The sequence below is a fragment of the Lathyrus oleraceus genome, chromosome 6 (assembly GCF_024323335.1).
Source record: "Lathyrus oleraceus cultivar Zhongwan6 chromosome 6, CAAS_Psat_ZW6_1.0, whole genome shotgun sequence".
Classification (NCBI taxonomy): domain Eukaryota; kingdom Viridiplantae; phylum Streptophyta; class Magnoliopsida; order Fabales; family Fabaceae; genus Lathyrus; species Lathyrus oleraceus.
Window position 1 is genome coordinate 247,082,835 of NC_066584.1, and position 72,089 is coordinate 247,154,923.

At 39.7% G+C, this 72,089-nt stretch overlaps 2 protein-coding genes across 2 annotated transcripts; one reads left to right on the forward strand and one right to left on the reverse strand.

The window, feature by feature from the left end:
• Window positions 1–29,309: 29,309 nt before the first annotated feature.
• LOC127094983 (uncharacterized) lies at window positions 29,310–30,644 on the reverse strand. The gene has a single exon (XM_051033739.1). The coding sequence runs from the start codon at window positions 30,642–30,644 to the stop codon at window positions 29,310–29,312; it is 1,335 nt and encodes a 444-aa protein (XP_050889696.1).
• A 16,035-nt stretch (window positions 30,645–46,679) lies between these two features.
• LOC127094984 (uncharacterized) lies at window positions 46,680–67,070 on the forward strand. Its single transcript, XM_051033740.1, has 2 exons — window positions 46,680–47,278; window positions 66,890–67,070. Exons 1-2 carry the CDS (start codon window positions 46,680–46,682, stop codon window positions 67,068–67,070), a joined length of 780 nt encoding a protein of 259 aa, XP_050889697.1.
• Window positions 67,071–72,089: the final 5,019 nt, after the last annotated feature.

Sequence of the window (72,089 nt, forward strand, 5' to 3'; positions counted from 1 at the left end):
AGATGTTATTATGGATCAATTTGATCACATTGTGGCTAACATCACTTCATGCAATAATTTGAGCTTCTGTGACGAAGAACTCCTTGAGGAGGGAAGAAATCATAACCTGGCTTTGCATATATTCAATGAACTGTAAGGAAGATGCTTTGTCAAATGTGCTAGTTGACACCGGTTCGTCACTCAATATGCTTTCGAAGTCAACATTATCAAAGTTATCTTACCAAGGAGCTCCCATGAGGTATAGTGGGGTAATTGTCAAAGCCTTCGATGGCTCGCGCAAAACGGTTATTGGTGAAGTGGGCCTTCCAGTCAAGATAGGTCTGAGTGATTTTCAAATTACTTTTCAAGTAATGGATATCCACTCGGCCTACAGTTGTTTATTGGGAAGGCCATGGATTCACGAGGCAGGGGCTGTTACCTCCACTTTGCACCAGAAGCTCAAATTTGTCAAGAATGGCAAGCTAGTGACTGTGGGAGGAGAGAAGGTGTCGTGGGTTAGCCATATGTCATCTTTCTCATATGTAGAAGCTGAGGATGAGGTTGGAACTCCGTTCCAAGCCTTATTTATTGCTGCTGAGAAGCGAGTTGGGGCACCTATATCCTCGCTGAAAGATGCTCAGAAGATTGTTGAAGAAGGTCCTGTTGATCAGTGGGGGAACATGGTAGAGGTCTCCGACAAGAAAGGAAGAACTGGTTTAAGGTTCCAGAAGGGCTTGTCGGCTGTTAGATCTGAAGATATGCAACTTAGCTTCCGTAGCGGAGGGTTCATTCATGGTAATGAACAACACTTAGCTGTTGTGCTAGAGGATAGCGGAGAGGAAGACTGCACCAACTTTGTGACGCATGGAAAGACATGCAACTATTGGACTGCCGTTGATATTCCTGTTATTTTGCATCAATCTAAGTAATTGCTTTTATATTTTTAAAATCCTTCTCCTATGCCTAAGGGAGAAGTGAACGTTGTTTGGGAATTTTAAATTGATCATCAATAAAATTAATTCTATTCATCCACGTCTTTGATGTTTATTTTTACTTTTTGCTTTATTCTGAAAATGGTAATCACCAAAAAAACATAAATAAATAATATAATTGTCCATCTGCATAATATTTGGTCACAAATTCACTTCTCTAAAATCAAAATATCAAATCATTATGCAGGTTGGTTCCTAACCCCATTGAATACAATGATCCTTCTCCTTCTCCAAATTTTGAATTCCCTGTGTTTGAGGCCGAGGAGGAAAGTGATGTAGAAGTGAGTGAGGAATTGTCTCATCTTCTTGAGCAAGATGAGAAGATTATTCAGCCATTTGAAGAGCAAATTGAGCTAGTCAACTTGGGTTTTGAAGATGCTGTGAAGGAAGTCAAGATTGGGTCTTGACTGTGTCCAGATTCTAAGAAGGGGTTGATTGATCTTCTTCGAGAGTATTCAGATGTGTTTGATTGGTCCTATCAAGACATGCCTAGGTTGGATTCTGAGATTGTGGAGCATAGATTTCCGTTGAAGCCAGAATGCCCGCCATTCAAGTAGAAGTTGAGAAGAACGCATCCTGATATGGCTGTGAAGATCAAAGAGGAATTTCAGAAGCAAATTGATGTCGGTTTCCTTATAACTGCTGAGTACCCGCAATGGGTGGCCAATATTGTGCATGTGCCGGAGAAAGATTAAAAAGTCTGCATGTGTGTCGATTATAGAGATTTGAATAAAGCTAGTCCAAAAGATGATTTCCCTCTGCCACACATTGATATGTTGGTAGACAACACTTCTAAATTCAAAGTCTTTTAATTTATGGATGGATTTTCCGGATATAATCAGATCAAGATGGCACCCGAAGATATGGAGAAAACTACATTCATTACACCCTAGGGAACATTCTGTTATAGAGTGATGCCTTTCGGTCTAAAGAACGCTGGTGCAACTTACCAAAGAGAAATGACTACTCTTTTTCATGATATGATGCATAAAGAGATTGAAGTTTATGTCGATGACATGATTGCTAAATCAATTGATGAAGAGGAACATGTTGAGCATTTGTTGAAGCTATTCTAGCGTTTGAGAAAGTATAAACTCCGCTTTAATCCCAATAAGTGTACTTTTGGTGTTCGTTCTAGTAAGTTGTTGAGCTTTATTGTCAACGAGAAGGGTATTGAAGTTGATCCTGCCAAGGTTAAAGCAATACAAGAGATGCATGCGCCCCAAACTGAGAAGCAAGTCAGAGGTTTTCTCGGCCGCTTGAATTATATTTCTAGATTCATTTCCCATATGACTTCCACATGTGCGCCTATATTCAAGCTCCTTCGGAAAGATCAGTCTTGTGATTGGACCAAAGATTGCCAGAAAGCATTCGATAGTATCAAGGAATATTTGCTTGAACTTCCAATTTTTTCTCGACCCTTTGAAGGAAGACCGTTGATCATGTATTAGACTGTGCTAGAAGATATTATGGGTTGTGTTCTTGTCAGCAAGATGAGACTGGAAAGAAAGAATTTGCAATTTACTACCTCAATAAGAAGTTCACCGACTGTGAGACTCGGTATTCAATGCTTGAGAAGACTTATTGCGCATTGGCTTGGGCAGCTAAGCGTTTGCGCCAGTATATGTTGAATCATACCACTTGGTTGATATCCAAAATGGATCCAATCAAGTATATATTTGAGAAGCCTGTTTTAGCTGGGAGAATATCCCGTTGGCAGATGTTGTTATCAAAGTATGATATAGATGTAGCAGGGTATTCGTTACCTTTAGATTTATTGACTAAATCAAAAGTAAATCATACAATTCGAGTCGTCACCGCACTTCTATTTATCCAAAGGAAAGGTTAGAAAACGAACAAAAACTGAGAAGTTTTATCAAATAAAAAACTAATAAAAATGTCAGAGATCTGGGTAAGGGGGTTGGTTATGCAATGGGAAAGTTTTAAGCACCCAAAACATCCTTAGTACTCTAAGGGAGCCCTTTTCACAATTGTTGTAAGGTAGGTTGGTATTTGTGAAAAATATTTGTGCAAACATGATTGGGGAGATGACAAGAGAATATACAAGTTATTTAAAATTTTGTGTTTGAATGGATAAACCCATTGCCTACGTACCATCTTAAAAAAGATTAGGATCAAAACCTCGTAGTTCGGGGTAAAAATATCAAAAGAAGTTGGTGAATTGATTGGTCAAAAGCCTTAAGGTTTTTTGTTATCAAAGGGAGAAAACTCAACCTAAAACCACAAATCCACCATGTGAGGAGAGCTTCGACATGCTAGTGAGGGGTTAACCCTATAATAAGCATGGAAGTCTTATAGTCCATCACTAAGGATATAGGTGAGTATTATATCAACCTCTAGGATAACTCAAACCTAATAGCTAATGTTTATGAAAAGCTTTGGCAAAAGTGGCCATTGAAACCACAAAACAATTGTTATAGAATTTTATACATGTTTGTCCCTTAATGTATCGCTTGTTTTTGTCTCTTCTTTTTTATCCCTTGTGTTTTTTGTCTCTTCTTTTTTATCCCTTGTGTTTTTTATCCCTTGTGTTTTTTATCCCTCGTTTTTATCCCTCGTTTTTATTAGTTTTTTATCCCTCGTTTTTATCCCTCGTTTTTATCTCTCGTTTAATTATACTCTTATCTTAATTAAAAATCTTGAATGTACTATTAATTATATAAGTTTTTGTGTATTTTTGTTTTGATTCTTGACTTTAAAAGAAAGATTATTTTTGTATGTTTTTTTTTTAATTTAAAGGAAAAATAAATATTTTAGAATTAGAATGAATGGAAAACATTTTTATATTTTTTGGATTCAATGGAATAGAGAAGTATTTTTATATATTTTTAGTATTTTTAGTAAAACTAAATTAATTAATTGATTAAATAAAACCTAATTATGTGTTATTTATATTTTAAATAACACATAATTTTCTTTGATAAAATAATTTTCTTTATGAAATTTTCTGATATGATTAGAATAATGTTAATTGCCAAGTTAACCACTAAATAGAAAAAACATATTCAATATTCATTCCAAAACAAACAAGACAATACTTTAAATAATTATGCGATAAGAGACAACCAACCTACATGGAGGAGATTGTCCCCGGTGATAAGATTCTTCATTTACTTTTCCTTGCTCTGCGTGTTTTTGGCCTTCTCGTTATTTCCCTTATTTTGCTCTTGCCTTTTCAAAAAGATTGGTGATGATGGTGGAGGCTTTAGGGTTTTGGTGTTCTTGTTCTTCAGTGTGAAGAGCAAGAACTTTTAGGTACTGAGTTTATAAATTGTGGATGCCTGAAAAGTTTAAACATAAGTACTATTTATAAATAAAATTAGGTTAAATTAAGAAGGAAACAAATTAATTTTATTCAAACAATTAGTTAAAACAATCCAAAAGTCCAGAAAAAGCATATTTCATTTGATTTGAATTTCAATTATTTTTATTAATTAAATTGATATTTCTTAAAGTTCTATATTTATATTTAAAACATGCTAAAAATGAAGTCAATCAAATTAATGACACATTTTTCCGATTTTTGTTTTACTAATAATACATAAAAGTACAAAATAATAATTTTTAAAAATTATCTAAAAAGAAAAATCGAAAGTTAAGAAATAAACTCATTTTTTAGCTTTAGAAACTAGTAATGTTGATTATTTCCAAAATAAAAAATGACAAATAAAAATATTATGGAATAATTTAAAAGGAACAAAATCTTTTAATATTTTTTTGTATATTTTTTATATTAAAAAACAATTTAAATTACTATCCTAAAATGAAATGTTAAATGAAATTGAATTACTATCCTAAAATAAAATATAAACAAAATATTTCCAATTTTTTTTAATGATATATTGAGATTTTAGGTATAAAATCATAATTTTAATGAAAAAAATAATATTTTTAATTAAATGATCAAAAATGATTTTTTTGACTTCATGTTTGATGATAATAATCTGGATAATTGATGATAGTAAATCAATAATAATTAAAAGGATCAATACTAATAATAAAGATATTAATGATATCCTCAAAAAAAACATTTTATGATAATCGATAATAATAATAATAATAATAATAATAGCAATGTATTTATAATAACAAAAAAGATTTTGATTTTTTTAAGATTTTTTTTTATAGTTTTTGGATTAAAAATATGTTAAAATAAATCATATGATAATAATTGAATTAAATAAAATTTGAAGAATAAAACAATACAAATTTTGATTTTTAGATAAAAAAATTGAAAAAATTGAAAAAATAATTAAAAAATACAAATTTTATTTATTTTTTATTAACAATAATTAAAAAAATCAAAAATTAAAATAAAATATAATAAAATACAAAAATAGATTTTTAGATTAAAAATAACGTAATTAATATAAAAGATAAATTTTGTAATTAAAAAACAGTTCCGCAAAGTGGTGAGTGAGATTTAAAGCTGATGATCTTATTTGATTCTTGCTATTTTAATTTTGAAAAATAACTTAGATATTGATTTTGATGGTGTTGATTATGAGTGAATAAATAGTGTAATCTCTTTTGGAAAGAATTGGTCTAAGAACCGTGTGATGACTCATAGTTTTGTTTGGATGGGATATTATAACATGTAGTAATAATGGTAATAACATAAGAAGGAGTTCTATAATAATTAATAATGATTCGTAACTAATTACTAAATAATTAACAAAATTCATTTTATCTCATCAATGAATTTAATTGATATATACACTGACAGTGTAAAATGATTTTACACCGTCAGTTAATCCTATCCGTTGGATACTGAAATAAATTTGACTTTTATTTTAAAAACCTATAAAGTAATACAAATGGGTGATGGTGATGAATCGACAGTGTAAATCTTTTTACACTGACAGTGCATAGTAATTAATCTCTTTATCAATTCATTTTTGGATACTAAAAAGGTTTCATGATTGCTATTCACATTAACAATAATACTACTATAACGATAATAATAAACTAATGAAACTTAATATGTTATTACTAGTAAGCCATTAACTAATACTAATAATTCTAAATAATAAATATATTAATTTCAATTAATAATAACAACAACTATTCACATTAATAATAGGAATTAGAATATTTTGATTGATTTCTTTTATTTATTTATTACTATTTTTTTTTAATTTTCTTTTAATCATTTTTTCTAATTAAAAAACAGTTCCGCAAAGTGGTGAGTGAGATTTAAAGCTGATGATCTTATTTGATTCTTGCTATTTTAATTTTGAAAAATAACTTAGATATTGATTTTGATGGTGTTGATTATGAGTGAATAAATAGTGTAATCTGTTTTGGAAAGAATTGGTCTAAGAACTGTGTGATGACTCATAGTTTTGTTTGGATGGGATATTATAACATGTAGTAATAATGGTAATAACATAAGAAGGAATTCTATAATAATTAATAATGATTCGTAACTAATTACTAAATAATTAACAAAATTCATTTTATCTCATCAATGAATTTAATTGATATACACTGACAGTGTAAAATGATTTTACACCGTCAGTTAATCCTATCCGTTGGATACTGAAATAAATTTGACTTTTATTTTAAAAACCTATAAAGTAATACAAATGAGTGATGGTGATGAATCGACAATGTAAATCTTTTTACACTGACAGTGCATAGTAATTAATCTCTTTATCAATTATTTTTGGATACTAAAAAGGTTTCATGATTGCTATTCACATTAACAATAATACTACTATAACGATAATAATAAACTAATGAAACTTAATATGTTATTACTAGTAAGCCATTAACTAATACTAATAATTCTAAATAATAAATATATTAATTTCAATTAATAATAACAACAACTATTCACATTAATAATAGTAATAATAGGAATTAGAATATTTTGATTGATTTCTTTTATTTATTTATTACTATTTTTTTTTAATTTTCTTTTAATCATTTTTTCTATTTTGGATAAAAATAAACAAATAAAAATTTAATTATTATTTAAAATATCTGTTAATAAATGATGCCAAAAATATGAAAAAAAAATTGGAATCGAACCCGTGTCCTTGTGCTTATAAGCCCTACACATGCTCTCTTACCAATTGTGCCATTTCATTTATTCAAAATAAAGTGGCACTAGAAAGCATATGAAGTGTGGGCAAAATTTAGGGTACGACACTATGTATGATTTAGATTTTGCTTATATGCATGATATATGAATGATCACGATATGCAAATGCTGACAATATACAGACTAGAAATTAGGGAGAGCTTTATGGAGGTACTGAATCCTCAACAACAATAACTCAACCGAAGGAGTGAGTAAATGCACCAAAGGAGGATCTATCAAGCTAAACAGTTACAACTGGCCCAGGGAGAATGCTAAATCCGTGCTCTCTGGAGATATATGTTGATCATTCCAGAGAAGTCTTGCAACTTGAGACTTGTGGGGAAAGACGAAAGGTTTCCTTTTAATATTTCCACATGTCAAAGCAAAATTGTATTTCTCAATATGTTGAAAAATTCTTTTTGAGTTCAAAATTTCATTATTAACAAATAAATGGCATTTTGCATAACAAAGAAAATCAGAGAAAAATAGCAAATGATAGAATTTGATAGGCAAACTTGTATTTATTCAAGAATGGTAGCACACAAATGGTGTAGCTCCATGGAATGTTACAAATTTGAAAATGGCAATAGGGAAAGGTTTACATCGAATCGCAATGACTAACTATCCCTAATAACAATGACTCCACAAAACCCCGCTTCTGAAGGGAGCAGTTGAGTTGATCTTCCACTTTTAGCTTTTCTGTGTTGATTAGTGACAACTGATGCAGTCTATGCCTCTTGTCCCTAATTTTTTTCCTGGATCGCCCTTTCGGGTTTTCAATCCACCGGGACGCTCTTTTTTTCCTAAGTCGCCCTTTCAGGTTTTCAACTTAGCGAGCTACCATTTTTTCATCCCTAACTTTTGCCTGGACCGCCCTTTCGGGTTTTCAGTCCACCGGGTTTTGTTAGGCATAGTATCTTTTGACTGCATCAGAGTTCACGGGGCGAATGAGCTATTCTCTATCCATAGTTGTGAGGAAAAAAGCGCCTCCAGAGTATGCTCTTTTTACAACGTATGGGCCTTCATAGTTGAGAGTCCACTTCCCACGCGAATCCTTGTGTACTGGCAAGATCTTATTGAGCACGAGATCTCCTTCCTTGAACTCTCGAGGATGGACCTTTTTGTCAAACGCTTTCTTGATTCATTGCTGGTACAATTGTCCATGGCACAGAGCGGTCATACGCTTCTCATCAATGATGTTAAGTTGATCATAGTTGTTCTGGATCCATTCAGCTTCATCTAGCTTTGCCTCCATCAATATTCTCATTGAAGGTATCTCTACTTCGACTGGGAGAACTGCTTCCATCCCATACACTAAGGAGAATGGGGTTTCCCCTGTTGAAGTGCGGACTGAGGTCTGGTATCCTTGCAAAGCAAAGGCCAACATCTCGTGCCAATCCTTATAAGTTTTCACCATCTTTTGCAGGATCTTCTTGATATTTTTATTGGCGGCTTCAACAGCACCGTTCATCTTTGGACGATATGGAGAAGAATTATGGTGGTCAATCTTGAAACTCTCACATAATTCTGTCATTGTCTTGTTGTTCAAGTTTGAACCTTTGTCTTTAATGATCTTGCTTGGGATTCCATAGCGACAAATAATCTCCTTCTTGATAAAGCGAGCAACCACATGTCTTGTCACATTGGTGTAGGAAGCAACCTCTATCCATTTAGTAAAGTAATCAATGGCAACCAGGATGAAGCGGTGACCATTGGAAGCCTTAGGCTCTATAGCACCAATCATGTCGATGCCCCACATTGAGAAAGGCCAAGGCGATGTTAAAACATTCAAAAGTGTTGGCAGTACATGCACTTTGTCCGCATAAATTTGACACTTATATCATTTTCTGGCATAGCTGAAACAATCGGCCTCCATGGTCAACCAATAATAGCCAACTCTCAAAATCTTCTTGGCCATGGCATGTCCATTAGCATGAGTTCCAAAGGATCCCTCATGAATCTCCTTGATCAACAGGTCTGCTTCGTGTCTATCCACGCATCTGAGCAGAACCAGGTCATGGTTTCTCTTGTAAAGCACATCATTGCTCAAAAAGAATTTGGATGATAACCTCCTCAGCGTTTTCTTATCCAACAATGTAGCATCTTCTGGATACTCTTGACTTAGAAGATATCTCTTGATGTCATGAAACCAAGGTTTACCATCAGTTTCTTCTTCAATCAGTTGACAGTAAGCAGGCTCATCTCTTCGCTCGATCCGAATAAGTGAAGATTCATTACGGAATTTGACTTGGTACATTGATGCTAATGTTGCCAAAGCGTCATCCACTTGATTCTATACTCTTGGGATGTGATGGAAAGTTATATCATCAAAGTATTCTATCATCTTTACAACATGAGCACGATACGGGATTAACTTCGTATCACGAGTTTCCCATTCTCCTTTGACCTGATAGATCACTAAGGCTGAGTCTCCATACACCTCAAGGATCTTGATTCGAAGATTAATTGCGGCTTCAAGACCCAGGATACAAGCTTCATACTCTGCGACATTATTCGTACAATCAAAGCACAACCTTGTTGTGAAAGGGGTAAAACCACCATTTGGATTCATCAAAACAACTCCCACACCATGACCACTGTAATTGGAAGAACCATCAAACGCGAGCTTCCATCGAGATCCTGGTTCTGGTCCTTCATCTGGGCCTGGGATTTCGCAATGCTTTATCACCATTATATCCTCATCGGGGAAATCAAACTTCAACGGATGATAGTCTTCAGCTGGTTGATGAGCAAGATACTCTGCTAAAACACTTCCCTTGATTGCTTTCTAGGTTACGTACTGGATGTCGTACTCTGAGAAGAGCATCTGCCAACGGGCAAGTCTTCCAGTCAAGGCAGGTTTCTCAAAGATATACTTTATTGGATCCATTTTTGAGATCAACAAAGTATTATGGAAAATCATGTACTGCCTCAAACGACGAGCGGCCCATGCTAGCGCGCAACAAGTTTTCTCCAAAAGCGAATATCGACTTTCACAATCAGTAAACTTTTTACTCAGATAGTAAATATCATGTTCTTTCCGACCAGTTTCGTCATGTTGCCCCAGCACGCATCCCATTGACCCTTCAAGCACAATCATATACATGATTAATGGCTTTCCTGGGACAGGTGGAATTAAAATAGGAGGCTCTTGCAAGTATTGACGAATCTTCTCAAAAGCACTTTGACAATCAGAATTCCATTCAATGGCTTGATCCTTTCGAAGCAATTTGAAGATAGGCTCACATGTGGCTGTCATATGTGAGATAAACCTTGAGATGTAATTCAAACGTCCAAGGAAACCTCTAACTTCTCGCTCGGTGCGTGGAGCAGGCATTTCTTGTATAGCTCGGACCTTATCGGGGCCCACCTCAATTCCTTGTTGACTAACGATGAAACCAAGCAACTTCCCTGAACGGACACCAAATGTGCATTTTGCAGGGTTTAATCGTAATCTAAACTTTCTGAGGCGTTCAAATAGCTTCTTCAGATGGCTCATATGATCTTCTTCATTATGAGATTTAGTGATCATGTCGTCAACATAGACCTCTATCTCCTTGTGCATCATATCATGGAAAAGAGTGACCATATCTCTTTGGTAAGTTGCACTGACATTTTTGAGACCGAAAGGCATTACCTTGTAGCAAAAAGTGCCCCAATGGGTAATAAAAGGGGTTTTCTCCATGTCATCTGGAGCCATCTTGATTTGATTGTATCCCGAAAAACCATCCATAATGGAGAATACAGTAAAACTTGCAGTATTGTCTACCAGAGTATCAATGTGTGGTAGAGGGAAATCGTCCTTTGGACTAGCTTTGTTCAAATCCCTATAGTCAACACACATCCTCACCTTTCCATCCTTTTTAGGCACAGGTACAATATTAGCTACCCATTGTGGGTACTTCGCCACTGTGAGGAAACCAGCATCAAATTGCCGCTTGACTTCTTCATGAATCTTCAGAGCCATATCTGGTCTTGTTCTTCAGAGTTTTTATTTTACTGGCGGGCATTCTGGCTGAAGCGGAAGCTTGTGCTCAACGATGTCGGTGTCTAGACCTGACATATCCTGGTATGACCATGCAAATACATCCACATATTCTTGTAGCAGCTTAACCAATCTCTCTTTGACGCTTGCTTCAAGCGTGGTTCCGATTTTGACTTCTTTCTTCTCTTCCTCTGTGCCAAGGTTGATTGTTTCCCCCGGTTCTTCATGTGGCTGAAGGGCTTTGGACTCGTGCTCGAGCAGCCTTGCCAATTCGTCGGGGATGTAACAATCTTCTTCACCCTCTTCTTCCGCTTGGTATATAGGGGAGTCAAAGTTATGAGAGGTAGTAAAGTCGTTGGATTCAACGGGGTTATCATTTATTCTGCATGTTTGAATGATTGATTTATTTTAGAAAAGTAAAAATAAAATATGCATAAACGAAAAGTTTTTTGTTTTTGAAAAGATTGTCATTTTCTTAAGAGAAAGCCAAGTAAATGAATAATAAGAATTTAACAAAATGCCTTTCATTCATTGATAATGATTATTTGAAAATGAAAAGGGGCCCTACAACATGATCCATTAGCCTTGGGCAGAGCTAAGGATTTGAAAGGAAAAATACAACAATTATTACTTTGACAAAGTGTCGCATTACGCGAAAAACCGGCGGGAAAATAAAACAACAGAGCCGCCACCGTGTGTTATTTATCCCAAAGGAGGGAAAGGAAACGCTCGAAGTAAACCTGGAAAAGACATGGTCTCACGACCAGAGAAAGATGGGATCGGGAGTCGGTTATGCGAAGGGAAGGTATTAGCACCCCTACGCATCCACCGTACTCGACGGGATCCACGCACAAAGAATAGAAGAAAAGGTTGCTAAAGACTGCTCACAAACTGCACAAGAATGGAAGGAAACACAGAAAGACAAAAGAAACGGAACTCGGCAGAATATCGCATCCTGGGCCTACGTAGTCTGTCAGATACAGACATCAGAGTCGACGTAGTTCAGGACGGGGGAAACGTTCTCGCTAGGATGTCGCATCCTGTGCATACGTATCTTCTCTAACCAGAGAAGAATCAGAGCACTCGTAGCTCGGCTAAAGCACGCCAAACAAAACACAAATAGGAAACCGACCGCCAATCGCTGGACTTATGTCAGACTCCACACAAACAGGAAAACATGAAAACCGAATGCCAATCGCTGGACATACATCAGACTCCGAACCAATAAACACACACATAGGAAACCGACTGCCAATCGCTGGACTTACGTCAGACTCCAACAAGCAAACAAGACACAGGAAACCAACTGCCAATCGTTGGACTTACGTCAGACTCCAACACACACAAAGGGTTGAAAGAGAAAAAGGGCGCCCGGAGAGATCAGCTCATCTCCTGCCTACGTACCTCATCTGGTATGAGGATCAGGGCGACGTAGTTCCCCTTAACAGGGAAAGAACTTCTAACCTAACCAGAGACTAGGAAATGACAAACTAGAAGGGAGCCTGATTCGAGTCTAATAGTTATCATGTAATCCACAATGGTCCTAGGTTGAGGTTTCTACCCTAACTTGCACAGGGAGCAAGCTATCCTAAACAGCACAATCAAACAAACACAAGCACAATAAACAAGCACACGCACTATATGCAAACAGTTTGGGCTCATACAAGGCTAGGCTGCAAAAACAAGCCAACTGGAATGGGGTGTTTTTAGCTCTTAACCCTAACATTGAGTGTTAGGGTGAAGCATATGAAATGGGAAGTGAGGGTAAGACCTCACAGCTCTTATCCCTGGCCTGGGAGAGCTTGACTCAAATAGAAAGTGTGGGAGTTCAGAATGTAGGAACTCTTCTCCACAGATGACTGACACTACAAGAGTTTGGATTTTTATTCACAATGCATCAACACATGGTGTGTGAGCAAAGTGAATGACACACTGAGTAGCAGGAGATGGATTACACATCTCTTTTATCTGCCAATTGCCTCTTAAGAGGTCTTTACCTGCTTGGCACAAAATTAAACATTCACAAGCATTGCCTCTTAAGGAGGGCTTCAGACAGGTGCCTGCCCACATAACGGGACAGGTCTTCCAGACTACATGAAGTCAAGAGATTATACCTCAGTGGTAAGCAAAGCACAAGCTAGCAAAGCAAGTTCAAGTGAACTTAAAGCAACTTAGGTACCTATGAAAAAATCTAAACCAATCAGTTCAACTGTACAGACAAACAATCAACAGTTAATATCACACAGACAGATAAGCATCATCAAACAATAATGAGCAAGCCACAAGCACAAATGAATTGGTTCTCAAAGCCTACAAAACACACAAAGGTTAGCCAACACAACCAATAATCAAGCTCAAATGAAGGATCATCATCACTCATGGAGATGTACTTGAACCTGAAATCATAATCCAAATGGTAAGTCCAAACCACTAGGTCATTAGGCATGGCAATCACATTGTACAAAACAAACAACCAAATGTGTGACACAAATTGTCACACCAAGTTAGCATGAGCATAAAACAGAAATGGATCATGGGAAAAATATCAAACCAAAGCCAACATGTCCAGCAATGTGTCTAGAATTAGCATGCAAAATTTCAGAGTCATTAGATAAGGAACAAGCATTTCACAAAGGGATAAGCAAGGCAAGGTCAAAAATGGATACATGCTCAATCAACCTAGCACAAAATATTTTCCAGCCAAGCACAACTTTCCAAATTATACTCATAAAAAGCTAGACAACATGAGGAGCATATAGCAAAAAATTGGGATCAAATTGGTGCATTTTTCAATTTATTGTGATTTTTCTAAGTTCATGAAAAATTTGAAAATCAAAATGGGCTAGCATTGCAAAAATGTGGAGGGAAAGTAAAAAAGGCAAGGCAATTTGAAAATCTACACTCGCTCGGACTCGAACCTGGTCCACTTTCAAACTAATGCGCGCGCAACCTAAAACAATGACGTTTTGAATTAACCCTAAGCGCCCAGAATTTTCGTAGCTAAACATGAATTTCGTAGCTAAACCGCAGCAAGGCATGAAGAAACCGTAGCTAAACCTGGAAATTGCATGAACTTCAAAGTTGAAGATGAAGATCATGATGATCTTCATACGCATTTTCCAGAATATCAACAAATGTTCCAGAATCCAACCAAAATTATACCATTCGAATCAACATCACATGCACATGCAAGATCCACAATCAATTTGCACTAAAACATCACATATAATCCAAATCGAAGGAAAGAAAAATTTGCATCAAACTTTCAATCAAGCATAACTTTGTGTATAGTGCACCATTTCAATCAAACTTTATGCCAAAATCATCACCAGCGAAAGATCTACATGAATATCCTAATGAATTCAAGAATAATTGAACTCGAAAACTGACCTTCTTGATGAACAGAACCTGGAATCGCGTGACACAAGGCTTGTAATGGCTCAAAGTTCCTCTATGATGCTTGTGGAGATGAATGCTGGTGAGATTGAAGCTCAATTGCACGTGAAACTAGCTCAATTTGCAAACTCCATGGATGCTTCAAGCTTTGAGTATGAGCAAATATGGCACGGTTTGATCCAATTCCACGTCCAAATCTTCTCAAAAATGCTTCAGGATCATGAATCAACCAATAGGAAATCCTACTGTGTGAAGAATTTGCAAAATAGTTTGAGAGAAAAGTTTGGATGATTTTTTGAATTTAGATCTGAAATGAATGCTAATGCTGAAAACAGTTAGGATTAACAATATATATGCCATGCTAATAATGTTTAGAACCTGTTTAAGCCAAATGCAATTAAGATTAACCAATTATAAGGTGTATGCACAAAAATGATATTTTCACCTCCATGCATGAAAGGCCACGTGAACAGTGCTTAATTCTGGTCCAAAATCCCTTAAAACAAGCCCATGCAAGCTTTTGAATTGGTATTTTATGCTCATGATCATCAAGAATGATTTTAGAAATTTTCCTTCCGAAAACTTCACTAGTGAGCACATGATCATGCAATGGAAATTTATGCCATGTAATGATATGCTTGGAAAGTACATGTTATGAGGATCAAAATGCAAAAAGAACCACTCATTTTGGAGCTTTGGTTCAAAAGTTATGTCCATTTGAATTTTCAAACACACTTTGCCATGATTGGATCATATCTCCTCAACCACACATGCGAAATTCATGATCTTAGACTTTTTGGAATTGGGAGAGAAAGATCTTCAACTTTCATGTTGGACAAAATTTCATTTGAAGCCTTCTTGATGTTGGAAAGTTTAGTTGAAGTTGGTCCAAAACCTTGCCATTTTTGGAAATTCCAAATTATAGGTCACTTGCTATTTTGGGAAAGTCTTGACCTGGCTTCAAATTCTTCAATGTGAGTGTTTAAAATGTCAAATGAGACTTGCTTGAACATGAATGAAGCATCTCTAAACACTTCTCATTTCCAAATCCACAGTTGACTTTGCAGTTGACTTCTGTTGACTTTCATGGGCCTCAGATGATTTGCACATGCACTGATGAATTCTGAGCCTTCAACACTTGGCCAAGTTGCTTCAAAATGATCCTTGAATCATGTAGGCTCATTGGAACCACCCTAGGGATTTGATCTCATGGAAAATGCTCTTGTTGCCTTGCACAGTTGAATCTCCTGACCAGTCTTGACTGATGCAATGTAACATGCTATGCAATGCTAATGCGATGTTAATGACCTAAAAATGAAATGAATGTACAAATGGGAGGTGCAAATTTGAGGTGCTACAGCTGCCCCTATTCAATCAACTGGGAACCTGAACGACTGAGAGCAACGGCTGTCAGACCTTTAAGGTACACAGGGATTGAATACCAAAGAACCGTAGAAATTTGCACTCTGCGGGGATGCAAGAACAGAAAGTTCACCAACGGAAACTTCACCTGGGATCTGATATTTATCATTGGACCAGACAAGACGTTTACCAACGACTTCACTGGGGATTTTTTTATTTTTTCCAGAAAAAGGAACTACAACCATACATCAACAGGTGATGAATAGGAGAAAGAGGTACAACCAGACGTCAACGGACGAATGGGAAAAACTCAACGTTTATCGATACCAACGGAGAGGTGGCCAGACATTAATGAATGACTAGGAGAAAGGATACGACCAGACGTCAACGAACGAATGGGAAAAACTCGACGTTTATCAACACCAACGGAGAGGTGACCAGACATTAACGAATGACTGGGAATACTCGACCAGATGTCAACGGACGAACGGGAGAAGCTCGACGTTTATCGACACCAACGGAGAGGTGACCAGACATCAACGGATGACCTGGGGAAAGAGATACAACCATACATCAACGGACGAATGGGAAAAACTCAACGTTTATCGACACCAACGGAGAGGTGACCAGACATCAACGGATGAACTGGGAAAGGATACAACCATACGTCAACGGACGAATGGGAAAAACTCGACGTTTACCAATACCAACGGAGAGGTGACCAAACATCAACGAATGAATGGGAAGACTCGACCAGACGTCAACGGACGAACGGGAGAAGCTCGACGTTTATCGACACCAATGGAGAGGTGACCAGACATCAACGGATGAATGTGAGGACTCAATGTTTACTGACATCGAAAGATGATGCATACAGAAGTGAAGCAAGACCAGACATTTACCGATGACTGGGAGAAAGACTCGATGTTTACCGACATCGAAAGATGATGTTTACCGATACCAAAAAAAGACGACCAGACATTTACCAATGACTGGAGAGAGACTCGATGTTTACCGACACCGAAACAATGGTGCGTACCGACACCAAAAAAAAGGACGATCAGACATTTACCGATGACTGGAGTGAGACTCGATGTTTACCGACACCGAAACAATGGTGCGTACCGACACCAAAGAAAGAACACACACGGGTGCTGACATGACACTTACCGGTATCACAGGGATGACATCTACATATGTCAAGGCAAGGCTAAACACTTATTGGGGATCTCATGGGGAGCTCACTGGGGAGAATCAACCTTGAATGCTGTCTGTCAAGAGCAACTGTAGCAAATGTGTCGTACAGATGTTTGAACAATGATCCGCCTCTGCTGAGGATATGGACTGATTAGGCTTAACACATGAATGCATATGTTTGAATTTTTCTATGGCGTAATGCTCCATACTGAATGGAAATGCTACGCGATTTGAGGATGCAATGTTTACTACATGCAAGATACAAATGATGAAAACTCCCACTGAGGAGCAAATGGTCGCTCTGCTGAGCGCACAAATCTGGTTGGACCCTCCAACTCTGTGGGGAGACGCACTGCTGGGAATGCTGCTGATATGATACTCTGGGGACGTCAGAGGAAATAAACCGACTAGGGAGTCTCTGACTGGGGAATACACTAACCTATCAACTGTGCTGGGGAATAGCATTGCTGCTGGAGAAAGGATAAATCCCACCGGGGACAACTTCCAATGAATCCAATCCACTTGGGGACTCCGCTAGGGGAAACAACCAATGCTCACCTCTGCTGAGGATAACTGCTAACCCATGAGCAGGATAAACTCTACTGGGGAATAATTTTCACCGAAACTGATCCACTCGGGGACTCACTGGGGAAAACCATCAATGCAAACCTCCGCTGGGAACACTACCCACTTCAAAAATTGCTGGGGAAGACAATCACAACCCTGCTGGGGAAATGCATTCACGACCATGTTGAGGATTACAATACTTCATATCCAACTGTTGAGGAACAGCCTACTCACTGATACCTCCGCTGGGGATAAAACAAACTCCAGATTCAGTGGGGACCGACAATCTTCAGACTAGCTGGGGATAACATAGCCTTCAGACCTGCCACCCGACTGCTGGGGAATAACAGTTCTAAAAAAATTTCATACTTGCTTGGGGATACAACCACCTTCAAGCCTGCTGGGGGAAAAGCATCTTTCCACCCTCAAGAATAAACCACCCACTGACACCTCCACTGGGGATATGGCAACCTTTAGGTTCATTGGGGAGACACCGATCTCGAATCTGCTGTGCAGATAACACCCCTCAAACCCACTGGGGAGATACGACCTATTTGACATGGAACGCCCATCGATTCGTCGAACACTGGCATTCATCATCCAACCATAGTGTCCACTTTCAACTTTTGAGAGCTTCCAGACTCATCTGGTCTCTTCCGATCCTTCGCCTAATATTCTCGTCTTTTCTTTGCTTCGAGACAATTGATCTCCTCATATCCGGGCTACTTTAATCTTCATACTTTGAAGAGTCTTCTTGATTGCCCTCTAGGATCATCGTCCTTCTTTCGCCGTCTTTTCACCGTTCCTCTATCCCTTGCCCCTGATTTGGACTCTGCGGGGATCTTTTGTCAAAAGGCTATCCATCACAAACTGCAAGTGAATGAAGATATCTAACAACACCTGCACAAGAGATCGTTAGATAAAAGCGTGCCCCAGGCGTGCCAACATTTCAACACCTAGGTCACTCAAACTTTCGAATAAGATTTCCAGATTCCAATCTTATAAGCATGCATCGGAAGGGACCTCTATGTTTCAAAATGCACATATTCTTATTAAAAATAAACGGATGTTTTCGCAATCAAAGCGGTAATGAAAACAAAAACAAAAATTATTTGACTGATCATGCATTTATTGACTAAACAAAAGGTAGCTCAGAACCGAGCAACACACAGGAAGCAAACCCTGAAAAGAGGTGATCACGCATAAAAGGAAAAATCTATCCTAATGGCAATGTGAAACCGTGATCTCATCGGGTTCCAACTCGGTTACACCCCATATGTCCTCAAGACTTTCCGCACTTTCTGTCTTCTGAACAAGACGCTTCCGATCGATCTCTGTCGGGGATTATCCATGATGTGTTAACCAAAATAATCAACGATTATGCCGGACGCAGTTGTTCGTTTCAATCCCTCTTTTGCCTGGACCGCCCTTTCGGGTTTTCAGTCCACCGGGATACCCTTTTTTTGCCCCAGTCGCCCTTGTGGGGTTTTCGACTCGCCGGGTGTACAGTTTTTTCTCTTTTATCCCTAATTTTTGCCCGAACCTTTTCTCTTCTTTTTTCTTGGTTCGTCGGGTTGCCCTTTTTTTTGCCTGGACTTTTTATTCTTTTTGTCCAGCGGGTCTCTTTTTAACGAAGTATCTTTTAACTACGTCCGCATTCACAAGGGACGGAAAATCTGCGTTATCCATGGTCGTCAACAACAGGGCTCCACCAGAGAAAACCTTCTTGACCATGAATGGGCATTCATAATCGTGTGTCCACTTGCCCCTACGATCGTTGAGGAGGAAGGATCCTTTTCAATACCAACTCTCCCACGTGGTACGTACGAGGTCACACTTTTCGGTCAACAACACGCTTCATTTATTGGGTACAACTGTCCCATGACCACTAACTGCCAGCCTCTTTTCCTCAGTCAGGCTCAACGCGTCATACCGAGTCCTTATCCACTCAGCCTTCTCCAATTAGGACCTTAAATGGTAGCACCGATTCCTTCTCATACTCCTGTGAGGAAGGCGTTGCCCCAGTAGTTGCGCGCACCGAGGTTCAATTCCAGGATACAAGCTTCGTACTCAGCCACCATTGTTGGTGCAATCAAATTCTAACCGGGCAACAAAGGGAACGTGGGATCCCTTTGGCGTAACCAAAGCAGCACTAACTCATCCACATTAACCTCCCCCCATCAGACATCAGAATCCGTTCGGATTCAGGGTCAGGCCCCTCCTCCGGGATCGGTTCCTCACAATCTTTCGATTTGAGCACCTCGAGATGTCCTCATCAGGGAACTCAAACTTCCTTGGTTGATAATCCTCAATGGGTTGCGAGGCGATGTAATCGGACAATACACTCCCCTCGATTGCTTTCTGAGAGGTATACTGAATATCGTATTCAGTCAACATCATTTGCCCTCTCGCCACCCGTCCGGTCGATGCTGACTTCTCAAACGCATACTTGATCGGATCCATCCTGGACATCCACAAAATGGTATGAACCAGCATATACTGTCTCAGTCGGCGAGCAGCCTATGCCAAAGTACAGCAAGTTTTCTCGAGTAGTGAATGTATTGTTTCACAGTCGATAAACTTTTTGCTAAGGTAAATTGCATGCTCTTTTCGACCAGACTCGTCATGCTGACACAATACGCACCTCATCGACTCCTCGAGGGCTGTCAAGTACCAGATTAACAGTTGTTCCTTCCACAGGAGGCATCAGAATCAGAGGTTCCTGCAATTTATTCTTTTATCTTTCAATGCCCATTGGCAATCATTATCCACCTGACCGTTTGCTTCCTTTTTTTCTTGAATGGGTTCCCACGTGGCTATCAGATGAGATATGAACCGTGAAATGAAATTCAATCTATCTAAGAAACCACGAACCTTCTTTTCTGTTCTCGGTTCAGGCATTTCTTGTATTGCTTTTTTCTTTCTTTTCTTTTCTTTTTTTTTTTTTTGCAGGATCGACCTCGATTCCTCTTATCCGCTCACAATAAACCTCAGCAGTTTACCGGACAACACTCCACAAGTGCACTGATTCGGACTCAACCTCGGTCTGAGTTGTCTCGATCCGGTCAAACAACTTGGCCAGATCCACCGGATGCCCCTTTTCTGTTTGGGACTTTGCTATCATGTCATCCACATAGCATTCAATTTCATGATGAATCATATCATGAAACAAAGTCACTCTGATACGTGGCACCGACGTTCTGCTTCTCTAGAGGACAGTCTTCTCTCCATGGTAGCTTGTGCACAACGACATCGGTATCCGACCCTGGCATATCCTGACATGACCAGGAGAAGGTATCCACATGCTTTTTCAACAGGGCTACCATTCTGCTCTCGACTCGCCTCTGAAGCGGCCCCAATTTTCACTTCCTTTCTGACCTCGGCGGTGCCTGGAATAACAATCTTGAATCGCTCCTCGTGCGGTTGAATCAGCTTCTCCTCTTGTTTCAACAACCTGGCTAATTCCAGTAGATCACAATCTTCTTCGCCTTCTTCTTCGGCATGATAGATCGGATTGTCGGAGTCATACAGAGGTGTAACCGAATTGTTATCAATGAGATCAAGAGAATAGTCACTTTTGAGGTCGGAACCAGACAAATCAAAAGGAAAGAAAAATGAAAATAAACATTGCCATTTTTATTTTTTAAACTGCAAAAATAAATGAAAGACATGGAACACCGCTTTTAATCACAAAAACATCCATTTATTAATGATGCAAAATGTTGCATAATGAAACACATGAGATGGCCCTTACAATGGACCATTACGCTTCGGGCAAAACGTATGGCTTTCATGCAAACAGAATTTGAAAAACAGAAATACTACTCTTCATGATGAGTAACAGTGATGATCTTTGAGGCCTTCCAGTTCCCTGTTACGCACGATTTTATCCACGAGTCAAGCTCGCAGTCACTGTCAATCTCTTCATCCACTGTACAGGCGTGACCTGGATCCAACATTCCGGCCTTGACGAATGTGAACGGTGGACGACGTTCTCTGTTTTGTCTAGACGAGTCTTGGTCTGGCTGATAGCCAATCCCGAACATATCTGCTTTCACCATAATGTCTATGATCTTTCCCCAGCCCAGGGCTTCTCCGTTCTTCACCACTTCCATGGTCTGTTTGTAAGAAGAAATGGACAGCTTCTTCTCTTTCTCAGCAAGAATGGCGTTCTCCACCTTGACGGTTTCAACTGCCTGACTCGGTGTTTCAAATTTTTCACCGTCCATTTCTACTTCCATCATTCTCTGGATCGTTTTCCCCATCACTACACACCCATCTGTGGCGACGGTCGCACAACAATTATCAACACTAGGGAAAGCCCCTCCCTTCATCAGATGTTTTGGGACCACAGACACTGAAGTTTTTAACTGATCCCCCCTCAGTCACCTCTGTTCCTCTCCTGTCCTTTGACATCACTTGCATCCCCACAGAACCTGGCCCGGGGTTAGCGTTAACATTCAATGTTGGCGCCAAATTGATGACCTTAGAATCCACCATGTCTTGGACGGCGTGCTTAAAAGCTCTACAACCCTCTATGTTATGTCCTGGTGCCCCAGAATGGAACTCGCACCTGGCATTCTCATCGTAGTTTGCAGGCCTCTGATGCAGTTCTACAGGAACCAATATCCTTGGTCGAACTAACCCAAGATCCCTCAACCTCTTGAACAGAGGGGTATAAGTCACGGGTGGCTTATCGAACTGACGATCCGTCGTCCCCTTCTTCACTTGGCATCCAGCCTTCTGTGCTCTCTGTTGAGGTGGCGGTTGTTGCTGTTGTACACGTGGATTACCAACAGGAGTGGTTACAGTGGCAGCATAAGGGTGGTAACGATCCTTACCGCGTTCTTTCTTGGCCTGCACACCACCTGATTCAACCTCCTTCTTGAGTTGACCATTGCCAGAGGGCTTCTTTACTACGGATGACGGAGCCTTTCCCTGAACTTTCTCCTTTATCATCCAGCTTTCAATCCTTTCCACCCTCTCAACAATCGCTTTCTGCCCCAAGGCGAGCCCTTGCACGACTTTGAACAACTCTCTCATCATCTCTTTCAATTCGAGAATGTCGGCATTGGGTGGATCCATTAGCTTGGACTTGTCGGGTCTGGTAGGACGTCTGAGCGGGAGAGCTATGTGCACTGGTTAGATACTGACACCTATAAAACAGCAAACCGGTTAATATGACTCATACATGCAATGTCTATCCGTACTAGGAATATTCTGTCCTTTGATTCTAGCTTCATTGAGACGGATAATATTTCATCAACAACATTCTGACATCTGGATGTCTCTCGACCAGAATCTTAATCAAAAAATGGACCCTGAGTACGGATAGACATGGGTTAAATGCAGATGAATGCGAAATGGGAATGATGCAAATGCATGCAGGCAGGTCACTGTGCCATCTTCCAAGTCAACTGAGGATCAACTATACTGGACCGATCTCTGAACTGATTACAATCATCTGAGGGCCCGAGTAACCATAAATCCAACTTGGGGAGTTCCGAAATAAATGGAACCGGGGAATATATCACCATCATCACAAGAGATCCACTGAACGGATGACAACCAGATCCTCTGAACGGATGACAACCAGATCCTCTGAACAAGTATCCTCAAATTCAACCCGGGGATCCGAAATAAACGGAACCCGCTGATAGATGTCACGGACAGAACTCCGGCGTGTCAGAAGTAAGTACCCATAAGTCCATCTGAACCATAGTCACCATCTGTACCTGCAAATGATTCATTCCCTCCCCACTCACGGGTATCATCTAGGCCAGGGTAAGGTCAAGAGAAACGCAGGATAAACAACCCTTTCAAGAATATCATCCTGTACACACCCGATGTATGCACCGATAACACCCCATCAGAGTCTGAACTGCTCGTGATATCATGTTCCGCTAAGTGGCGCAATACCACCCGCTTCCCAAGAATCACTCTATTCCTAAGTGTCCTAGAGTTCACTCATAGCCTGGGTATTGGGCCTTTTACCTCTTGTAACTCCCACCCCACAGAGAGACAGACACACAGCCAGCACAGATGAAAACACGATGAATGCAAACATAAATGCAAACATAAATAAATGAATGCAATAAATGAAACGGTAAAAGCAACCAAACCCTATCCTAGAGAGCGCTAGGAGTGACTCGCTTAGGGAAGATGGACCAGCAAGAGGTCAACTTTTCTCTTGTCCCCAGCAGAGTCGCCAGCTGTCGCATTACGCGAAAAACCGGCGGGAAAACGAAACAACAGAGCCGCCACCGTGCGTTATTTATCCCAAAGGAGGGAAAGGAAACGCTCGAAGTAAACTTGGAAAAGACATGGTCTCGCGACCAGAGAAAGATGGGATCGGGAGTCGGTTATGCGAAGGGAAGGTATTAGCACCCCTACGCATCCGCCGTACTCAACGGGATCCACGCACAAAGAATAGAAGAAAAGGTTGCTAAAGACTGCTCACAAACTGCACAAGGCTGGAAGGAAACACAGAAAGACAAAAGAAACGGAACTCGGCAGAATATCGCATCCTGGGCCTACATAGTCTATCAGATACAGACATCAGAGTCGACGTAGTTCGGGACGGGGGAAACGTTCTCGCTAGGATGTCGCATCCTGTGCATACGTATCTTCTCTAACCAGAGAAGAATCAGAGCACTCGTAGCTCGGCTAAAGCACGCCAAACAAAACACAAACAGGAAACCGACTGCCAATCGCTGGACTTATGTAAGACTCCACACAAACAGGCAAACATGGAAACCGAATGCCAATCGCTGGACTTACATCAGACTCCGAACCAACAAACACACACACAGGAAACCGACTGCCAATCGCTGGACTTACGTCAGACTCCAACAAGCAAACAAGACACAGGAAACCAACTGCCAATCGCTGGACTTACGTCAGACTCCAACACACACAAAGGGTTGAAAGAGAAAAAGGGCGCCCGGAGAGATCAGCTCATCTCCTGCCTACGTACCTCATCTGGTATGAGGATCAGGGCGACGTAGTTCCCCTTAACAGGGAAAGAACTTCTAACCTAACCAGAGACTGGGAAATGACAAACTAGAAGGGAGCCTGACTCGAGCCTAATAGTTATCATGTAATCCACAATGGTCCTAGGTTGAGGTTTCTACCCTAACTTGCACAGGGAGCAAGCTATCCTAAACAACACAATCAAACAAACACAAGCACAATAAACAAGCACACGCACTATATGCAAACAGTTTGGGCTCATACAAGGCTATGCTGCAAAAACAAGCCAACTAGAATGGGGTGTTTTTAGCTCTTAACCCTAACATTGAGAGTTAGGGTGAAGCATATGAAATGGGAAGTGAGGGTAAGACCTCACAGCTCTTATCCCTGGCCTGGGAGAGCTTGACTCAAATAGAAAGTGTGGGAGTTCAGAATGTAGGAACTCTTCTCCACAGATGACTGACACTACAAGAGTTTGGGTTTTTATTCACAATGCATCAACACATGGTGTGTGAGCAAAGTGAATGACACACTGAGTAGCAGGAGATGGATTACACATCTCTTTTATCTGCCAATTACCTCTTAAGAGGTCTTTACCTGCTTGGCACAAAATTAAACATTCACAAGCATTGCCTCTTAAGGAGGGCTTCAGACAAGTGCCTGCCCACATAACGGGACAGGTCTTCCAGACTACATGAAGTCAAGAGATTATACCTCAGTGGTAAGCAAACCACAAGCTAGCAAAGCAAGTTCAAGTGAACTTAAAGCAACTTAGGTACCTGTGAAAAAATCTAAACCAATCAGTTCAACTGTACAGACAAACAATCAACAGTTAATATCACACAGACAGATAAGCATCATCAGACAACAATGAGCAAGCCACAAGCACAAATGAATTGGTTCTCAAAGCCTACAAAACACGCAAAGGTTAGCCAACACAACCAATAATCAAGCTCAAATGAAGGATCATCATCACTCATGGAGATGTACTTGAACCTGAAATCACAATCCAAATGGTAAGTCCAAACCACTAGGTCAAAGCCTAGGGTCAAAAGAGGATCAAAAATCCAAAACAGAAGCTCAAATTTAACATGAAGCAACTTCAAACACATATTGACATATCCTAAAAAGGCTCACATCAAAATCATTAACCAAATGCATTTCATGATCAAGTGAAGTCAAAGGTGATTTCAAAGCATCCAAATGGTCAACATGAATGAAAAATCTTAATCAAAACAGAAATGACTCAAATAAATCTAGAAAAATTCATGAGCAAACAAGACATCTATAACATCCATCACACACAAAATCAGAAGCATTGGACATCATTAGGCATGACAATCACATTGTACAAAGCAGACAACCAAATGTGTGACACAAATTGTCACACCAAGTTAGCATGAGCATAAAATAGAAATGGATCATGGGAAAAATATCAAACCAAAGCCAACATATCCAGCAATGTGTCTAGAATTAGCATGCATGATTTCAAAGTCATTGGATAAGGAACAAGCATTTCACAAAGGGATAAGCAAGGCAAGGTCAAAAATGGATACATGCTCAATCAACCTAGCACAAAATATTTTCCAGCCAAGCACAACTTTCCAATATATACTCATAAAAAACTAGACAACATGAGGAGCATATAGCAAAAAATTGGGATCAAATTGGTGCATTTTTCAATTTATTATGATTTTTCTAAGTTCATGAAAAATTTGAAAATCAAAATGGGCTAGCATTGCAAAAATGTGGAGGGAAAGTAAAAAAGGCAAGGCAATTTGAAAATCTACACTCGCTCGGACTCGAACCTGGTCCACTTTCAAACTAATGCGCGCGCAACCTAAAACAGTGACGTTTTGAATTAACCCTAAGCGCCTAGAATTTTCGTAGCTAAACATGAATTTCGTAGCTAAACCGCAGCAAGGCATGAAGAAACCGTAGCTAAACCTGGAAATTGCATGAACTTCAAAGGTTGAAGATGAAGATCATGATGATCTTCATACGCATTTTCCAAAAAATCAACAAATGTTCCAGAATCCAACCAAAATTATACCATTCGAATCAACATCACATGCACATGCAAGATCCACAATCAATTTGCACTAAAACATCACACATCATCCAAATCGAAGGAAAGAAAAATTTGCATCAAACTTTCAATCAAGCATAACTTTGTGTATAGTGCACCATTTCAATCAAACTTTATGCCAAAATCATCACCAGCGAAAGATCTACATGAATATCCTAATGAATTCAAGAATAATTGAACTCGAAAACTGACCTTCTTGATGAACAGAACCTGGAATCGCGTGACACAAGGCTTGTAATGGCTCAAAGTTCCTCTATGATGCTTGTGGAGATGAATGCTGGTGAGATTGAAGCTCAATTGCACGTGAAACCAGCTCAATTTGCAAATTCCATGGATGCTTCAAGCTTTGAGTATGAATCAACCAATAGGAAATGCTACTGTGTGAACAATTTGCAAAATAGTTTGAGAGAAAAGTTTGGATGATTTTTTGAATCTAGATCTGAAATGAATGCTAATGCTGAAAACAATTAGGATTAACAATATATATGCCATGCTAATCATGTTTAGAACCTGTTTAAGCCAAATGCAATTAAGATTAACCAATTGTAAGGTCTATGCACAAAAATGATATTTTCACCTCCATGCATGAAAGGCCATGTGAACAGTGCTTAATTCTGGTCCAAAATCCCTTAAAACAAGCCCATGCAAGCTTTTGAATTGGTATTTTATGCTCATGATCATCAAGAATGATTTTAGAAATTTTCCTTCCAAAAACCTCACTAGTGAGCACATGATCATGCAATGGAAATTTATGCCATGTAATGAGATTCTTGGAAAGTACATGTTATTAGGATCAAAATGCAAAAAGAACCACTCATTTTGGAGCTTTGGTTCAAAAGTTATGTCCATTTGAATTTTCAAACACACTTTGCCATGATTGGATCATATATCCTCAACCACACATGAGAAATTCATGATCTTGGACTTTTTGGAAATGGGAGAGAAAGATCTTCAACTTTCATGTTGGACAAAATTTCATTTGAAGCCTTCTTGATTTTGTAAAGTTGAGTTGAAGTTGGTCCAAAACCTTGCCATTTTTGGAAATTCCAAATTATAGGTCACTTGCTATTTTGGGAAAGTCTTGACCTGACTTCAAATTCTTCAATGTGAGTGTTTAAAATGTCAAATGAGACTTGCTTGAACATGAATGAAGCATCTCTAACCACTTCTCATTTCCAAATCCACAATTGACTTTGCAGTTGACTTCTATTGACTTTCATGGGCCTCAGATGATTTGCACATGCACTGATGAATTCTGAGCCTTCAACACTTGGCCAAGTTGCTTCAAAATGATCCTTGAATCATGTAGGCTCATTGGAACCACCCTAGGGCTTTGATCTCATGGAAAATGCTCTTGTTGCCTTGCACAGTTGAATCTCCTGACCAGTCTTGACTGATGCAATGTAACATGCTATGCAATGCTAATGTGATGTTAATGACCTAAAAATGAAATGAATGTACAAATGTGAGGTGCAAATTTGAGGTGCTACACAAAGGAAAAATTTCGGGGATCTCAACCGCCTTCCAGTTGTTCAAAGCTGTCTCACACCGGTAAACCAAACATTGTTCATCTTCATTTTCGGTGCTATCTCAAATTGCATTGACCTGATCTCCATGGATGAATCATGTGCTAAGGAATACTTCCTGGATGCTTCGGGTGTTGTCCTTTATAGGGACTCGGGCTCCTTTCGCAGTGGAAGGCACATATCCTAGACCAAAGCGATCATGCTTCTCACGAATATCAATAAGCTGACCCCAACCTTCAGGGTTTCCTCCTTCAATGCTAGACTTTACGCTTTTCAGAGAAGCGAAAGACGAACAAGCTTTCCCAACCGGGTCCTTCATCTCCGTGAAAGTGGCATTGGCTATTTCAAGAGCTTGGAAAGAAGTTTCCAAAGCATCCTCATCAGCCTCGATATATCTGAAGGATGAAAGGTGACTGACCACAAAGTCCTCCTCCCCAGAGATAATAATCAGTTGATTGTCCACCACAAACTTCATTTTGTGGTGTAAAGTGGATGTGACTGCCCCTGCATCATGAATCCACGGACGTCCCAATAAGAAGCTATATGCTGGATTAATATCCATGACTTGGAAATTAATCGGGAATACGTGAGGACCAATCAATATGGGCAATTCAACCTCTCCAATCACGGCTCTCCTGGAACCATCGAAAGCTTTCACTATCAAGGCACTAGGCTTCATAGCTGGTCATTGATAAGATAACTTGGCGAGTGTTCTCTTTGGCATAACATTCAGAGAAGATCCGATATCAACCAAAACACTTTCCAAAGCATCATCTTTGCATTTTACCGAGATATGGAGAGCATGATTGTGATTTTGTCCATCCTCAGATAACTCCTCTCCACTGAAGCTCAAAGTATTGCATGTTGTGATATTCACAACTACTCCATCAAATTAGTTAACTGTTATGCTTTGTGTTACATGAGCTTGAGCAAGCACCTTCAACAAAGCCTCCCAATGGGCTTGGGAGTTCAATAACAGAGACAGAATAGAGATCTTAGATGGTATTTGATGCAATTGGGCCACAACCTTGTAGTCACTTCTCTTGATCAACTTCAAGAATTCAACAGCATATTCGGATTGGACCACTTTGGGTTCTTTAGTGAAAGCTGCAACTATTGATTCCTTGTTTAGCCCTTAAGGAGTCACATTGAATTCAGGCGTATAGATTTGACCACTACGGGTCACTCTGCTCATTCCTGCAATATTGGTGACGTCCACACTAATAGCTTCTGTCACTTCGACGTTTGCATTTCCATCAACAACCTTATCCACAGCGGTAATCTCATATTTCCAAGGTACGACCTTGGTTCTCTCATATGGAAAAGGCGTGGGCATACATATCTCAACAGGCGACAACTTACTATTCGCCGGAACCACTCCACCACTGTAATATGGGATTTCAACTGGTTCAGGTAAATTAAAACAAGGTTCAATTACCAACACGTCTTCGTTCTTTGCAACACTGGATATCTGAAGCACTCCTTTATCCATCAAGTCTTGAATGTTGTCTCGTACCACCTGACACCCCTTTGGGTATGTGGCAAACTCTTCACAATTTTCATGATTAACATTAATCAGGCCAACTTCCACCAATCGGGCATGGAATGTTGCCAAAGGAGTCTTAACATCATCCACCTTATCAACCGTAACACCAACAGAGGCATCTTCAATGGCGTTTACTGCAGGATCTCCATGGAGAGGAAGAGGATTGTTCTTCACATTCGGTCCCATATCTTTAAAAGACAAGATCTTGCTTTCAATCAGTTCACGAACCCTATGCTTCAGAGCGTAACAACCCTCTAGGTCGTGCTCGGGGGAACCTTCATGAAAAGGACAGTGTGCATTAGGGTTGTACCATGGGGGAAGACGATCGGGTGGAGGTCCCATAGGTCTGGGAACCACCAAACCCTTTTGTAACAGGGAAGGATAAAGCTCAGTGTACAACATTGGGATTGGATTGAAAGTCGCCCTATCCCCTTGCCTCCTATTCTGGTTCTGAGCATTTTGCCTTGGTGCTTGAGCTCTCGGCTGTTGATAAACAAGAGCTGCTGGTGCTTGTTGATAAGCTGGAGGAACCGCAACATGTTGTTGAGTTGGAGCTGGTCGATAAACTGGAGGCGCTTGATAAGCCTGGGCAGGTTGTTGACTGAATGCGGGTATCACATCAGCTACGTACGGTTGCGGGGCATATTGGACAGGATACATAGGCTGTTGATAAGGAAAGGGTTGTTGAACATACTGCTGAGGTGAATATTGTTGTGGTCTCCTTCTTGGAGGAGCTCTTCCTTGGCCAACAGTCACATCATTTGTTTCCCCTTCCTTCTTTCTGGGAAACCCTCTAGAGAACTTCTTTGGATTAACATTTGAAGTTCTAGCTACAACCGTAAGTTTGCCTTTTCTTAAACCATATTCAACGTGAGCTCCTATAGCAACAAGCTCGGAGAATCCCAAGGAAGCACTTCCAACCATCTTCTCATAGAATTAGGGTTGGACAGTGTCGATAAACAGTTCAGCCAATTCCTTCTCAGCTAGAGGTGGTTCAACTTGAGAAGCCAACTCCCTCCATCTCTGAGCGTATTCCTTGAAGGACTCTTTGTCATGCTGGAACATGCTTTGCAACTGTCTTCTATCAGGCGCCATGTCCATGTTGTATTTGTAGTGTTTTATGAATGCGTCTGACAGGTCTTGGAAACACCTGATCCTATTCTGGTCCAAACTCAAATACCACTTGGAAGGAGCCCCACTCAAGCTATCTTGAAAACAATGGATCATCAGCTTATCGTCTTCCATGTGTGCGGCCATTTTTCGGTAATACATGATGAGATGGCTCTTTGGACAAGTATGCCCCTTGTATTTGTCGAAGTCTGGAGTTTTGAATTTGGCCGGAATCACCAACCCAGATACGAGGCACATTTCTTTGGCGGGAGATCCAAAGACGTGGTCTCCTTCTAAATCTCGGAACTTCCTCTCAAGGAGCTGCATGTTCTCCTTTACTTCTCTGAAATCTTCGAACCTTACTTCGTCACCAACAACGGTTGAGTCGATAGTCTGATACATGTGATGTTGATCTTCATAGTGAGGAACATGCCTAGCATAGGCAGCTGGTGGAACAATAGTGTGGATGACTGGGCGTGCGTCGGTGTAAACCGGCAATGGCACGACTTGTTGGACAGATTGCCCCATGTTGTGCATTACTTCCGCTCGAGGGACGAAGTCATAAGGTAGCCCATACGGAGGAAGGGTTGAGGGTAACGTCCTCTGAGGTTGCACTTCCACTGCTGGGCCCGTGGTCTCTGAAATCACGGTCGCTTGCGGAACCTCAAACCTGAAGGTTAAAGCTTGCAGCATTTCTCACATTTGGGACATGCCTCCCTTGATTTCGTCTAGTTCAGCTCTAACTCGGGCGCTCTCTTGCTCTTGTTCAACCATTCTTTGTCTTGCTCGGGCGCGAGTATTGTACTGGTGTTGAAAATTCAGCATGAAACTAGAGGAAGAAAGGCTGGGTGAGACTCTATTTTGAAAATGTATGAATGCATGTATGGATGCATCTTGTTTGCAAAACTCTTGGTTAATTTCAGTCATTTATTTCAGAAATGCCACAACACTTGTTCGCAAATATTTAAAGTAATAAGGAAATAAAACACAATAAAAATGAATCTCAAAAAGCGATTTTTCATTAACTCATAGCAAAGTTCAAATACAAACAACGTGCTTATGGCTTATGGACTTTCTGAACCGTAGCAAGGTCAGTAGTCAGCCCTTCCAACATCGCCTTACAAAATTTAATGAAATTAAAGACTTGATGCGGGGTGTTCTCTGGACACATGCACCAATCAACTTCTTGCAGTTTCTCAGGTAGCTCTCGCATGACGGAATTCGCAAATTTGGACAGCCTCAGATATTTTCCCTTCCACTCAGTGTAAAGCCCTTGGAGATCTTGAATGATGTGCAAGTCTTTAGCCTTGGTCACCTCTATGTCCCTATAGAGGTTTCTCCAATATCTGCACTCACCTAGCAACATCCTATATGCAGCATCCTGATCCCCACCTTCAAGTACCTGGATTCTAGCATCGGCTTGTTCCAACTGATATTTCAACCGTGTGCAAACTCTTTCTGACTCTTCAATCCTCAGCTTCTCGCGTTCCAGAGTATCCTTGTATTTTTGAATGGTATTCTCCAGTTCACGAGTACGAATCTCAGAAATCAGCCGTGCTTCCCTTTTCATTTCAAGGGTCAATTCCAGAGTCTTGTTGAGTTTTTGAATCCGGAGTAAAGCTCTATCCAACTCCATCTCCTTTGACTTGAACATAGATTTAGTGCTGTAAAGCGCTTGTCCGAACTTTTCTCTCCTTGCTTCAGACTCCCTAGCTCTTTTGTTGGAGATTTCAAGCTCTTTGTCCTTCTTCTGTTGACCATCTTTCAAATTCCCATTTTCTAACGAGACTCGGCCGAGCTTAATCCTCAAGTCAGCATTCTCCAACTCCAACTCCTTGATACGGGTATTGAGTTTCTCTACATCTTCAAGTAATATGGGTTCTGGCTCAGGAACCGATGGATAAGTAGAAGGATCAAATGGAAAAGGGAGTTTAACCCTTTGAACCCTCTCTCTAACCCAACAAGTATAAGGCTCTTGAGCGATGACATTTCTCTTACCTAACTCCTTACCCTTTCTGATAATTGCTTGCCAAGACCTCTTGATCTTCTTCACCATGGGATGATCTACTTCAGCACTGTGTAAGATGAAAGGCTCTAAAGCTTCAGCTTTTGGAGGGCCATTCATAAGGTAACCATGCTGCCTCAAAGATAACACGGGGTTATAGTTGATGCAACCCTTGGTTCCTATCAAAGGTACATTGGGGAAGTCTCCAATGCTGACAATGACATTCTCGGTTTCCCAGTCCCTGATATACCACTTAACATGATTGGAGGTGAGGGAAGCTAACTTCTAGGAAGGCTTGAGTTCCTTTGAGACAAAAGGGCCTTCTTCGGGCATATGAGATCTAAACCAGGCATGCAACAGCTGCACACAACATAAGATGGTTCCTCCCTTCTTCTCATGACGATCATGGAGAGCATAGTGGAGGTCTTCCAGGAGGAACGATACAGGGTTACCAAAGAGGAAGATTCTCACCGCCATGTGGTCCACAAAATGGTCAATATTTGGGAAGAGAACTATCCCATATACCAACACGGCTAACAGAACATAGAAGGCTTCCCAATTCCCCTCTTTTTTCATCTTCTTAGCTTGATCTTCCAAGAACTTCCTAGAAAAACCATTGAGAGCTCCCTTCACATCCCAATTGTCCACGACTTCAGAAACCTTCAAACCCAAAGCTAAAGCTATCCTCTTGGGAGGAATACCTTCATCAAACTTCGGAAATGGATTATGATCCCTTAGGTTCCGACCTACAACTCCTCTACATCTTGGTTAGGGAGAGTTGGTGGCTCAGCCACAACCAAAGACATAGCTCTTTCACAAGCATACGACATCTTCAACTCCAAAGCTCTGTTCTTCACCCAAGTAGTGTAAGCTTCCAAAGCTACACAGTTGCACGGACCAAGCTCGGATCTTCCTTTCTTATGCACATTATGCCAAGCATGTATCATCTTCTGCTTCAAATGTTGGGAATCTTTACCCTCTTGATAGAATAGACCTTCTAACTGAGTGTTATTAGGTTTGTCTCTCAAGGGGAATCCAAGTTGACGACGAGCCAAAGCAGGATTGTAGTTGATTCCTCCTTGTGTACCAATGAGAGGCATATTATAGAATTCACCACAACTATCAATAATATCCAAGCTACTCAATGAAGAATCATACCAAGCAATATCATCATTAGTGAGGGACATGAGTCTCTGAGACCACCGTAGACATTGTTTGTTCTCCACAAAAGCAGGCGTGTGAGGCAAGTCTGAAATAAACCACTTGTACAGAAGAGGAACACAACACACAATAGTTCTACCACCTTTAGAATTCCTCAAATGCAAAGAGAACTACACATCACCCAACAGTGTAGGCACATGATTCCCAATCAAGAAAATTCTAATGGCGTTAACATCAACAAAACCATCAATGTTAGGGAACAAAGCCAAACCATAGATGAGCAACACAAAGATGGCTTCAAAGGCGTCCATATTACCGGCCTGAGCAAAGACAACAACTTTCCCTATTAGAAACTCAGAAGTCAATCCAAACATTCCTCCTTTCTTCACCCAATGAGCCTCAATCTCAGACTTCTTTAGATGAAGAGCTTCATCTATGATATGAGATCTGGGAATCTCCTCCAATCCACTAAAAGGCACCTTGTCAGAAACAGGTATTCCCAAGAGATTGACATACTCCTCCAATGTAGGCATAAGCTGATAATCGGAAAAAGTGAAGCAACCGTAGAGAGGGTCATAGAACTGAACCAACACACTCAAGATTCCTTCAACCACATCAGTAGATAACACAGATAGAAGCTTCCCATGATGTTGCTTGAAGTCTAAGGGATCTAATACAAAAGTTGATAGCTTCCTTAGCTCTTTCAAGTCGGGACATCTGAAACTGTACTTCTTAGTGTTCCTTCATCCACAATCCATGGTTTGAAAATATTTGCAAATAAAACCTCAGTTCCTTGAAGTTATTTTTGTGTGATGAATGTTATGATGTGCATGAATGCAACAATCATAAATAATGGATCACACACAAGGCAAACAAACAAAGGTCAAGGGATGAATCAAGTCATTGTCAAGATCAATCATCCATTTTGGTGGATTGTGGTTTTCACCTTATCAACACCCAAGTTCCATTGATATTGACAAGACTTGATTGGATCAACCAAGAATCAAGGGTTTGTTGTGAGTCGTGAGCGTGGAGTCAGGTTAAGAACCATACCAAAGGAGTGTACTAAGGATAAAACCTGTAGATCATGTTCTAAAAAGTTCCCAGAGTCTTAATTCCATCTATCGGATATTACAGGTTAGGATGACTGACTCATCAACCCATAATATTCTCAAGAGAAACTCATCTGAGTGTAGTATCGTGTAAAAATTGTTATCAAGTCTACACTTGAACAGTCTCCGCACTACATCCTAAATAGTCCAAGTTGGGTTAAATGTTCTACGGTCCTCAGCTTCTCGGACCCCAAATCAGAGAACGTAATGCCTAACCACAAATAACTTGTGTGACATCAATAACTCCAAAAGGGTCTCCACTTAGTAGATGGGTCTCAAGCCAACTTGTTAAGGACTACTCCGCACAAGTCGAACATGATTATACCATCCTCCTATCTTAATTGCACTCAAGTTCGGGTTAGAACTTATCTCACCACTCAGAGATCACCAAGCATAACAAGCAGATTATATCATACAAACAAATATACAAACATCAATTATACAATTATTACATATAAAAAGTAAGCTGAACCCACTGAGGCCTACTCCTCAGCAGAGTCGCTACTTAATTTCTGTAGCGGTAAATTCATGACCATTAAGTTGTGGATAAACTTAACATCAATAAAACCAGAGTCGCCACCGCGCTATTATTGTTTCCAAAGGAAAAGGGAAAAGTACGAACAAAACCCAAAGATAAGAAGTTTTCAAATCAAAACTAATAAAATGCCAGAGATTACAGGTAAGGGGGTTAGTTACACAGAGGAAAGGTGTTAGCACCTAAAGTGTCCTAGGTACTCCTAGGGAGCCCTTTTTTATGTGTGTATGTGTTTTGGTATAAAATGATGTTTGCAATAAATAGAGTGTGGGGATGAGAAAAGAATTCATTAATTATATTTTTTGTGTTTGACAAGACCTCCAGACTTGTGCCTACATACCAACATAAAAATGAGGGATCAAAACCTCGTAGTTCGTGGTATCAATTTCAAAGTGAATGAATTGCTTTTACCAAAAGTTTAAGTTTTAAAGAGGCACAAAGGGCCTAAAAAGTTTGAATGAGTGTTAGTTCTTTTTGTTTTTTGAAATTTTAAGTCAATATATTTAGATTAATTTACAAGTTTGATTTAAGAAAAGAGTTTAAAAATGCAATGGCATAAGACCAAAGTTTATAATTTGTAATAAAGTCTAAGTTTAGAAATAACAAGCAAAGAAGATTTTTTTTTTAAAAAGGGGAGAGATTTTGAAATTTAAGAAATAGGAGGAGATTAAGAGACTAATCCTAAGAAAAAATTAAAAGTTAAGGGTTGCAAAGATCTAACCAGTGGGAGGCAATCCAATAGACAAGAGTGTCATATAGAAACCCACTTTTCTTTTGGATTTTAAATCAAGCAATATCAATAAGCAAGTAGAAAAATGAAGAGCAAGGCATCAAATAAATATAGCCACATCCAAGCTAGAAACTTCATAGTCTTCTTCTTAATCTTCCCATGTATCAAATGACATATTCCTTGAATGGCTCAAAATAAGGCATTAATCTTCCCAATACTTGCATCAGATGAAAGTTGAAATCACAAGAACTTGGTTTCATAAATGTTGGCATTGGCCAAGTCCTTTTGCAAAGGGAATGTTGCCTAATTCTAAGTCCAAAGCTCAGATCAAATCCAACAGTCCACACAAACATTTTTTAAGGTTTTTGTTGCTTATTAAGTATTTTAAGGTCCTAAGACCACAAACACAAACGAGATACACAAACAAATATATACAATCATAATATATGGCTCAAGTGAGCAAAGTAAAAATGGCATTAACATAAACAAGTTAAATGATATGTAAAATGGCAAATGATAAATGGCTTAAATTTAAATTGCATAGAGTAAATGACTTGAAATTAAAAGCAATTATAATAAAAGTTAGTCAAATGTTAGTTGATTAGATGTTAGTGGAGTTTTGCTTTTCAATTGTTTAAGTCATTCTTTGGAGAACACTCAACCCTCTATTCACAAGCATGGATCCTTGAATCAAGACATCTTCCAAAGGAATGAAAAAGGCCAAGTTTCCACATAATACCATGAAAGGGGAGAGACTTACAATCTCACTTACTAGAATGATATGCCTTTGTGTTAAAATTTAGCGCTATGTTAAGCAATCGTAATTGAACTTATGTAGAAGTCATAACTATCTGAGGCCGGGTGTCATACCCCGATTTTGGTCCTGAATTTTTTCATTTGGCGCTTGGCCTAAAGTTCATTTGCATGCATTCATGACCAAAGGCAACCATCCATTCCCACATCCATATTTTTTTTGATAAACATTGGTCATTATCTAACTTTTTTTGATCATGGTGTTTTTGATTATAAAATGGATTCTAACTATTTGACTTTTTAATTTTCAATTTGATTTTAATTTCAAAATAAATCTAATTCCAAATTTCAAGTTAATCTTAATTGTGTTTTTACTAATGATTCGAATTCTAATTGATTTTTGATTTCCAAATAAAATGTTAGAATTTGATATCAAAGTAGTTTTAACAAATTATAGATTAATTTGATTTTGATTGGTTTTATTGTTTTGTTTTTAATTGACATGTAGATTAGTCTTAGATTATTTCTAAAAAAATCCAAATCCATTTTATAACCAAAACACCTATTTCCATAAACCAAGTTACAACCATTCTTATTCTCTACCATCACTTCAATCAAGTTCAAACTACAACCATAAGCATACAATTCATTCAAACTTTCAAACCTTCATTCAATATATCCAATTCCATTCAATACAATTCAGTAAACATTCATTCATAATCCAAAGAAATTCCATACATACTTTTTCATTCATGCGCATATTTTACTATTTCATATTTTTACATTTGTCATATTTTTAAATTTGCATTTTCATATTTTCTTCATTTTCACATTGAGGTTTTCCATTCATTCATGTTTAAAGATCACCACACTATCATTCATATTCCAAATCATTCATTCATCTAACCATAATCATCCATTGAATATCGGAAAGTTCTAAGCTTAGGATGAAACAAAAAAAAACATAATATATTCAAGAGCCACCACGGTTACTAGACAAATAAGGGATTTTGCATACAGTATCAACAATGGTGAATTAAATAATATTCAAAGGGAAGAGGTGGAAAGTTCGGAGACTTGTTCACAAGCCAAGAGACGGAGGATGCTGCAGTTCAACAATCAGAACGGGTCATTCCCTTGCTGATGTACAAATGTCTTCAGCATATTTGGCATTAAATGGGACGGGCAATTCCAATGCGGATATTTTCCCGAAAGTGTCACAATGGATATCTGATGTTTCGGATAGTGATTCTGCTCCCAATTACGAGGACTTACAGTCAGCTGAAAGGTGGCTTGCAGACTGCTTCAAGGATACTGATATGCAAATTTGAGCAGAATGTGGGTCAGCGGCAAACAGAATTGCCGGCATATTTGATGACCTTGCATCAAACACAACCAAAGCCCTGCGAAAATCAAACCAAATCACACGACAGTCAGTACCCAAAACCAAATTGAGATTCAACTCAAGTCATTGTCTGAAATATTTGAAAACTGCTACCATGGCTATTGTTTACGTCACCTTGCTGACCAACTGAATAGAGACTTGAAGGGGCAATTCTCTCATGAAGCCAGACGTTTCATGGTTAATGATTTTTATGCCGCTGCATACGCTCTCCGCCATGCCCATGTTTTACAACTTGAGCCACCAACCTACCAAATCGATCAAAGAAGCGAAATGTCAAAATAAATATTCAAGCAAAACTTCAAGAGCACCATTCACAGTTTTAGCTCAAAACTCTCATAATATCAACAACTTGCCTTATCAGAACGATGTCGGCAATGTGAAGTTTGGTGGCTTCGCTCCAAACAACAAGGTTCAAGGAATATTCCTTAAAAAGGATAATCCAAGATGCCACATTAATACAAAAAGTAAGAAAGAAAGTTGGCTGCCAGATTATTATCCGTGTAGATGCAAATCGAAACTGAACTTTTGAGGAAGCTATGAAATTTGGCTCTTTGGCTAAAGATTGTAACCTGCAACGTATTGAGGAACCTGTTCAGGATGAAGATGATATTCTCAAGTTTTGTTGCAGAAAGTGAAAAACCTGTAACCGTATCAGATAAAAGCGAGGAACCTGTAATTGCATCTGATAAAAAAGGGTGATGAAACTATACCTACTGTTATTAACTCGTCATCAGTCGTAGCTACTGTTGGAGACATCGCATGGAAAGATGCCAAATACGGCCAGATATGGGAGTATCTCCGGGATGAATTTGGATTAACTCAGAGATTTGCAAGTCTTGATTTCAAGTTGAAATTTGTGGAGCACAACATCCGATTTCTATAAGAAATTCTTCAAAAATAGGAAATCCGATTTCCTAGAGTGGCTCATTATTACATTGGTTGATGCTGAAATTCTGTTGTCTCTATATGACATTGTTCAGCGGTCTGCAATGAGTCTTTAGCAGCAATTGGTGCAGCAAAGTAAAACCCACCTGCCAAGGAACAAATCAGCATAGGAAGATTCAGAAAAATAAAGAATTTGCGTAATGTAATGATTTTCATACCGTAGTAAAGCTAATCTCCAAATGCCCCTACTTGATAAACAACCTTCATTTTGGACTGTGTGCAGTTTCTGCAGGACACATTATGAGTACTTTACAGTTTATAAAAACTGCAATATTGTTTGTGCCGGCTATAAGAAGCCATTTTCTGCTTCTGAGACACCACCCCCGCCTTTAATCGCAAATGCTTCCCCCACTTTAAGAGTTGCTTTGTTGAAGCAGCATCAGTTCAACTCCAACGGCAACTGAAACGCATCAACGGCGGAACCATTTTGAAGACATCGTATGGAGGGCATGATACCTCAAAGATTGCCGACAGTATTCAGGATCGAGGCATTAATCAGGTTTATATACTCGGAGGATTCGGAACTCAAAACGAAGCAGCTATGATTTTTGAGGAAATTAGAAGACGAGGGTTGAAAGTTGCAGTGGATTTATAGCCATGTATGCAACTCTTGCAAGCCGGGATGTGGACTGTTGTTTGATTCCGGAATCACCATTTTACCTTGAGGGACCAGTTGAGTATCAACGCGTCATTCTGCTCATGCTTAAAGCTCTCCTCCAACACACTCCAATGGATGCTGCCCAAAGTCTACACATCTATGCAATTGTATCCCAATTGGTAGAAAGCACTTTGTGTTGGAAGGCATTAAGTGTGTTAGAAGCCCTTTTACAAAGTTGCAGCTCATTGACCCGTTCTCACTCCCATGATATTGTATCATTTGAAAATGGAATTAGTGGAACTGAAGAAACGTTTCTTGCTCCACAGACCTCATTCAAGGCTCGCAGCGGCCCCTTGCAATATGGTATGAGTTCAACACTGGTCTCAGTTTCTACACCAGGACAGGGTGTGTCAATCGAGTCGCAGAGAGAGGTAACTTTACAGAATAATCGTCTGTTTCTTGGACGGGTGTTAGACCGAGTGCACCAACAAGGCTGTGAGAAAACCGAAACCGATGTTCAATCTTTCACTGCAGTAAAAAATAAGATTAACAGCAAAGCATTAAAATCCAGAAATTTCCCAATTTGGGATTAAGGTAAAAGCGATTAGAAAAAGCTAAGTTCAGAATACCTTTTCAAATTGCAGCATCAAACAGGACCAATCCAATACTGAAAACAAAAAAAGTGTTTTGGCAGCAACCTCTTTTGATCTCTGGAGACCAAATTCGAAACCCTAGCCTGTGAGGATAAAAAGGGGAAGACGAAATCAAAGGGAGGCGGATTGAAAAAACGGAGCAAACAGAAAAACCCTAAATCTAAAAATCAAAAACAAACCTATTGGGAAGAGGCGAAAGAGGGAGGTCAGAGATTCGTCATTGTTGTTGCCACCGCCGAAGGTGAGCTTCTTCGTTTCAACCATTGGATTCATACACAATTTGAGTGAGGTTGAGGGTATTTGAGAGTTAGTACCGCGCATGAGAGAGCTTTGTGAGATTGAGAGAATTGAGTGAAGCGCGAGATGGAGAGAGGAGGACGATTGAGTTCGTTTGCGTCCTCATTCCTTTTTCTTTTCTTTATTTTTTTGCTTTATTCTTTTTAAAAAAAAAACAGACTTTTAAATCCCATTAAGTGAATGTTTAGAGTTTTTAAATAGTCATTAACTGTGGTTTATTGTGATTTATTGGTTTAGGTTCTAGTTAAATGTTTTTTAATATTCCCAATTCCTAACCTCTAAAATCCAACAGCCAGGCGGCTGGATTTTTTGGGGTAATCCAATAGTCTTTTTTATTATTATTATTATTTTGGGTTTATTTTCTTTAAAAAATTTGTTCCAATCTTTTCTTGGTTTATAAAGCCTATTTGACATTGTAAATAACAACTAGTTAGTAAGTGGCCCGGTGGAGAGGAGTGGTGTCTAGGTCTTTAGTGTAATGGGTTCGATACCCCTATGTGTAGTTTTTTCTTTTTAACATCTTTCTTTTACGTTTATGCTTTATTACTCATAGTTTTTATTATTGTTTAATAACATAGATTTGTTTTTTTTCTTTTAATTGCATCATGTGTTCGAAACCATTTGAAAACTATAAAAAAATCATACTTTCCTCGATTTAATATCGAGCCCTTTTTTCACACCCTTGTAAGTCGATTGCTTTTTAAGCATCGCCATCAACCTCACATAGCTTACTCTTGGGCTTTCTTACAATGAGCCGGTTCTCTTGCACTTACACTCATGCATTGCATTATTTGTTGTTTGGGCCTGATTTAATTATTTCACGATTTTTTAATCCCCATTTAACAAGATGTACCCCACTTCCCCAATGTGTATATATTTTTGTATTTGTTTTTATTTCTCTATTTGTTTTAGATGCTAACACAAGAATAAAACCAACCGTTTCAAAAAAATACAAAAATATGACTCGATCCAACGTCGAGTATTTTCTCAATAAACGAATCAATTCATTTCTCCCTCCTATTCTATTCTATTTCTTTCAAACTTCATCAAATGCTTGATCCAACGTCAAGCCATTTGTTCTGATAAAAACTCAAAAAAATATTAATTCATATTTAAGATCTTTCCAATAAAGGTGGAAATGGAACATGGTGTATACCATGCACTCCTGAGGTTAAGATTCGAGACGTATGCCTCGCCAATCTTAACTCTCGCCATCGTCTAAAATTGTCAATGTGGTTTCGTCAAACCCTTTCTCAATCAAATCTAAGATACCTAAATCTTATTTAACACTTTTCCAATAAAGGTGGAAATAGAACATGGTGTATACCATGCACTCCTGAGGTTAAGATTCGAGACATATGCCTCGCCAATCTTAACTCTCGCCATCGTCTAAAATTGTCAATGTGGTTTCGTCAAACCCTTTCTCAATCAAATCTAAGATACCTAAATCTTATTTAACACTTTTCCAATAAAGGTGGAAATGGAACATGGTGTATACCATGCACTCCTGAGGTTAAGATTCGAGACGTATGCCTCGCCAATCTTAACTCTCGCCATCGTCTAAAATTGTCAATGCGGTTTCTTCAAACCCTTTCTCAATCAAATTCCAAAATACTTAATTCCTATCTTGACCTCTTTCAATAAAGATGGAAATGGAACATGGTGTATACCATGCACTCCTGAGGCTAGGATTCGAGATGTATATCTCGCTCATCCAAGTTCTCGCCATCACTCAAAATACATCCAACCGATCAAACTCTTTTCTCGCCGCCGTGCGATTAATCAAAAACCTTTTTCATAAACGAAAGATATATTGTCTTAAGTGATACAAAACAATGTTTCGGCCACGATTGTTGAGTAGAGATAACTGACGCTTTTCCGAATGTAGATTTATAAATCCGTTCGATGTGTGGTATGCGTCCACTCCTCATCTGTTTTGGGTAAAACAATGTTTTCGTCGATTAATACAGTATAGCCTTCGCTAAAATCGATCAACAAACAAACATTTTTCTACCCAGAACTACGTAAGCCTTGACTTCTCTTTTGAGATACGTAGGAGTAGGATTTTTAAATCTTGTCAGGCCCACTAATAAAAAACTTAGGTTTAGTCCTTCGTCAAAAATCCAAAAACATTTCTTCTCTTTTCTATTCTTTCTTTCCCACCTAATAACTGAAAAGCCTAACACTTCAAACTAACATTAATGCACACAACTGACCTAATGGTTCCCGTTGAGTACAACGGACGTGAGGGGTGCTAATACCTTCCCCTTGCGTAATCGACTCCCGAACCCTGATATTGGTTGCGATGACCATATCTTATCCTTTCTTTTGTCTTGGGTTTTATCGATATTTCCCCTTTCCTTTTTAGGAATAAATAAAGTTCGGTGGCGACTCTGTTCAGTCCATCATTGCGAGCGTGCGATCGCGCTTCGCTTTGAAGTCGTATCCCCATTTTTCCGAGGTGCGACAGATGGCGACTCTGCTGGGGATCCACCCAATCCCTAAGCGAGTCAAGCCTAGTTAGGACGTTTGTGTGCCTTTGTTTGTTTAATTTTATGGCTTTTCCCTTATTTATTGCTTTTAATATCTTTATTGTTATATTGATATATGTTGTATATTGGTTCTATTGCGATTGTTGGTACTTGGGTATTTGATTGCAAACCATGTGGGAAAGACTCTACACCCGAGTCTAGAGTGAAAAAACATAAGATAGGACGATGGTTGAGTAGTACGGACTCCCGAGGTGAATACTTCGTAAGGGTCGGTACGAGAACCTCACTTAGAGTAGATTCTTTTGTAAATATTATCGCCCGAGGTGTATACCTCGTAAGCGTCGATGTTTCAAAGGAGTCCATGACTCTAAGGACCTTTTAGAACATTAAACCTTTGGCCAACTAGAAATGATGGTTGCGTAGTATGGATTCCCGAGGTGTATACTTCGTAAGAATCGATACGAGAACCTCGCTCAGAATAGATTCCCTAGATGGAGTTGATGACCGGAAAGTATTTTCCGTAAGTGTCAAACAGTCTTTCGAATCCATGACTTTGAGTACCCTGTCTAGAACCCAGTCGATGGTTGCGTAGTACGGACTCGCGAGGTGTATACTTCGTAAGAGTCGGTACGAGAACCTCACCCAGAATAGATTCCCTTGATGGAGTTGACGACCGGGAAGTATTTCCCGTAAGCGTCAAACATTCTTGTGAATCAATGACTCTGGGGATCCTTTGTAACAAAAGCCCTAGATCATACCCGGTGAGAACCCCATTTTGTAAAAGCAATCAAATTTATCCATACCTCGGAACTTTGAACCTAAAAAAAAAAACATTGCATCCATTCATTCATTGCATACGCATAAAAAGCAAAACTCTTAGTTGTTTCGCATTATTTCAGGAATCCAAGACTTGTTAGCAAGATGAATCCTGAGAGAAGAGGCACTTTTCAGTTCAAATACAAGACCGTGGACCTTACCAGCCTACAGAAGTTGAGTGCCAAAATAACACCACTCAAACTCAACAGCTTCGTACAAAACTATGGAAGAATTCTGGACATCCTGAATGAGAAGATGGACATGATGACCGCAGTGACTATTGCTCAGTTCTATGATCCACCTCTACGTTGTTTCACGTTTTCTGACTTCCAGTTGGCTCCTACCTTGGAGGAGGTTGAGAGGATCGTAGGCCGGAACTTGAAGGACCATAACCCATTTCCTAAGCTCGATGAAGATATCCCCCCCAAGAGAATAGCTTCAGCTTTGGGTCTGAAAGTTGCCGAAGTCGTGGATAATTGGGATGTGAAAGGACCTTTCAGTGGTTTTTCTAGGAAGTTCTTGGAAGATCAGGCCAAGAAGATGGAAAAAGAAGGGGATTGGGAATCCTTTTATGCTGTGTTAGCCGTGTTGATATATGGGATAGTCCTCTTCCCAAATATTGACCATTTTGTGGACCACCTGGCGGTGAGAATTTTCCTCTCTGGTAACCCTGTACCGTTCCTCTTGGCAGATCTCTACTACACTCTCCATGATCGTCATGAGAGGAAGGGAGGAATTGTCTTATGTTGCGCGCAGTTGTTGCACGCCTGGTTTAGATCCCACATGCCCGAAGAAGGTCCTTTTGTCTCAAAGGAACTCAAGCCCTTCCAGAAGTTAGCTTCCCTCACTTCCAGTCATGTTAAGTGGTATATCAGGGATTGGGAAACCGAGAATGTGATTGTCAGCATTGGAGACTTCCCCAATGTGCCGTTGATAGGAACCAAGGGTTGCATCAACTATAACCCCATGTTATCTCTAAGGCAACATGGATACCCTATGAATGGCCCTCCAAAAGCTGAAGCTCTAGAGCCTTTCATCTTACATGGTATTGAAGCGGATCATCCAATGGTGAAAAAGATCAAGAGGTCTTGGCAAGCAGTTATCAGGAAAGGTAAGGAGTTGGGTAAGAGAAATGTCATTGCCCGAGAGCCTTACACTTGTTGGGTTAGAGAAAGGGTTCAGATGATTAAACTCCCTTATCCATTTGATCCTTCTATCTATCCATTGGTTCCTGAGCCAAAGCCCATATTACCTGAAGATGTAGAAAAGCTCAATGCCCGTATCAAGGAGTTGGAGTTGGAAAATGCTGATTTGAGAATCAAGCTTGGCCGAGTCTCGATAGAGAATGGGAATCTGAAAGACGATCAACAAAAGAAGGACAAAGAGCTTGAAGTCTCCAACAAAAGAGCCAGAGAGTCTGAAGCAAGGAGGGAAAAGTTTGGACAAGCGCTCTATAGCACTAAATCTGTGTTCAAATCAAAGGAAGAGGAGTTGGATAGAGCTTTACTCCGGATTCAGAAACTCAACAAGACTCTAGAGCTGACCCTTGAGATGAAAAGAGAAGCACGACTAATTTCCGAGATTCGTACTCGTGAGCTGGAGAATACCATTCAGAAATACAAGGATACTCTGGAACGTGAGAAGCTGAAGACCGAAGAGTCAGAAAGAGTGTGCACACGGTTGAAACATCATTTGGATCGAGCCGATGCTAGAATCCAGGCACTTGAAGGTGGGGATCAAGATGCTGCCTATATGGTGTTGCTAAATGAATGCAGATATTGGAGAAACCTCTATAGGGACATAGAGGTGACAAAGGCTGAAGACGTGCGCATTATCCAAGATCTCCAAGGGCTCTACACTGAGTGAAAGGGCAAATTTCTGAAGCTGTCCGGATTTGCGAGTTCCATCATGCAAGAACTACCTGAGAAGCTGCAAGAAGCTGATTGGTGCATGTGTCCAGAAAACACCCCGCATCAAGTCTATAATTTCATTAAGTTTTGTAAGGCAATGTTATAAGGGTTAACTACCGACCTTGCTACGGTTCGGAAAGCCCATAAACCATGAGCACGTTGTTTGTATTTGAACTTGAATATGAGATTAATGAAAAATCACTTTTGAGATTCGTTTTATTGTGTTTCATTGCCTTATCATTTTAAATATTTGCAAACAAGTGTTGTGACATTTTGAAATGAATGATTGAAACTAACCAAGAGTTTTGCAAACAAAATGCATCCATACATGCATTCATGCATTTTCAAAACTAGAGTCTCATTCTGTCCTTTCTTCCTCCAGTTTCACGCTGAATTTTCAACACCAATATAATACTCGTGCCCGAGCTCGTCAAAGGATGGCAGATCAAGAGCATGAATTGGAGCGAGTGAGCTCAGAGCTCGAAGACCTGCGTGGAAACATGGGTCAGGTCATGGAAATATTGCAGGTCATCAGGGCAAAGTTAGACACCCAAACAACGGTTGTTTCTGAAATCGCAGGTCCATCGATTGAACCCCAACCTGCGAGGGCGGTACCAACAACCTGGCCAACCTATGGTTTACCTCCCGGTTTCACGCCTACAGTTGAAGGCGCCCCTGGTTTTGCACCATCTGCTCAGCAGACAGCTCCTCTACCGACCATCAATGAAAATCATCCAGTGGTTCACACGTTCGCACCTCCTCTCGTTCGTGCACACGTGCAACCCTACTTTGAGGACCAACAACACGCTCCAGACTTTTCAGATGAAGATGAGGAAAGGCAGGAGGACCTAAGAGGGATGAAGGAGAACTACCAGCTGCTTGAGAAGAGATTGAGGGCTATGGAAGGTGACCAAGTTTTTGGTGCTACAGCTAAGGAGATGTGCCTGGTGTCCGGTCTTGTGATCCCTGCAAAGTTCAGGACCCCAGATTTCGATAAGTATGAGGGCCACTCGTGTCCTAAGAGTCACCTCATTATGTACTATCGAAAAATGGCTGCGCATGTGGAGGATGATAAACTCATGATACATTGCTTCCAGGACAGCTTGAGGGGTGCTCCCTCCAAGTGGTACTTAAGCCTTGATAAGAGTAGGATCCGTTGTTTTCAAGACTTATCTGATGCCTTCATCCAACATTACAAGTACAACATGGATATGGCCCCAGATAGGAGACAACTACTCAGCATGTCCCAGAAAGACAAGGAGTCTTTTAAGGAATACGCGCAAAGATGGAGGGAAGTGGCCTCGCAAGTCGAACCACCTCTGGCTGAGAAGGAATTAGCGGATTGGTTCATGGATACAATTAAACCTGTGTTTTATGAAAGAATGGTAAGTAGTGTATCTGTAAGTTTCTCTGACCTGGTCGCTGTAGGCATAAAGGTCGAACTTGGATTAAAGAATGGAAAGATGACGACTACCTCTGAAACATCTGGTAGTAATGCCAAAAAGTTTCCTGGAGGATTTCAAAGAAAGAAGGAGGGGGATACGAATGCAGTGTCAACCAGTCAAAGAAGGAGTCAGTCATGGAAGAAACAACACCAATTTTCTCAACAACAACCAGCTTACCCAGTCCAATATGTTCAACAACCATATGTGGCAGCAGTCACACCAAATTTTAACCAACCACAAGCTTCAGTTTATCAACCTGTTCCTACTCAACAAGCGCCGATATACCAGCAGGCACCAGCGCCACCTGCTTATCAACAGCCGAGGGCACAGGCTCCTCGTCCACAAAATCCTCAAAATCAAAATAGGGTGCAGAGAAGTAGACTTCCGTTTGCTTCAATCCCTATGACATACACTGAATTGTACCCGTCATTGCTACAGAAAGGTCTAGTGACGCCCATATCTTTGGGTCCTCCACCAAATCCTTTACCTCCAGGGTACAATCCAGATGCTCATTGTCCTTTCCATGGGGGTGCCCCTGGACATGATTTAGAAGGATGTTATGCTTTAAAGCATATTGTGCGAGACCTGGTTGAGAAGAAGATTCTTTCATTTCGAGACGTCGGACCCAATGTCAAGAACAACCCTTTACCAGCACATGGTGATGTTAATGCCGTCGAAGATGCTTCTGATGTGTGTGTAATCAAGAACGTAGAAGATGTTAAAACTCCGTTGCTAGCACTTCATGCAGGATTGGTGGGGGCTAGATTGATTGATACTTGTCACGGTAGCTGTGAGGAATGTGCCATTCGGCCAAAAGGATGTAAAGTGGTACGAAATGACATTCAGAATTTGATGAATCAAGGTGTTTTACAAATTTCTGGTCCAGCAATAAATGAGGAAGTTTCGGTCATTGAACCCGTTTTTAATATACCAGAGCCGTTTGAGGTAACTTATCACAGAAGAGATGATGTTCATCCGTCACCTGTGGTGGTATGCATGCCTACACCATTTCCTTTTGAAAGTACCAAGGCGGTACCCTGGAAGTACGACATAACAGTGGTGGATGGAGTGGTAGATGGAAAGCCCAAAATTGCTGAAAGTAAGGAAGTTTTGGAGAATGTTGACACCGACATCACCAATATCGCAGGAACAAGCAGGATGACCCGCAGTGGTCGGATTTATACTCCCAATTTTGATGTGAACCCTCAAGAGCCAACAAGGGGAGCTGCAAATGTAAATCCTACCCCAGAACAGGGAGGGGCACAGCCGGCTGTGCAAACAGATGAAGCAAGTGACTTCTTAAGAATAATAAAGAAATCTGACTACAAGATAGTTGATCAGTTACATCAAACGCCATCAAAAATATCTATCTTGTCTTTGCTTCTGAATTCCGAAGCTCATAGGGAGGCTCTGCTAAAAGTGCTTGCTCAGGCTCATGTTACCCAAGATATCACGGTCGGCCAATTCGATGGAGTGGTCGCCAATATCACAGCTTGCAACACTCTAAGCTTCAGCAATGAAGAGCTACCCAAAGAGGGGAAGAATCACAATCGTGCTTTGCATGTATCCATAAAGTGCCAAGAAGATGCTTTGGCCAGAGTTTTAGTTGACACTGGATCATCCCTAAATGTTCTACCAAAGAGGGCACTCGCTAAATTGTCCTACCAAGGTTCAGAGTTGAAACCTAGTGCGCTTGTGGTGAAAGCATTTGATGGTTCACGAAGGACAGTAGTTAGGGAGGTAGAGTTACCGATACAGATTGGACCGCATGTATTCCCCATCAATTTCCAAGTCATGGACATAAATCCAGCTTATAGCTGCCTTTTGGGACGCCCATGGATACATGCTGCTGGGGCAGTAACTTCTACTCTACATCAAAAGATGAAGTTCGTTGTCGATAACAAACTCGTTATTGTCTCAGGTGAAGAGGACTTTATCATCAGTCAACTCTCCTCTTTCCGTTATATTGAGGCTGATGAGGATGCCTTAGAAACCTCCTTTCAAGCCCTTGAAATATCCAATGCTACACTTGAAGAGGTTAAGGATCCTGTTGAGAAAGCTGGCTTGTCATTCGCCTCTTTGAAGAGCGCAAAATCAGCAGTTGAAAGTGGAGGCCCTGCAGGTTGGGGGCAAGTCATCAACGTCAATGAGAAAAATGACCGTTTTGGTTTGGGGTACAAGCCTTCTACTAATGGAGGAGCCCTGGTCCCTACAAAGGACCGTGTGCGGAGCATACAAGAGGTTTTCCTGAGCAAAGCATTTATCCATGGAGATCAAGTTGGTGCAGTGGAAGATGACACTGAAGATGGAGAAACATCAAATCTGATATACCGATGTGAGGCAGCCCTGACAAACTGGGAAGCGGTTGAGATTCCAGAAGTTTTTCCTGTGTCAAAGTAATTGTTGTTTTCCTTTGTGTTTTTTGAAAATCCTTAGCTCTGCCCAAGGCTAATGGATCATTTGTAGGGCCCCTTTTGAATTTCAAAAAAATCATTATGACAAATAAATAGTGTTTTGTTCAAAATCTTGTCGTTCATTTTATCTGTTGTTTTTCTTAAAATGGCAATCCTTTCAGAAAACTACAAAAATATTTTTTTTACTTCTTTTGCATTTTTTTTATTTGCATTTTTCTAAAAAAACCCATCATTAAAAAACATGCAGAATAATCAATAAACTAGTTGAATTCGATGACCCCGCTACTTCCTATAATTTTGAACTCCCCATCTACCAAGCGGAAGGGGAGAGTGAGGAAGATTGTGATTTCCCAGAAGAACTGGAAAGGATGCTCGAGCACGAGTCAAAGGCCCTTCAGCCACATTAAGAACCAGTGGAAACAATCAACCTTGGCACCGAGGAAGACAAAAAAGAGGTCAAAGTCGGGACTACACTTGAGGCAAGCATCAAGGAAAGATTGATCAAGTTGCTATATGAATATGTAGATGTATTTGCTTGGTCATATCAGGATATGCCAGGTTTAGATACTGATATTGTGGTCCACAAGCTACCACTACAGCCAGATTGTCCGCCAGTGAAGCAGAAGCTCCGAAGAGCAAGACCCGACATGGCTCTAAAGATTTGTGACGAGGTGAAACGTCAATTTGATGCAGGTTTTCTAGCAGTTGCAAAGTACCCTCAATGGGTAGCCAACATTGTGCCAGTACCCAAAAAGGATGGCAAGGTCAGGATGTGTGTTGATTATAGGGATTTAAACAAAGCTAGTCCGAAGGACGATTTCCCTCTGCCACATATTGACACTCTGGTAGACAACACTGCTAAGTTTGCAGTCTTCTCCTTTATGGATGGATTCTCGGGTTATAATCAAATCAAGATGGATCCAGAAGACATGGAAAAGACCACATTCATCACCCCTTGGGGAACATTTTGCTATAAGGTAATGCCATTCGGTCTCAAAAATGCTGGGGCAACTTACCAAAGAGCAATGGTCACTCTTTTCCATGACATGATGCATAAGGAAATTGAGGTTTATGTGGATGATATGATTGCAAAATCTCAAAGTGAAGAGGATCACATAGACCACTTGCAAAAGCTATTTGAGCGTCTTCGGAAATTTCGACTACGACTGAATCCTGCTAAATGCACCTTTGGTGTCCGATCTGGAAAGTTGCTTGGTTTCATTGTTAGTCAACGAGGAATTAAGGTAGATCCTGACAAGGTTAGGGCAATACAAGAAATGCCTGCTCCGCGTACAGAGAAAGAAGTTAGAGGATTCCTGGGACGTTTGAACTACATCTCTAGGTTTATATCTCACATGACTGCTACGTGTGAACCTATATTCAAGTTGCTCAGAAAAGATCAAGCAGTTGAATGGAATTCTGACTGCCAAATGGCTTTTGAGAGAATCGGACAATACCTGCAAGAGCCCCCTATTCTAATTCCACCTGTTCAGGGGAGACCACTCTTTATGTACTTAACTGTGCTTGAAAAGTCAATGGGATGTGTGCTGGGACAACATGACGAAACTGGTCGAAAGGAGCATGCCATCTATTATCTAAGTAAGAGATTTACCGATTGTGAAACCCGATACTCACTCTTGGAGAAAACTTGTTGTGCTTTAGCATGGGCCGCTCGTCGTCTAAGACAGTACATGATTTGCCACACTACTTTGTTGATCTCAAAAATGGATCCAATAAAGTACATCTTCGAAAAGCCCGCTTTGACTGGAAGACTCGCCCGTTGGCAGATGTTGCTATCCGAGTACGACATCCAATATGTGTCTCAGAAAGCCATAAAAGGGAGTGTGTTGTCTGATTACCTGGCAAACCAGCCCGTTGAAGATTACCAGTCGTTGAAGTTTGACTTCCCGGATGAAGACATTATGGTAGTGAAAGACTGTGAAATCCCAGGACTTGATGAAGGACCTAAGCCCGGATCTCGGTGGAAGCTCATGTTTGATGGTTCCTCCAATTGCATGGGGCATGGCGTAGGAGCTGTCCTGTTAAATCCAAATGGTGGATACACTCCTTTCACAGCAAGGTTGTGTTTTGATTGCACGAACAATATAGCAAAATATGAGGCGTGCATCCTAGGCATTGAAGCAGCAATTGATCTCCGAATCAAAATCCTTGAAGTATGTGGAGACTCAGCCTTGGTGATATACCAAGTCAAGGGCGAATGGGAAACCCGTGATACCAAGTTGATCCCATATCGTGCCTATGTCATGGAATTGATAAAATACTTTGACGAAATCACTTTCCGTCATATCCCAAGAACTGAGAATCAAATTGCTGATGCTTTGGCTATGTTGGCTTCAATGTACCAAGTCAGATTCCATAATGAAGCACCTCTCATTCAGATCGAGCGGAAAGTTGAGCCTGCCTACTGCCAGTCAGTTGAGGAGGAAGCCGATGGTAAACCCTGGTTTCACGACATCAAATGCTTTTTGCAAAATCAAGAATATCCAATAGATGCCACAACCCTTGACAAGAAAACATTGAGGAGGTTAGCATCCAAATTCTTCTTGAGCAATGGTGTGTTGTACAAGAGAAATCACGACATGATTCTGCTCAGATGCGTGGATGGACGTGAAGCGGACCTGTTGATCAAGGAGATTCATGAAGGATCCTTTGGGACTCATGCCAATGGACATGCCATGGCCAAGAAGATTTTGAGAGCTGGTTATTACTGGTTGACCATGGAATCCGACTGCTTCAATTATGCTAGAAAATGTCATAAATGCCAAATCTATGCCGACAAGGTACACGTGCCTCCGACTCTACTAAATGTTTTGACGTTACCTTGGCCTTTCTCGATGTGGGGCATCGACATGATTGGCGCCATCGAGCCTAAAGCTTCCAATGGTCACCGCTTCATCCTGGTTGCCATCGATTACTTTACCAAATGGGTAGAAGCCGCCTCTTATGCTAATGTGACAAAGCAAGTGGTTGCACGGTTTCTCAAGAAAGAGATCATTTGCCGTTATGGAATCCCAAGCCGGATCATCACAGATAATGGGACGAATCTGAACAATAAGACCATGAAAGAATTATGCGAGAGCTTCAAGATTGAGCACCATAACTCTTCACCATATCGTCCAAAGATGAATGGCGCTGTTGAAGCCGCTAACAAAAACATCAAGAAGATCCTGCAGAAAATGGTAAAAACCTATAAGGATTGGCACGAAATGCTACCCTTCGCATTGCATGGATATCGGACTTCCATCCGCACTTCAACAGGGGCAACCCCGTTCTCTTTGGTATATGGGATGGAAGCAGTTCTCCCAATTGAAGTAGAGATACCTTCAATGAGAATCTTGATGGAGACCAAGCTAGAAGAGGCTGAGTGGATTCAAAATAGATTTGATCAGTTGAACCTCATAGATGAGAAACGATTGACTTCTTTGTGCCATGGACAATTATACCAGAAACGGCTTAAAAGGGCTTTTGACAAGAAAGTACGTGTTCGGGAATTCAGAGAAGGAGACCTCGTGCTTAAGAAGATCTTGCCAATACACAAGGACTCACGTGGGAAGTGGACTCCCAATTATGAAGGCCCATATGTTGTAAAGAAAGCTTTCTCCGGAGGTGCCTTGATTCTCACAACTATGGATGATGAAGAGCTCTCACACCCCGTGAACTCTGATGTAGTTAAAAAATACTATGCCTAACAAAAACCCGCTAAATCGAAAACCTGAAAGGGCGATTTAGGCAAAAAAAGGGTATCCCGGTGGACTGAAAACCCAAAAGGGCGGTCCAGGCAAAAGTTAGGGATGAATAAAAATGGTAGCTCGCTAAGTTGAAAACCTGAAAAGGCGACTTAGGCAAAAAAGAGCGTCCCGGTGGGTTGAAAACTCGAAAGGGCGATCCAGGCAAAAGTTAGGGGCATAAAGGCATAAACTGCATCAGTTGTTACTGATTTACACCGAAGAATTTGAGGTGGAAGATTAATCCAGTCGCTCCCCTTAGGAGCAAAGTTTTTTGGGGGATCATATCTATTAAGGATGTTAGTGGTCATGGGATTCAATGTAAACCTTTCCTTATTGCCATTTTCAAAAAAAAATGTAACACTCTATGGAGCTACGCCATTTGTGTGCTACCATTCTTGAATAAAATACACGTTTTCCCAATCATTGTCAATTTGTGTTCATCTACGCTTTTCTTTGTTATGCAAAATGTCATTTATTTGTTAATAATGAAGTTTTGAAACTTGGAAAAAGAATTTGAAACTTAGAACAAATTTACTTTGATACATGTGAAAATCGAAGGAAAGTCATTTGTTTCCCCGAAAGGCTCAAAGGTTGCATAAATACTCCAGGATCACCAACAAAAGTCCCTATGGAATATAACTCATGAATCCTCTAGAAGGATGGACCTTTGTTTATTTATAACTGTCAATCGTAATAGTTTCTCCTCTGGATGCGCCTGTTAATTGTACGAGTGTGAGTTATTGGTGTTGAGGAATCAGAATCTCTGTCCCTACAAACACCCAGTCTGCTAAGTGTCAGCATTCTCATAATCATGATCATTCATATATCATGCAAAAATTCAAATCATGCATAGCCGAAAGGTATTTCGTGCTCATTGTGCATTGACCTAGGTCTTGCTGTTGATCCTATGTCCTTGGACCTCTAATTCCAGTTTGTCTTTGGTATCCTTAAACCAACATCCGGTTTTCATGGTCATTTTCAAGTCCAATTGTTGTTGGCAAAATCCGTTAAAAGCTGGTTGTAGTCCATTGCTTACGGTCAAAGTCCATCTGTTTTTATTCCGGGGTCCGGTCATACTTGAACCTGCTCTGAAGAGTTTTTTCCAATTTTTGTTCAATACCATTCAGGTCATGTATGAACCTGTTGTTGAGCTTTTATTCCGGGGTCCGGTCATATTTGAACCTGCTCTGAAGAGTTTTTCCAATTTTTGTTCAATACTATTCAGGTCATGTATGAACCTGTTGTTGAGCTTTTATTCCGGGGTCCGGTCATATTTGAACCTGCTCTGAAGAGTTTTTCCAATTTTTGTTCAATACTATTCAGGTCATGCATGAACCTGTTGTTGAGCTTTATTCCGATGTCAGGTCATATTTGAACCTGTTCTGAAGAGTTTTTTTTCCCTTTGTTTTGTTCAATACTATTCAGCTCATGTATGAACCTGTCGTTGAGCTTTATTCCGGTGTCAGGTCATACTTGAACCTGCTCTGAAGTTTTTCCTTTTGTTCAATACTATTCAGGTCATATATGAACCTGACGTTGAACCCTTATTCCGGTGTCAGGTCATACTTGAACCCGCTCTGAAGTTTTTCCTTTTGTTCAATACCATTCAGGTCATGTATGAACCTGTTGTTGAACCCTTATTCCGGTGTCAGATCATATATGAACCTGCTCTGAAGAGTTATTCTCCATGATTATTCCCCAGCATTGTCAGGTCATATATGAACCTGTTTGTTGTGTCTGAACCGGTTGTGCATTTTCTTTCTTATTCAGGTTTGGTAAGTCATATGTGAACTTACCACCGAAATCCCTTGTATTCTAAGTGTCGTTTATCAAATTTCACTTCGATTACTCCCCAGTGTGCGTTTGATTCTCCAGCAGGATTGTTTTTGTAACACCCCGATAAAATATGATAATTATTTAAATTAAGTTAATAGTATATTTATTAATTTAATTAAATAATTAGATTTTTATTGGAATATTATTTGGAATTATTATTATTGGAATAATATAAATTGGAATATAAGTTGGAATATATATAAGGTCCCATTTGGTAAAAAGGGTTTTACGTGAAAACAGAGAACACGTAACATTGGGAGAAAAGGGAAGAAAGTGAGAAAAGGGCAAAGAGGAAGAGCAAGAGAGCAAGGGTTGAAGAAGGGAAAAGCTTGAAGCTAAAGGATTGCCGGATTAATTCAGGTAAGGCGGGTTTATCGTCGTTTAATGGGTATTATGGATTAACATGTAATGGGTAGTGATAAGCCGTTGAATTGACCCTAATTGGGATGTTGAATGCTGAAAAATTGAGATGAATAAGTTATGTTAAAGCTCTAATTGAATCTGTAATTGGATGAGTCTTGACTTTCCGAACGTGTAGCTTTTTACGGAATTGGAATCGGAGGTCCGGAAGTCCTCCAACGGCGGAAAATGCGGAGAATTCTGCATTCTGCTTCGTGTTAGCGCAGGAACAGCTTTCTGTCTTGCGTTAACCGGTTAACCCAGGGTGTTAACCGGTTAACACTGTTATGAATTGTGAAAATATTGTTGTCTGTCTTGCGTTAACCGGTTAACCCAGGGTGTTAACCGGTTAACACTGTTATGATGTGCCAGGAAGCGTGTTCTGTTTGCGTTAACCGGTTAACCCAGGGCGTTAACCGGTTAACACTGTGTGAAAAGTGAAAATTTTATATTTACATGTGGTGTGCATGTTTGATGTTGGCCTATATTGGCATATGATATAATAGGGATCATTTCCCGTTGTTTTGAGTGGTAGGGGTATTAGTAGAGTGTGCTAATACTGTGATTGATTATGTGTCATGATATGATTATGTGATAAATATGTGGATGATGTATGATTGTATGCATAATGCTGTGGATGTATCTATTATGTATGCAATTGTGAATGGACTGTTTATGGCTTAGAGTGTGAGCATATGTCCATTGTGGATGATTGTTGGTGTTTGCATGACTAAGTGATTTAGCTTGCATATTGTGGCCTTTATGGTGGTAGCTAATTCCCATGGTGAGGAATTAGTGATGAATTATTGTGGATTGTTGTTGATGTTTGCATGCTAGGTGATTTAGCGTGCATAGCATAGCCCTTGGGGTGGTAGCTAATTCCCATGGTGAGGAATTAGTGATGTGAGTCACTAGGTCTCAAATGAGTGGGACTAGTGAGCTTGGTAGCCGTATCTAGATTTGATCGGTGAGGTTGAACTATATGTTCACGAATAGTCCGTACCGCATGCATGGAGTCTCATTGCATAATGTATGTATTGTGTATAATATGAATGGATGTGTTCCAATATTATACGTGTGTTTTGATGTTTATGTTGAGCATGATTATGAGTATGAGTTGATGTTGCCGTTACTGAATGTGTGATATGATTAGGGTGATGAGATGTGTTCATTTACTTAGCATTACATGATATTTTATAATGCTTATTATATCGATTGAGGAACTCACCCTTACAACTATGTTTCAGGTAACGAGCAGTGATTGAGTAGAAGCTAGTGCTTGGAGTCTAGTGTAGTTCCTTAGTGGGTCATGCTCTGGTAGATGTAACATCGGGACGGGATGTTTTACCTTGTTTTATTTGTGGTTGTTGAACAAGTTTTACATGTGATGTGTTACATGTTTTGTTCATTGTTGGATTTTATTCCGCTGCGTATTGTGCAATGTTTTATTTTGATAAACAAATGAGTATGACCAGTTATTTGGAAAATGGTGTGAAGTGTCAAGTGTGACACCCTTAATTGCATATTTACTCTGAATTATGTTTGTTGTTTTAATTAAATATTGGGGTATTTTAGAAGGGTGTTACATTAGTGGTATCAGAGCATAGTCGGTCGAGTCGAGTCGTAATTATTCTGTTTCCCTGTACGTGATAGATGTTGTGTAACCCTATCAGTACTTATTGTTTTAGCTTGTTGGGTTTTCAGAATAGAGATGGCTGGAAGAGGTAGAGATGATGTTGCGATTGCTGAGGCTCTGGGTATGCTAGCTGGAGTACTTGGAGGGAATCCGAATGTTGTGGGAATGGGAGCTGCTCGTCAACTGAGTGAGTTCCAGAAGAACAATCCTCCAATGTTCAAGGGAGCATACGATCCAGATGGTGCTCAGAAGTGGTTGAAGGAGATCGAGAGGATCTTCCGAGTGACTGAGTGTGCCGATAACCAGAAGGTCAGGTTCGGTACGCATATGCTGTTAGAGGAAGCAGATGATTGGTGGGTTGCTGCCCGCACTGAGTTGGAAGCTGCTGGGAGTGCTGAGATCACTTGGGCGGTGTTCAGAGAGAGATTCCTGAGGAAGTACTTTCCAGAGGATGTCAGAGGAAAGAAAGAGATAGAGTTCTTAGAATTGAAGCAGGGCAACCGGTCTGTTACTGAGTATGCTGCTAAGTTCACAGAGCTGTCGAAGTATTACACTCCCTATGATGAGGCTACTGGGGAATTTTCAAAATGTGTGAAGTTTGAGAACGGGTTACGTCCCGAGATCAAGCAGGCTATTGGGTATCAGCGGATCAGAGTGTTTTCTGACTTGGTTGACTGTTGCAGGATTTTTGAACAGGATACCAAGGCCAGAGCGGAGAGCTATCAGCAGAGGGTTGATAGGAAAGGCAAGAATCAGAATGATCGTGGGAAACCATATGCAGCTGGCAAAGGTTTCCAGAGACAGAGTGGGATGACGAGACCTAGTGGGGGAGACTCCAGTGCCCCTGCTAAGTGTTATAGATGTGGTCAGGCTGGACATCGTATCCATGAGTGTACCAGTAATGAGAAGAAGTGTTTCAAGTGTGGAAAAGGTGGTCACTTGGCTGCAGAGTGCCGGTTGAGGACTGTAACTTGTTTCAACTGTGGAGAGATGGGTCATATTAGCCCACAGTGTCCTAAGCCGAAGAAAGAGAACCAGTCGGGAGGCAAGGTCTTTGCTTTATCGGGTTCTGAGACTTCTGCAGATGATCGTTTGATCCGAGGTACGTGTTATATTAATGGCTTTCCTCTTGTAGCTATTATTGACACAGGTGCGACTCATTCCTTTATATCTTTGGATTGTGCTGTGAAACTTAAATTAGAGATATCTGAGATGCATGGTAGTATGGTGATTGATACTCCTGCGAAGGGTTCAGTGACTACTACTTCAGTTTGTTTAAATTGTCCTTTGAGTATTTTTGGTAAAGACTTTGGAATAGACCTCGTGTGTCTTCCACTAGTGCAGATTGATGTTATCTTGGGTATGAACTGGTTGGTGTTTAACCGAGTTTCTATCAACTGTTTTGATAAGACTGTGATCTTTCCTGAGATTGAGGAAGGAAAGAGTTTGTTTCTATCAGCAAGGCAGGTGAATGAGGCAGTAGCAGATGGGGCAGAGTTGTTTATGCTGTTAGCGACTTTGGAGGCTAAAGATAAACTGGTGATTTGCGATCTAGCCGTGGTGTGTGATTTTCCTGATGTGTTTCCTAAAGAAGTGAATGAATTACCGCCAGAGCGTGAAGTTGAGTTCTCGATTGATTTGGTACCTGGTACTAGGCCGATGTCGATGGCTCCATACCGTATGTCTGCTGTTGAGTTAACTGAATTGAAGAGTCAGTTGGAAGATCTGTTGGATAAGAAATTTATTCGTCTGAGTGTGTCACCGTGGGGTGCACCAGTGTTATTGGTTAAGAAGAAAGAAGGTACTATTAGGTTGTGTGTGGACTACAGGCAACTGAATAAAGTGACGATCAAGAATCGGTATCCTTTGCCGAGGATTGATGATATGATGGATCAGTTGGTTGGTACGAGTGTGTTCAGCAAAATAGATTTGAGATCGGGGTATCATCAGATACGTGTGAAAACTGAGGATATTCAGAAGACTGCTTTCAGAATAAGGTATGGACATTATGAGTATTCTGTAATGCCTTTTGGTGTGACTAATGCGCCTGGGGTATTTATGGAGTATATGAATAGGATTTTCCATCCGTACCTAGACAAGTTTGTTGTGGTGTTTATTGACGATATTTTGGTGTATTCGAAATCTGAAGAAGAGCATGCTGAACATTTGAGAATGGTTTTAGGAGTTCTACGAGAAAAAAAGTTATTTGCTAAGCAGTCTAAGTGTGAATTTTGGTTAGAAGAGGTTAGTTTTCTTGGTCATGTGATTTCAAGAGGTGGTGTTGTTGTTGATCCTTCTAAGATAGAAGCGGTATCTAAGTGGGAAGCTCCGAAGTCAGTTTCTGAGATAAGGAGTTTTCTTGGACTTGCAGGTTATTATAGGAAATTCATTGAGGGATTTTCTAAGTTGGCGTTACCGTTGACGATGTTGACTAGAAAGGGGCAAGCGTTTGTTTGGGACTCAAAGTGTGAAGAAGGTTTCCAAGAGTTAAAGAGAAGGTTAACTACTGCTCCTATTCTGATATTACCGAGTCCATCGGAACCATTTGAGGTTTTCTGTGATGCTTCCTTGTTGGGTTTGGGTGGTGTTTTGATGCAGAATAAGCAGGTTGTAGCTTATGCTTCGAGACAACTGAAGATTCATGAGAGGAACTATCCGACACACGATTTAGAGTTGGCAGCTGTGGTATTTGTTCTGAAGTTATGGAGGCATTACTTGTACGAATCAAGATTTGAGGTTTTTAGTGACCATAAAAGTTTAAAGTATTTGTTTGATCAAAAAGAGCTGAATATGAGACAGAGGAGATGGTTAGAGTTTCTGAAGGATTATGACTTTGGTTTGAATTACCATCCGGGTAAAGCAAACGTAGTGGCTGATGCATTGAGTCGGAAATCATTGCATATGTCTATGTTAATGGTTAGAGAATTGGATTTAATTGAGCAGTTTAGAGACTTGAGTTTGGTGTGTGAGAGTACTCACAATAGTGTTAAATTGGGAATGTTGAAGTTAACGAGTGGTATTCTGGATGAGATTAGAGAGGGTCAGAAATCCGATGTGCTTTCGGTTGATAAGTTGACTCTAGTGAATCAAGATCAAGGTGGTGAATTCAGAGTTGATGAGAATTGTGTTTTGAAATTTGGTAATCGGGTGTGTATTCCGGATGTTACCGAACTTAAGAAGAGTATTCTTGAGGAAGGACATCGTAGTGGCCTGAGTATTCATCCTGGAGCTACGAAGATGTATCATGATTTGAAAAAGTTATTCTGGTGGCCGGGAATGAAAAGAGAAATTGCGAGTTTTGTTTATTCTTGTTTGACTTGTCAAAAGTCAAAGATTGAGCATCAGAAGCCGTCTGGGCTAATGCAACCGTTGGCTATTCCAGAGTGGAAGTGGGATAGTATCAGTATGGATTTTGTTTCTGGGTTACCGAGGACAATTAAGAATTTTGAAGCTATTTGGGTGATTGTTGACAGATTGACAAAATCGGCTCATTTCATTCCGATCAGAATGGATTATCCGTTAGAGAGATTAGCTGAGTTGTATATTGAGAAAATCGTAAGTTTACATGGTATTCCGTCGAGTATTGTTTCGGACAGAGATCCTAGATTTACATCGAAGTTCTGGGAAGGTTGGCAGAGGGCTTTGGGAACTAAGCTGAGATTGAGTTCTGCATATCATCCGCAGACTGATGGTCAGACTGAGAGGACGATTCAGTCACTGGAGGATCTTTTGAGGGCTTGTGTTTTGGAAAAGGGAGGTGCTTGGGATTGTTATTTACCTTTGATTGAGTTTACCTACAACAATAGTTTTCATTCGAGCATTGGTATGGCACCGTTTGAAGCTTTGTATGGTAGGAGATGTCGGACACCTTTATGTTGGTATGAGTCCGGTGAAAGTGCTGTGGTTGGACCAGAGATTGTTCAACAAACTACGGAAAAGATTAAGATGATTCAGGAGAAGATGAGGATTGCTCAGAGTCGTCAGAAGAGTTATCACGACAAGAGGAGGAAGTCATTTGAGTTTCAAGAGGGAGATCATGTGTTTCTTCGTGTTACTCCGATAACTGGGGTTGGTCGAGCTTTGAAGTCGAAGAAGTTGACACCTCGATTTATTGGTCCTTATCAAATTTTGGAGAGGACAGGGGAGGTAGCCTATCGTATCGCTTTACCGCCGTCACTTGCGAATTTGCATGAGGTTTTTCATGTGTCTCAGTTGAGGAGGTACATTCCTGATCCGTCGCATGTAGTCCAAGTAGATGATGTACAGGTGAGAGATAACCTGACTGTTGAAACATCACCTATGAGGATAGAGGATCGAGAGTTGAAGCAGTTGCGGGGTAAAGAGATTTCTTTGGTAAAGGTAGCTTGGGGAGGACCAGCAGGTGGCAATGTGACTTGGGAACTTGAGAGTCAGATGAAGGAGTCTTATCCAGAGTTATTCGCTTGAGGTATGTTTTCGAAGACGAAAACTCTTTTAGTGGGGGAGAGTTGTAACACCCCGATAAAATATGATAATCATTTAAATTAAGTTAATAGTATATTTATTAATTTAATTAAATAATTAAATTTTTATTGGAATATTATTTGGAATTATTATTATTGGAATAATATAAATTGGAATATAAGTTGGAATATATATAAGGTCCCATTTGGTAAAAAGGGTTTTACGTGAAAACAGAGAACACGTAACATTGGGAGAAAAGGGAAGAAAGTGAGAAAAGGGCAAAGAGGAAGAGCAAGAGAGCAAGGGTTGAAGAAGGGAAAAGCATGAAGCTAAAGGATTGCCGGATTAATTCAGGTAAGGGGGGTTTATCGTCGTTTAATGGGTATTATGGATTAACATGTAATGGGTAGTGATAAGCCGTTGAATTGACCCTAATTGGGATGTTGAATGCTGAAAAATTGAGATGAATAAGTTATGTTAAAGCTGTAATTGAATCTGTAATTGGATGAGTCTTGACTTTCCGAACGTGTAGCTTTTTACGGAATTGGAATCGGAGGTCCGGAAGTCCTCCAACGGCGGAAAATGCGGAGAATTCTGCATTCTGCTTCGTGTTAGCGCAGGAACAGCTTTCTGTCTTGCGTTAACCGGTTAACCCAGGGTGTTAACCGGTTAACACTGTTATGAATTGTGAAAATATTGCTGTCTGTCTTGCGTTAACCGGTTAACACTGTTATGATGTGCCAGGAAGCGTGTTCTGTTTGCGTTAACCGGTTAACCCAGGGCGTTAACCGGTTAACACTGTGTGAAAAGTGAAAAATTTATATTTACATGTGGTGTGCATGTTTGATGTTGGCCTATATTGGCATATGATATAATAGGGATCATTTCCCGTTGTTTTGAGTGGTAGGGGTATTAGTAGAGTGTGCTAATACTGTGATTGATTATGTGTCATGATATGATTATGTGATAAATATGTGGATGATGTATGATTGTATGCATAATGTTGTGGATGTATCTATTATGTATGCAATTGTGAATGGACTGTTTATGGCTTAGAGTGTGAGCATATGTCCATTGTGGATGATTGTTGGTGTTTGCATGACTAAGTGATTTAGCTTGCATATTGTGGCCTTTATGGTGGTAGCTAATTCCCATGGTGAGGAATTAGTGATGAATTATTGTGGATTGTTGTTGATGTTTGCATGCTAGGTGATTTAGCGTGCATAGCATAGCCCTTGGGGTGGTAGCTAATTCCCATGGTGAGGAATTAGTGATGTGAGTCACTAGGTCTCAAATGAGTGGGACTAGTGAGCTTGGTAGCCGTATCTAGATTTGATCGGTGAGGTTGAACTATATGTTCACGAATAGTCGGTACCGCATGCATGGAGTCTCATTGCATAATGTATGTATTGTGTATAATATGAATGGATGTGTTCCAATATTATACGTGTGTTTTGATGTTTATGTTGAGCATGATTATGAGTATGAGTTGATGTTGCCGTTACTGAATGTGTGATATGATTAGGGTGATGAGATGTGTTCATTTACTTAGCATTACATGATATTTTATAATGCTTATTATATCGATTGAGGAACTCACCCTTACAACTATGTTTCAGGTAACAAGCAGTGATTGAGTAGAAGCTAGTGCTTGGAGTCTAGTGTAGTTCCTTAGTGGGTCATGCTCTGGTAGATGTAACATCGGGACGGGATGTTTTACCTTGTTTTATTTGTGGTTGTTGAACAAGTTTTACATGTGATGTGTTACATGTTTTGTTCATTGTTGGATTTTATTCCGCTGCGTATTGTGCAATGTTTTATTTTGATAAACAAATGAGTATGACCAGTTATTTGGAAAATGGTGTGAAGTGTCAAGTGTGACACCCTTAATTGCATATTTACTCTGAATCATGTTTGTTGTTTTAATTAAATATTGGGGTATTTTAGAAGGGTGTTACAGTTTTCCCCAGCAAGTTTGTCTTTTACCATTTGTCTGTCTCCCTGTGGATCATCAACATTCCCCACATATTGGTCTGTCTAGTAGCATCTCCTGTCAAGGGTCCACCATATCCCTAGCAGGGAAGAAAATTAAAAAAATCACGCATATCATGTCATGCATATCATATCATATCACACCATGTCATAGGGATTCAGGATCAAAATCCGGGTCTTCTTAGTATTTAACCATCTCCCACTATGATCATATGAAGAGTGTCCTGCTTCATATTCTCTAGTTGAAGATACTTAAATAGGGGCAACTGTCATACCCCGATTTTGGTCCTGAATTTTTTCATTTGGCGCTTGGCCTAAAGTTCATTTGCATGCATTCATGACCAAAGGCAACCATCCATTCCCACATCCATATTTTTTTTGATAAACATTGGTCATTATCTAACTTTTTTTGATCATGGTGTTTTTGATTATAAAATGGATTCTAACTATTTGACTTTTTAATTTTCAATTTGATTTTAATTTCAAAATAAATCTAATTCCAAATTTCAAGTTAATCTTAATTGTGTTTTTACTAATGATTCGAATTCTAATTGATTTTTAATTTCCAAATAAAATGTTAGAATTTGATATCAAAGTAGTTTTAACAAATTATAGATTAATTTGATTTTGATTGGTTTTTATTGTTTTTGTTTTTAATTGACATGTAGATTAGTCTTAGATTATTTCTAAAAAAATCCAAATCCATTTTATAACCAAAACACCTATTTCCATAAACCAAGTTACAACCATTCTTATTCTCTACCATCACTTCAATCAAGTTCAAACTACAACCATAAGCATACAATTCATTCAAACTTTCAAACCTTCATTCAATATATCCAATTCCATTCAATACAATTCAGTAAACATTCATTCATAATCCAAAGAAATTCCATACATACTTTTTCATTCATGCGCATATTTTACTATTTCATATTTTTACATTTGTCATATTTTTAAATTTGCATTTTCATATTTTCTTCATTTTCACATTGAGGTTTTCCATTCATTCATGTTTAAAGATCACCACACTATCATTCATATTCCAAATCATTCATTCATCTAACCATAATCATCCATTGAATATCGGAAAGTTCTAAGCTTAGGATGAAACAAAAAAAAACATAATATATTCAAGAGCCACCACGGTTACTAGACAAATAAGGGATTTTGCATACACTATCAACAACGGTGAATTAAATAATATTCAAAGGGAAGAGGTGGAAAGTTCGGAGACTTGTTCACAAGCCAAGAGACGGAGGATGCTGCAGTTCAACAATCAGAACGGGTCATTCCCTTGCTGATGTACAAATGTCTTCAGCATATTTGGCATTAAATGGGACGGGCAATTCCAATGCGGATATTTTCCCGAAAGTGTCACAATGGATATCTGATGTTTCGGATAGTGATTCTGCTCCCAATTACGAGGACTTACAGTCAGCTGAAAGGTGGCTTGCAGACTGCTTCAAGGATACTGATATGCAAATTTGAGCAGAATGTGGGTCAGCGGCAAACAGAATTGCCGGCATATTTGATGACCTTGCATCAAACACAACCAAAGCCCTGCGAAAATCAAACCAAATCACACGACAGTCAATACCCAAAACCAAATTGAGATTCAACTCAAGTCATTGTCTGAAATATTTGAAAACTGCTACCATGGCTATTGTTTACGTCACCTTGCTGACCAACTGAATAGAGACTTGAAGGGGCAATTCTCTCATGAAGCCAGACGTTTCATGGTTAATGATTTTTATGCCGCTGCATACGCTCTCCGCCATGCCCATGTTTTACAACTTGAGCCACCAACCTACCAAATCGATCAAAGAAGCGAAATGTCAAAATAAATATTCAAGCAAAACTTCAAGAGCACCATTCACAGTTTTAGCTCAAAACTCTCATAATATCAACAACTTGCCTTATCAGAACGATGTCGGCAATGTGAAGTTTGGTGGCTTCGCTCCAAACAACAAGGTTCAAGGAATATTCCTTAAAAAGGATAATCCAAGATGCCACATTAATACAAAAAGTAAGAAAGAAAGTTGGCTGCCAGATTATTATCCGTGTAGATGCAAATCGAAACTGAACTTTTGAGGAAGCTATGAAATTTGGCTCTTTGGCTAAAGATTGTAACCTGCAACGTATTGAGGAACCTGTTCAGGATGAAGATGATATTCTCAAGTTTTGTTGCAGAAAGTGAAAAACCTGTAACCGTATCAGATAAAAGCGAGGAACCTGTAATTGCATCTGATAAAAAAGGGTGATGAAACTGTACCTACTGTTATTAACTCGTCATCAGTCGTAGCTACTGTTGGAGACATCGCATGGAAAGATGCCAAATACGGCCAGATATGGGAGTATCTCCGGGATGAATTTGGATTAACTCAGAGATTTGCAAGTCTTGATTTCAAGTTGAAATTTGTGGAGCACAACATCCGATTTCTATAAGAAATTCTTCAAAAATAGGAAATCCGATTTCCTAGAGTGGCTCATTATTACATTGGTTGATGCTGAAATTCTGCTGTCTCTATATGACATTGTTCAGCGGTCTGCAATGAGTCTTTAGCAGCAATTGGTGCAGCAAAGTAAAACCCACCTGCCAAGGAACAAATCAGCATAGGAAGATTCAGAAAAATAAAGAATTTGCGTAATGTAATGATTGTCATACCGTAGTAAAGCTAATCTCCAAATGCCCCTACTTGATAAACAACCTTCATTTTGGACTGTGTGCAGTTTCTGCAGGACACATTATGAGTACTTTACAGTTTATAAAAACTGCAATATTGTTTGTGCCGGCTACAAGAAGCCATTTTCTGCTTCTGAGACACCACCCCCGCCTTTAATCGCAAATGCTTCCCCCACTTTAAGAGTTGCTTTGTTGAAGCAGCATCAGTTCAACTCCAACGGCAACTGAAACGCATCAACGGCGGAACCATTTTGAAGACATCGTATGGAGGGCATGATACCTCAAAGATTGCCGACAGTATTCAGGATCGAGGCATTAATCAGGTTTATATACTCGGAGGATTCGGAACTCAAAACGAAGCAGCTATGATTTTTGAGGAAATTAGAAGACGAGGGTTGAAAGTTGCAGTGGATTTATAGCCATGTATGCAACTCTTGCAAGTCGGGATGTGGACTGTTGTTTGATTCCGGAATCACCGTTTTACCTTGAGGGACCAGTTGAGTATCAACGCGTCATTCTGCTCATGCTTAAAGCTCTCCTCCAACACACTCCAATGGATGCTGCCCAAAGTCTACACATTTATGCAATTGTATCCCAATTGGTAGAAAGCACTTTGTGTTGGAAGGCATTAAGTGTGTTAGAAGCCCTTTTACAAAGTTGCAGCTCATTGACCGGTTCTCACTCCCATGATATTGTATCATTTGAAAATGGAATTAGTGGAACTGAAGAAAAGTTTCTTGCTCCACAGACCTCATTCAAGGCTCGCAGCGGCCCCTTGCAATATGGTATGAGTTCAACACTGGTCTCAGTTTCTACACCAGGACAGGGTGTGTCAATCGAGTCGCAGAGAGAGGTAACTTTACAGAATAATCGTCTGTTTCTTGGACGGGTGTTAGACCGAGTGCACCAACAAGGCTGTGAGAAAACCGAAACCGATGTTCAATCTTTCACTGCAGTAAAAAATAAGATTAACAGCAAAGCATTAAAATCCAGAAATTTCCCAATTTGGGATTAAGGCAAAAGCGATTAGAAAAAGCTAAGTTCAGAATACCTTTTCAAATTGCAGCATCAAACAGGACCAATCCAATACTGAAAACAAAAAAAAGTGTTTTGGCAGCAACCTCTTTTGATCTCTGGAGACCAAATTCGAAACCCTAGCCTGTGAGGATAAAAAGGGGAAGACGAAATCAAAGGGAGGCGGATTGAAAAAACGGAGCAAACAGAAAAACCCTAAATCTAAAAATCAAAAACAAACCTATTGGGAAGAGGCGAAAGAGGGAGGTCGGAGATTCGTCATTGTTGTTGCCACCGTCGAAGGTGAGCTTCTTCGTTTCAACCATTGGATTCTTACACAATTTGAGTGAGGTTGAGGGTATTTGAGAGTTAGTACCGCGCATGAGAGAGCTTTGTGAGATTGAGAGAATTGAGTGAAGCGCGAGATGGAGAGAGGAGGACGATTGAGTTCGTTTGCGTCCTCATTCCTTTTTCTTTTCTTTATTTTTTTGCTTTATTCTTTTTAAAAAAAAACAGACTTTTAAATCCCATTAAGTGAATGTTTAGAGTTTTTAAATAGTCATTAACTGTGGTTTATTGTGATTTATTGGTTTAGGTTCTAGTTAAATGTTTTTTAATATTCCCAATTCCTAACCTCTAAAATCCAACAGCCAGGCGGCTGGATTTTTTTGGGTAATCCAATAGTCTTTTTTATTATTATTATTATTTTGGGTTTATTTTCTTTAAAAAATTTGTTCCAATCTTTTCTTGGTTTATAAAGTCTATTTGACATTGTAAATAACAACTAGTTAGTAAGTGGCCCGGTGGAGAGGAGTGGTGTCTAGGTCTTTAGTGTAATGGGTTCGATTCCCCTATGTGTAGTTTTTTCTTTTTAACATCTTTCTTTTATGTTTATTCTTTATTACTCATAGTTTTTATTATTGTTTAATAACATAGATTTGTTTTTTTTCTTTTAATTGCATCATGTGTTCGAAACCATTTGAAAACTATAAAAAAATCATACTTTCCTCGATTTAATATCGAGCCCTTTTTTCACACCCTTGTAAGTCGATTGCTTTTTAAGCATCGCCATCAACCTCACATAGCTTACTCTTGGGCTTTCTTACAATGAGCCGGTTCTCTTGCACTTACACTCATGCATTGCATTATTTGTTGTTTGGGCCTGATTTAATTATTTCACGATTATTAATCCCCATTTAACAAGATGTACCCCACTTCCCCAATGTGTATATATTTTTGTATTTGTTTTTATTTCTCTATTTGTTTTAGATGCTAACACAAGAATAAAACCAACCGTTTCAAAAAAATACAAAAATATGACTCGATCCAACGTCGAGTATTTTCTCAATAAACGAATCAATTCATTTCTCCCTCCTATTCTATTCTATTTCTTTCAAACTTCATCAAATGCTTGATCCAACGTCAAGCCATTTGTTCTGATAAAAACTCAAAAAAATATTAATTCATATTTAAGATCTTTCCAATAAAGGTGGAAATGGAACATGGTGTATACCATGCACTCCTGAGGTTAAGATTCGAGACGTATGCCTCGCCAATCTTAACTCTCGCCATCGTCTAAAATTGTCAATGTGGTTTCGTCAAACCCTTTCTCAATCAAATCTAAGATACCTAAATCTTATTTAACACTTTTCCAATAAAGGTGGAAATGGAACATGGTGTATACCATGCACTCCTGAGGTTAAGATTCGAGACGTATGCCTCGCCAATCTTAACTCTCGCCATCGTCTAAAATTGTCAATGTGGTTTCGTCAAACCCTTTCTCAATCAAATCTAAGATACCTAAATCTTATTTAACACTTTTCCAATAAAGGTGGAAATGGAACATGGTGTATACCATGCACTCCTGAGGTTAAGATTCGAGACGTATGCCTCGCCAATCTTAACTCTCGCCATCGTCTAAAATTGTCAATGCGGTTTCTTCAAACCCTTTCTCAATCAAATTCCAAAATACTTAATTCCTATCTTGACCTCTTTCAATAAAGATGGAAATGGAACATGGTGTATACCATGCACTCCTGAGGCTAGGATTCGAGATGTATATCTCGCTCATCCAAGTTCTCGCCATCACTCAAAATACATCCAACCGATCAAACTCTTTTCTCGCCGCCGTGCGATTAATCAAAAACCTTTTTCATAAACGAAAGATATATTGTCTTAAGTGATACAAAACAATGTTTCGGCCACGATTGTTGAGTAGAGATAAGTGACGCTTTTCCGAATGTAGATTTATAAATCCGTTCGATGTGTGGTATGCGTCCACTCCTCATCTGTTTTGGGTAAAACAATGTTTTCGTCGATTAATACAGTATAGCCTCCGCTAAAATCGATCAACAAACAAACATTTTTCTACCCAGAACTACGTAAGCCTTGACTTCTCTTTTGAGATACGTAGGAGCAGGATTTTTAAATCTTGTCAGGCCCACTAATAAAAAACTTAGGTTTAGTCCTTCGTCAAAAATCCAAAAACATTTCTTCTCTTTTCTATTCTTTCTTTCCCACCTAATAACTGAAAAGCCTAACACTTCAAACTAACATTAATGCACACAACTGACCTAATGGTTCCCGTTGAGTACAACGGACGTGAGGGGTGCTAATACCTTCCCCTTGCGTAATCGACTCCCGAACCCTGATATTGGTTGCGATGACCATATCTTATCCTTTCTTTTGTCTTGGGTTTTATCGATATTTCCCCTTTCCTTTTTAGGAATAAATAAAGTTCGGTGGCGACTCTGTTCAGTCCATCATTGCGAGCGTGCGACCGCGCTTCGCTTTGAAGTCGTATCCCCATTTTTCCGAGGTGCGACACCGCGCAATAGAAATTTTGGTGTTAATGCATGTTAGAGATATGGTATAATGAACCATACTCCTAAAACATACCACACACAAAAAGAAAATGATCAAATGATGGACCTAATCTCATCCATACTTGTATTGGTTCATCTAACATGAAGTTATTGATGAACCAATTATCCTTAGGATATTGATATGTCATTGGCAAATGGAGGGATAAAATAAAATGGGATTGAAGATTGAATGGTAAGGGAGATGAAACAAACACAAATTGGTCATGGGAGGAATTTTATCAAATTAAAATCATTAATTCATTTTGGGAGATGAAATGTACATTTCATCAATCCCCTAAATACAATGATTTTAATCCAACAAAAGTCAAATCAACCTTGACCAAGGTCCAAGCACATTATCAAAGTCAATAAAAATGGCTCAACACAATTTCTATACAATTAATCAATTAAAAAACAAATTAAAATGCATTTAATTAAATTATGTTTGATCAAAAACCTAAAACCTCTTCAAAATACCAAATAAATGGCCAAGAGATTTATCTTAGGTCAAACAAGATTAAAGGACCTTAGACAACAAATTTCATCATTTTTAAAAAGTCAGAAGTATTTTTAAACAATTAAAAATATGCACAAAAACAATTAAATCATGAAAAATATCAATATTAATCCAAAAAATAATTTTAATTCAGAAAATGAAAAAGAAAAATATTTGAATTTTTTTGTGAAAGTCCCATATTTTTTGGATTAATAATGAAATTAATATGAATTAATTAAAAATAAGCAATTAAATGAAATAATCAGAAATTTAAAAAAAAAAAAGAGCCATATGATCTCCCTCATTGATTGAGGTGACAAATCAGATGGTGATAAGCGCGCGTTCCACATGTTCCCTGGTTAACTGAACCACACACATGATAATCAAAAGCAACGCACAAGATTAAAACATTTAAACTAGATCCTATGGTTGAGATGCATGACAACACATCACCGGAGCCAAACCTCCAGCCTTCTTCTCCGATGAACCTCATCGGACTGGTCCACCCTCAACCATCACCAAAATGAAAAAGCAAGATATGGATTTAAAGAAAAAATGCTCAGGAGCTCGAATCTGGCCTCAATTTTGTCCAATTCAAAGTATATAAAACGATACAGGGATTTGAATTTTGAGGATCATGAACTGAGTTGCTTTGATTTGACCTCAAAGCAACTCAATCTTCTTGCCTACATTGATAGGACTTTAGACAATCAAAAACCAACAAGAATAGTGAAGAAATTGAGAGAGAATCGAAGAGAAGAAGTTTCTGAAAAATCACCTTCGAGTTGATCTAATTCCACCTGATCTTGATATGGATTTGATTGCTTTCTCCTCCTCTTGCTTGCAGAAACCAAATGAGATGAAAAGGGAAGT

Coding starts and splice junctions, on each gene's coding strand:
- LOC127094983 (XM_051033739.1), bottom strand. CDS start 30,644: ATGGTTGGAAGTGCTTCCTTGGGATTCTCCGAGCTTGTTGCTATAGGA.
- LOC127094984 (XM_051033740.1), top strand. CDS start 46,680: ATGGCAGATCAAGAGCATGAATTGGAGCGAGTGAGCTCAGAGCTCGAA. Junction 47,279..66,889: donor CCTAAGAGTCACCTCATTAT/GTACTATCGAAA, acceptor GACTGTGTGCAG/TTTCTGCAGGACACATTATG.